The following is a 69,369-nucleotide window of genomic DNA, read 5'->3' on the forward strand; positions in this document are numbered from 1 at the left end:
GAGCCCCACATCAGGCTCCTCCGCTGTGAGCCTGCTTCTTCCTCTCCCACTCCCCCTGCTTGTGTTCCCTCTCTCGCTGGCTGTCTCTATCTCTGTCAAATAAATAAATAAAATCTTTTTAAAACAAAACAAAACAAAACAAAACAAAAGCTATGATTTAATGATCTTTCCACCAGATATAGCATTTTACATATGCTATCTCATTTAATGTCACCTCCAAAAGGCCCTGGGAGTTACTCCCAAAGGAGGGCTCAGGCCCAGACGGCTCACGTGCACTGCCCCTGAGGGTCTGACCGTTGGCCACCCGCCTCCGTCCTTCTGGTCTCCCTCCCAACAGAATCAGCTGGGTTCTTGCATCCACCCGGCCCCACCACTTGCCCAAGAGGGCTGGCGGAGGTAATGGGAAGTGTCTGCAGCCTGAGAGAAAAAAGCTGGGTAAGGGGGCATGGAAAAGTGTAGGGAGATTGGGAGGACTTCAGCCACATACAAAATTACCTACTTTGTCATTAAGAAACGTTAAACTTCCTCTTTCACTACGGGCTCCGCCTGCCGTTGTGTATGGAGACCCTGTTTTGCTGGAGGAAGACATGATCGCTCAGCCAGGCTCCTTCTTTGCAATCTGCTCTAGTAATTAATGTATGCTCGTTCAGGGGGTGCAGGTGGCTTTCAAGGGAAGAAGCCCAAGCAGCCACGAGGTTCCTTCCCAAACTAAAGGTAAGTCACTTTTTAATCCACGGGTATACCTTACCTCAATGGTCCAGAGCCCACTGCAGCTGATCCCTGCTCCCGCATGTCGTCTCCACAGCTCGCGGCAGGTCGGGGAGACTGAGGGTCTTCGTGCTGCTTTCCTGACTCCCCTAGGATGGATGTGTGTGGCTGGAAAGAAATGGAGGTTGCGCTGGTCAATTTCGATAACTCAGATGAAATCCAGGAAGAGCCAGGCTATGCTGCAGACTTTGACCCAAGCAGCCCAAAAGGCCGGCCGAGGAGCAGCCCCTTCTCCAACTGGAGGGTCCTCATCGGTGACAGCACCACCCATGAGACGGCCTTCTCCAAGCTTCCAGGAGACTACATGGATTCCCCCGGGCCTGAGCCAGTGGTCTTGAATGAAGGAAACCAGCGGGTGATCATCAACATTGCCGGGCTGAGGTTTGAGACCCAGCTCAGAACCCTCAATCAGTTCCCCGAGACCCTCCTGGGAGACCGGGAGAAAAGGGTGCAGTTCTTCGACTCCATGAGAAATGAGTATTTCTTTGACAGGAACCGGCCCAGTTTTGATGGAATCCTGTATTATTACCAATCTGGTGGGAAAATCCGGCGCCCTGCCAACGTGCCCATCGACGTCTTTGCTGATGAAATCTCCTTCTACGAACTGGGTAGCGAGGCCATGGACCAGTTCCAGGAGGATGAAGGCTTCATCAAAGACCCTGAAACCCTGCTCCCCACCAATGACTTCCACCGGCAGTTCTGGCTCCTCTTCGAGTACCCTGAGAGCTCCAGCGCTGCCCGGGGCGTGGCCACGGTCTCTGTGCTGGTTGTGGTCATCTCCATCACCACCTTCTGCCTGGAAACACTACCAGAGTTCCGGGAGGAGAGGGAGCTGAAGGTAGTGAGAGACCCCAGCCTCAACACAAGCAAGATGGCCCTCTCCCACACCATGTTCACTGACCCGCTCTTCATGGTGGAATCCACCTGCATGGTGTGGTTCACCTTCGAGCTGGTGCTCCGGTTCGTGGTCTGCCCCAGCAGGACCGACTTCTTCAGGAACGTCATGAACATCATCGACATCATCTCCGTCATCCCCTACTTTGCAACCCTCATCACGGAGCTGGTCCAGGAGACAGAGCCCAGCACCCAGCAGAACATGTCCCTGGCCATCCTGAGGGTCATCCGGCTGGTGCGGGTCTTCCGCATCTTAAAGCTCTCCCGGCACTCCAAGGGGCTGCAGATCCTGGGCCAGACGCTGAAGGCTTCCATGCGGGAGCTGGGGCTGCTTATCTTCTTCCTCTTCATCGGGGTCATCCTCTTCTCTAGTGCCGTCTACTTCGCCGAGGCAGATGAGCCAGAGTCCCATTTCTCTAGCATTCCTGATGGCTTCTGGTGGGCAGTAGTCACCATGACAACGGTGGGCTATGGTGACATGTGCCCAACCACCCCCGGGGGGAAGATCGTGGGCACTCTGTGCGCCATCGCGGGGGTCCTCACCATTGCCCTCCCTGTGCCTGTCATCGTCTCCAACTTCAACTACTTCTATCATCGGGAGACTGAGAATGAGGAGAAGCAAAACATCCCAGGTGAAATTGACAAAATCCTCAACAGTGTGGGCTCAAGAATGGGCAGCACAGACTCTCTTAGTAAGACCAACGGTGCCTGCTCCACAGAGAGGTCCAAGAAGTGACCTGTCCAAGGCTCACTGGCTCCCTGAGTCTCCCTGTCTGTGTCTCTTTGTCTTTCTCTGTTTTTCTCTGTGTGTCTCTCTGTCTCTTCCCTTCTCTCTCTCTCTCTCTGTCCCCACGCCTACAGCTTTTCTCTCTCCCTCCCCTCCCTGCCTCTTGCTATCTGTTTTTCCAAAGACAGGAGTTTATCCTTTGTGAATAGCAGGCCATCTTGGACTGCAAGCTGTTTGAATAAACCCAGACTTCTGCTGCATTTTCTAAGCTGTTTTCTCTCAACCAACGATTGGAAGATTTCATTCCCCTTTCCCGTGAGGGGTACTTCTGGTCCTTGCCACTCGCCTGTGATCCCCAAGATCAACAGTATTGACATCACCTGGGAGCAAGGAAGTGCAGACTCCGAGCCCACCACAGACCTACTGAATCTGAATTCTCATTTTAACAAGATCCCAAGGGATTCATTTCCACATTAAAGATGAAGCAGCACTGGCTTTGGTCTTCCCAAGAGGAGGCATATTAAAAGGCCAGGGAATGCTGTGAGCAATGAGTAAGAGCTCCGAGTTGTTTAATAATAATATCTTACACTTGTGTCACGTTGCATAAATTTTCCAAAGCACTTTCACCAACGGCATCTCACTGCGTCTCAAAATAACCAGTAGAACAGATTTGGTTCTTATTCTCACGTTGTAGGTGCACAAACCCAAGGACAGCGACTTACCCAGAAATGGTGACACTGTCGATGCTGGAACCCACACGTACCTACTAGTCTAGTGCTCTTTCTGCTTGTGGTGCTTTGAGGGATGTGAGGGATGTGAGGGCTCTGTCTTCCAGAGGAGCCAGGCAGCAAACCTCTGGGCAGGAACAGTCTTTCCTGGGGACTCCAGTATCTCCATGCATCCTGGGAATTCGGAGCCTGCCTGGCCCCTTGCTCCTCTGTCCCTTCCTTGGGCGGTGGGCAAGCAGAAACGCTACCAGGTGTTTCCGCCTGGCCCATCCCCGTGAGTTTACACACAGGCTGGCAATCCTGAGTGTGGGAAGTGTGTGCACCAGGGCCTCAGAGCACTGCCCCGAGAAAACAGACCTGTCCACCTTCCTCGGGGTTCAGGTCCCACCGAGTCATGAGGAATTGACTTGTAGCCTGTAGGGGCAGGCTGGCGGGGAGCAGCAGGGCCCTATGGCATGTGCCCAGATTCCAGGCCCACCCAAGGAGGGTGGTGGTTGCAGGCTCATCTGAGGAACTGCCCTCTTGGAAGTGGATCCTTCTCAGCCCACTCCACTCCCAGGATGAGGGAGTAGAGTTGGAATTCCCCAAAAGGCAGAGAAGGAAGTTTTTACTCTGTGCCCCCACCCCCCACCCCCATTCATCCCCTCAAGGAAGGAGCCCCGCGCTTTCCTCAGGCCCAGTACCCAAGTCTGGCCATACCTCAAAGGCGAGTCAGCATCGGAACTCTGGGCCTCGGGGCCTCAGGTCACTGCCCAGCTCCACTTCACACAGCCCCAAACCACACAATCCACAGCACACAATCCCGGAACACACCCAGCTCCACACAAGCCTGCAAGACTCAGAGCTGCGGCCACAGATCCCACCACACGGCTTCCATTCCATGACAGCCTGACAAAGGACTGGTGTGAGAGAGAGCGGCTGCTCTTCCTTCTTGTTGTCCTGAGTTCATGCCCTAAGAAGCTGGACTTGGTCATCTTTAAGGCCCCTTCCTGCTCTAAAACCCCAATCTCATTCTTAGGCTTTAGCCTCAAGCTCTCACTTAGCCCCGAGTCACATAGAGCCTCGGCTTCACGTAAGACATCACCGTCCTAAGACCTGGGCAAGCAGGACTCCTATTCCAGGCCTGAGCCTCAGGGTTCTAGGCTTTGGAGTGCCTTCCTCACAAGTTCCTTTCTAATGGCTCTCCTTCGGGCCACTTTCCAATTCCCTACCTATCCCTCACGCCCAAGCATGTGCGGTCGACCAGATGTCCCGAGGCACTCCTAGCTTCACACATGTGGAATCACGCTGAAGCCCTACGCTGGGTTCCAGTTCCAGGATGGTGGCCTGGTGAGCAGAGTGCTCCCACTGGCTGGTGTGACATCATTTTACAGGATCACACAAGCTTAGGTGCCAGAAAGGTGATGACACTTTGATTTGGGGTGATGCAAATTCTCATAGGCACTGAGTCCTTGCAAAAATTCTTTCTCCAATATCCCAGGCATCCCTTGGGGTGGTTTTAACAAGAGTCCGCATGCCCACATTCTGCCTTCTGGAAGGCACATGATCATAATTCTTCACACCAAACCCTCTCCCCACAGATGGGTGAGACCATTTGCCCTTCACATCAGCCACCTGGGGTAAACATTTTCCCCCCCATTTCATCTCACGGGGAGACCAGTTCAGAGAGGTTCATGGGCACACAGCCTGGAAGCAGTAGAGAGGGATTTAAATCTAGGTCTCTTTGATGCCAAATTGTATCCCACCATGCTGCCTGCTAACCAGAACAGCTTCCTCCTGAGCAGGGATCCTGGGGCTGTGGTCACACAGATAGTCTTGGCACATTCCTGGGAGCAGGGAGGCTGGTTCTCCTGAGGCCCTGCTTTCTTTCCTCTCTGACTATATTCAGAGCCACGTGCTGGCCTCACACCTTCGCATGCTGCAAACAGGGTGGGATGGAAAGACCCCAGGGCAGGTTGGGCCAGTGCCCCCAGAGGCCAAGACAGAGTCCCAGAGCCTGCAGCCCCAGCCTTTCTCTTCCCAGGGTCCTGCCAGAAAGGGTGTAGACTAGCAGGGCAGAAGGGAGCCACTGTGTTTCTTTAGCCAATGCAGTTACCCATAGAGGGTTGGGAGGCCTGCCCATAAGCTTCTGACTTCCAGGAGGCAGATCCAGACCTCTAGGCTGGGCTGCCAGGAGGTAGGGCTGCAGAGCAAACCCTCCACTCGCCATGCCACTGCTGCCAACGGGGCTGGTGTCATAGTCCCCAATGCTGAGTCCCCAGCACTGAGTTATCTATTTCTTCCCAAGCCACCCAGGGAGACAGGCTATGGGGCCCTCTCACCATCCATCCGCCCATCCTCCTGCTTGCAATGAGGTCTGCTGTCTAGAGAGGAGCACCCGAGGTGACTCACTGACAAAGGGAAAGAAGAGAGTCAGGGCAGACGGGACAGCACTGCCCAAGGACTCGAGCGTGAAAGGTGCTCTCACTACCGTCAAGGAGGGAAGGACTTGTCAGCAGCCAGACCCAGAGAGCCTTGCCTTTAGGGGGAGCAGAGCAAGGCCTGAGGCTTCCTTCAGGGAGTTCCTATTTACTGAGCTCTGACTGTGGGGCAGACTTCTCAGAGCCGCTGAGTAAAGACATTGGAAGTACGGAAAGGTCCCTTTTAACATTCACAGCAAAAATATGCAAAAATGTAAGAGCAACAGCAAAAACACCTTCAGAGGGGCTACAGGAGGTGGCAGGCTTCCAAATCTTGCGTTATCTTTTCCACGTCATGCCCCTGTCTTTGCAAAGAGCCATGCAAGCCAGGATTCATTGTTGCACCCATTCGTTCTCCTTTAAAAGTGCTTCATAAACCAGAAAGGCTCTCACAAACTTCAGTGTTTTGAGTGCAAAGCTCTCTAGACTTGGAATCAAAGGACCTGGCTGAATTTGTACGAATGGTAAGTCACGGGGCCTCAATGGTCTTCAGTTTCCTTATGTGGAAGATGGAGATTAAAAACAAAACAAAACAAAAAAAAAAAAAAACAAAAAACTTTCCTTATGTGGAAGATGGAGGTAAAAAAATATTCTCCTCTGGGGTGCCTGGGTGGCACAGCGGTTAAGCGCCTGCCTTCGGCTCAGGGCGTGATCCCGGCGTTCCGGGATCGAGTCCCACATCAGGCTCCTCCGCTATGAGCCTGCTTCTTCCTCTCCCACTTCTCCTGCTTGTGTTCCGTCTCTCGCTGGCTGTCTCTCTCTCTGTCAAATAAATAAATAAAATCTTTAAAAATAAAAAAATAAAAAAAAAAAATATTCTCCTCGCCTGACTGTAGAGAGCAGGCCCTGAGTCCTCCCACCGCCCTCTCTCTCGCCCAACCTGGCCAACTGGATGCCTCAGGACCTCCGCCAGCTGCCAAAGTGGCTGCTCAGGACCTGCCCTCAGTTATGGAGGGCCCCTGTGACTCCCTGCTGCTCTGCTTGTGATATGCATACTCACCCTCTTTGAGTTTACTTCCAAATCTGAAAAAGGGGCAGAATGGCACCCACCTCCCCAGGCTGTGGGGAGGGATCAGGGATAGGGTGTGACGACAGGGGATTATGGCTGGAAAGCACCACATAAGTGAAAGGAACGATTGCTCTTTAAAAACTGTCATTATGGGGCGCCTGGGTGGCACAGCGGTTGAGCGTCTGCCTTTGGCTCAGGGCGTGATCCTGGCGTTATGGGATCGAGCCCCACATCAGGCTCCTCTGCTATGAGCCTGCTTCTTCCTCTCCCACTCCCCCTGCTTGTGTTCCCTCTCTCACTGGCTGTCTCTCTCTCTGTCAAATAAATAAATAAAATATTAAAAAAAAAAAAAAAAGCTGTCATTTTGGACCAATTAGCCCTGCCCAAAGAAGGACAGAACACCTTGGCCATCCGCATCGGATCGTGAGCCTAAGCAGAAGGCCACGGATTTCAAAGACAGTATAAAAACAGAACTAACTCATGCGGGAAACGAAAAGGGGTTCGAACCAGATAAGATCGTGTTCAATAACCAACTACCCGTTCAGGCTGCTTGGCACACGTGTCGTTTCATCTGAAGCAGCCCCTATGAGTACGTGTCCTTTCATTTTACAGAGAGGAAAACTAAAGCTCCAGCAAGTTAAGTAGCCTTTCCCTTTGGTGGACCGTGGGGGTGTCATGCTAGGTACCCCAAATACAGGGAGCCCAAAACAGGGGGATCAGACGTAGATGGTACTCTAGTTGTCCCATCCCTCACCTTCTTGACCAAAGACCCACCTCCTCCATCGGGCACCCTCAACTCACTTCACCCCCATGCAAACCAGAGGTGGTAACTCTGGGTCGGCAGCATTCCCTGCGGCTCTGGGACATCACAGAGGCTGAGGCTGGAGCTACCCCTCGCTGCACTGGCCCCGCGCCATCCACGCCACCCATGCAGAGGCCGCTCAGAGGAGCTCAGCCACTCTCCACGAAGCAAGGCTCTGCAGGACCCCCGGGACAACCTCCCGGGCATGAACCTGCCGGTGCAGTGTGGCCCAGAGCGGCGGCCACCCCAGACGCTGCTCACCCACGGGGCTCCCCCTGCCCGCTCTCTCAGCCCTGGTGGCCCCGCCCAGCCCTCACTGTGCTCAGGACGCAGTCCCTTCCCCACCAGCCGCTCCACACTCCCTAGGGCACACACGCTGGTGCAGAAATGCGTTCCGGAAGGCCACTTTCCATGGCAGGTGCCAGAAACCCAACTCAAACTGAAACAGGACAGAAAACGTTATCAGCTCCTGTGATGGAGAAATTCAGGACAAGAACAAATTGTAGCTGAGGCTGGGGACTCAGCCCCCACCACCTTCGGAGCCTGAGTCCCTTCCGTCCATTGCCCTTCTCACCTTCTCTCTGCTGGATGGCCGACATGGCTCTCAAGGCGGACGTTCTCTGTGGGGCAGGGAGCGGGGCAGCCCCCAGGTCACGGCCTTATCATCATCCAACCCAAAATAAATAAATATACATATATACAATCACCTTTGTATCTAATCACTATCGCTAACTTCTCACAAAAATGTCAGATCCGAAAGGTAGAGATTTTGGTCCAGCGGTCCCACTACTATATTTCCAGGGCCCATCATAACGCATAGCAGGTGTTCAGTAAATATTTGTTGAATTAATAAGTGGTCCCTTCAAGCTCTCCCTCCTAATTACCCTAAAGAGACCAAACTAAGCCACTCTCTAGGCCTGGTAAGATTTTGTTCTCCTTCACCCTTACCCTCTCCCAAACCTTAGACCTACAGGCTGGGGTCACAAACTCCTTAAAGAGGAGTGACCATGGGTGACCCTTGAAGCATTAGGGAGGGCAGGGGGCTCTAGGGCCTGGGGTGCAGCTGGGAAGGGGCACAGGGAAGCCTGGCTCCCAGACAGTGGTGAGAAAGCTCCCTGCCCCCCTCCCCCCCACCCCCCAGGGCTGCTCTGCCAGGTGGGGAAGATTAGAGGAGGCCAGGGGACCAAGGACCCCTCTCTCTCTAAAGGCCTGGCTCTGAAGGTCGCTCCCAGGGCCCTGTCTCAGACCCCTTTGCAGCTTTCCAGGGCAACACCCGAGCCTCCAGAAGGCCACCTTTCTCAAACATCCTGGCAGCCCAGACTCTCGGGGTGGTTTGAACTGCTCCCCACGCTCCCCCTGCCCAGGCCCTTAGCAGGCCCCTCTCCCTGGAAGTCCTGCTCAGATCAGCTCACAGCAGGTGCTGAGGAAGCAGTGTGGCCCGCCCACCAGTGACAAGGCCCACCTTTCCCCCCTCCCTTTCTGTTAGGTCCTGGGGGGGGGGGCACGGGGAGGACAGGAGGGAAGGGGACACCCAGCATGCCCCTTGCCCCTCTCAACAGCTGATTCCAGCCTCCTAAAAACTAAAATGCATTCCCCTGTGGAGTGGAGGCTCCAAAGGCCCTTTGAAGTGAGAGGAATAAAGCCACACTGCTCTCCCCCAGAGACCACAGCAGCCACCCAGCCGCCTCCCAGAGACAGGAGAACGTTTGCCCTCAAACGCGTGCAGATGAAAAGGCACTGGGGGTGGCAGGGACCTGGGGTGATGGGTAAAAGGAAGATCAGACAAACTTTTGTTATTGCCTCTCAAGGGGAAGCGGAGGTAAAAAGCTGCCTGCGAAATGTCACCAGATAATGAATGCTATTTTCCTCCCGCGGCTGCGGTGCCAGTCAGATGTGATGAGAGAATGGCAGCGATCCTTGTGAGGAATTTGGGGAGATCGCCTGCTCTTCCAAGCCTGAGGGGCCGTGGCTGAGCCCCCTCCTTCCCGCCACCACCCTCTTGTTCTACCCTTCACAGAGATAATAAATCTAAATAGAGCAGAAAAAAAATAACAGAAATAATAAATAATACCAGTCTCCCAAGGTTATTGTGAGAATCACGTAAGATAATACATTCAATCCATCTTGGCAAAGGCAAAACAGGCCGAAGGTCAAAAGTCAGATGGAGGTCGATGGAGCCCAGGCTAAAAACTCCCCCAGAGCTTGTAAGCCCTGCAAGGGCCACAACCGTGCCTTTTTAGCGTGATAAGCCCAACACAAGGCCTGGTGCATAATAGGTGCTCAACGAATGAAGGGAGGGAAGGAGGAAGAGAAACAAGGGAACAACGCAAGGCCACAGGAGGGCCGAGTCGGAGGCCCCCCGACTTCCCCCACATGCCCCAACATGGTAATACTTGTGACCCAGTTACCTGGAGACTTTGGCTTGAAGTAACTCCCTGGCCCAGAATTTTCCATGCAGGCCTGAATGCTCAATTTTTTCTGAGCTCCCAAGCAGCAGAAGGGAAGGAGTAGTCACCATGTACCCGATTCACTTTCTTGGGGGCATAGACAGTGTGCTCGTTCTTTCTTCAAACATTCTCCACGTTCCAGCTGTGGGCCAGATGCCGAAACTGGCTCTGGGGTTACAGAACTGACCAAGAGGGGTGTCTGCCTTTGGGGGGCAGACATGGCCTCTCTGTGAATTAGAGCTGTCCCTATGAATGGGGAGCAAGCCGCCCCTCCTGCTCCCGGGCTCACTCACACCGGAAGGAAATTGGCCCCGTGTGGCCTGCCTTCTAGCCGGTCCTGGGACAAAGCCCACAGAAGTGCAGGAGTAATTAAAGCTCAGATTCCCCACCGTGTCCTGTCCCACTGGGAGGCGTGTTATCACATTCAACTGGGAAAGAATCTGAAGCCCAGGGTGGGGCTGGGGGCCCGGGTCCTACCAGTGCTGGACACAAGTTCTGGTCCGGGAGGGAGCTGTTGCTCGAGAGCTCAGAGACAGACAGGTGGTCCCTTCTGGTCCTGAAGAATGAAGTACCACGATGCTTCCCTTTGGTGGGAAAAGGGAAACCAGGGTTCACATTTCCCAGGACAGCGTCGTCTGACTCATCTTAGAGACAGTGGGGACCTCACTGCAAGGGATAGAGAAGGAGGCGGGGCCTGTGGCTCTCTGTCTCTTCCTTGGGACAACGGAGGGGCACAGAAGAGAAGGTTTGGGGCCTAGGAGCTAGGGGGCTGGAAGGGGGAAGGAGTGGAGGGGGCGAAGTCCGGCACGTTGGAAACAAAAGCGGCTTTTTTAAAAAGTGAGCGGGAAGAGTGATGGGCTGCAGCCTCATAAAGGAGGAAAAAGAGGGAAAGACGAAAGATTAAAAATAGTTGCTTGGAGAGGAAAGAGGTGTTCAGATGTCTTGAGGCTTGCTAGGATTTTCTCTGAAGCATTATCTGTAAGTGAAACGCTCAAGTTCAACTGTTTTAATAATAGGCGGGTGTTTTTCTTAATGGGAATTCAGTGTGGATCACTTTACTGGCTAGGGAAGCACAAGCAGATAGCACCGTGTCGAATCTGGAGAGTCAGCATGTGGAAGGAGCCCTGGTTCTATAGCACTGGGTTCAGATCCCAGGGTTTTTTGTTTTTTTTAGAGATTTTATTTATTCATTTGACAGAGAGAGAGACAGCCAGAGAGAGAGGGAACACAAGCAGGAGGAGTGGGAGAGGAAGAAGCAGGCCCCCAGCGGAGGAGCCTGATGCGGGGCTCGATCCCAGAATGCCGGGATCACACCCCGAGCCGAAGGCAGATGCTTAACGACTGAGCCACCCAGACGCCCTTCAGATCCCAGTTTTGCTGTGTGACTGTGATCAACTTACTCAAACTCTGAGACCCAATCCTTTCAACTGTAAATTGGGGTTCATTGTGCTTATCTATTAGTGATACCAAGAGAATCAAATAAGACATCATCTATAAATTCCCTTTCATAGAAGAGGCACTAAATAAATAGATGTTTCCCCTCATGTGGGATCTCCAAAAATTGTTCAAAATGTAAGCAAGGCTCTTTGTTGCCACTTGGTTGCAGCATACCTGAATTCAGGATGGGACAGTAAGTACCAGGAATCACTATGGGCCCCTAAGATTGTCTCACATTTTCCCACAAAGTAAGAATGTCCCCTTCCAAGCTTCCTTGGACACGTCTCTGTGTTCTCAGAATCCCCTCCAATCCCAGGATTAACGACAGTAGTAATTAATGCCGTGGGGTTTATGAAATCATTCTGGGTGTGTTTAGCTCATTTGAACTTCACAAGAGCCCTGCGAGGTATTCAAGAGGGTTTTGGTATTCGTCCCACTTTGGAGGTGATAAAACAGAAATTCTGACAAATTCAGTGGCTTGCCCGGGTCTCACCATCTAGTCATCGGTGGAACAGAGCCCTGAGCCTGCCCCGAGCCTGCGGCCTCTCCCCGACACCACCGCCGTCTCCCGTGAGCGAGTCTGGCCAACACAGCTTACCAGTAACTGAGCATCTGCTCTGAGAGAAAATGGGGCCTTTCCCTTCTACGCCAAGAGGAATTGGCCTTTCCTGGGGGGTCAGCTGTTTACTCTGCGTCTCTGGTGAGTGTCATTGCGTTACTATGCTAGGCCGCCATAACCAAGTGCCACGGGCCGTGTGGCCCAAACAAGAGAAATGGATTCTCTCCTATTCCTGGAGGTTAGAAGTCCAAGGTCGCGGTGCCAACAGGTTGGTTCCTTGGTGTACAGATGCTTTTCTTCTCTCTACTTTCTTCACATCATCTCCCCTTCATGTCTGTTTCTGTGTCCACATTTCCCCCTTTTTATAAGGACACCAGTCATATTGGATTAGGCTCACCCTAATGACCTCATTTTCTTTTATTTTTAAAGATTTTATATAGTTATTTGAGAGAGACAGAGAGTGTGAGACAGAGCACAAGCAGGGGGAGCAGCAGTGGGAGAGGGAGAAGCAGACTCCCCACTGAGGAGCCCAATGTGGGGCATTCCATCCCAGGGTCCCAGGATCATGACCTGAGCCGAAGGCAGACGCTTAACCGACTGAGCCACCCAGGTGCCCCCTAATGAAGTCCTTTTAACTTGATTACCTGTGTAAGGACCCTGTCTCCAAATAAGGTCACATTCTGAGATACGAAGAGTTGGGACCCCAACATATCTTTTGGGGGGTGGGGGGGGACAATTCAAACCATAAAAATTATCATCTCCCTTTGGCAAATGAGGAAGCCAGTTCAGAGAGGTTAAGTCACATAGGCAAAGTCACACAGCTAGGGAAAGAGCACTAATGCCAGAACTTACGTGGTCACCCACCACACTGTGTCCCTGGCTCAGTGGCTACACCTCCGTGGAGCCCATCGCCTGCCATGGGCACAAAGGGAACTGTGCTGCAGAGTTGCCCTCGTGGCTGGGTCAAGGATTAGAGAGAGGAAGGGCAGAAGGGGTCCCCTCCCTCCCTGCTACTGCCTCCTCAGGCCAGGGGGGAGTGTCTCCTTCCCCGGCTCCCCAAGGCTGGTTGGTGTGCCCCCATCTCAGCGGGGAGCCTGGGCAGGTTCTGGTAACAGCGCCCACTTGCGACTTGTAAAATGAAGTTGGTTTTGCTCAGATGCTTGAGTCATGTTTGGAGTTTCCTAATGGCCTGGTTCCTGCCTTGCAGTCCCAGTAAAGGACCCCCGAAGTCAAGAATTAACTCCGCACACACACCACTGGGCTCGCTCGCACACACTTCCCTGAAGTCCTTTCCCGAGGACGGAGGAGCATTTGGGGCTGGGGACTGGGAGGGAGGAGGGAGACAAGAGCACTGTGGGGGCCGTAAGACGGGCCCCGGGACAGAGCAGGGAAGCCAAACAGGCAGCCCAGCCCAAAGGGCGTTTTCCAGCAGGATGACGTACCACCTGCTGCTAAGCGCGCCCTCTGCGTCTGCCCCACTCGCCCAGGAAACAAAACTCCCCAAGCACACTCTGCAAGAGCACACTTTACCCCGTTGCCTAGGTTGTGTCCCGTTTGCCCCGGAGACTGGGGAGACCCAGGCTTTGTGCTGGCTGTGGCCCAGCGGGGCCGCCATCCACGAGCCAAGTTATCATAAGAATTCGATAGATAATATAGGAAATTGCTTAGCACACAGTAGCAGGTGCTGTGCAAAGTAGGGCGCAGGTGGACGGCGACAGGTTCATGCTCAACTGACATGTGAAAGTGGCTAAGATCTGGAATGAAACTCACCAGTGAGTTGCAAAACCTTCCAGAGCCAGGACTGTGCCCTTTTAATGTTACCATCCCTGCACGGCGTCTGGTGCACAACAGATGTTCCACCAATGAAAGAAGCAAAAGACTAAGAGAAAGAAAGAGGGATGTTGCAAAGGGCAGGTCATGTCCCTTGAAACATAACAGTAACTTACATTCACTGCATGTACTGACTGTTAGAAACATAACAGTAACTTACATTCACTGCATGCCAGGTGCTCTTCCAAGGTGCTTCGTGTAAATGAGTCAGCTTATTAAGGCTCATGAGGCAGGACGTGTCATGAGCCCACCTTATAGATGCGGCGGTGCCGTCACAGAGAACCACACCACTTGCCCGAGACGCTCCAGGTAGCAAGTGGCCAAGCAGGACTGGAAGCCAGGGGCTCGGCAGTAACTATCAATGCTTCTCCTGTGCCCCCAAATCAAATCTCCTCACACAGTGCTGTCCCAGGAGAGCCAGGATGACTGAGCGCAGGAGGCAACTAGAACCATCAGGTCCCCTCCTCCTCCTCCACACCCTCCTCCATACACGACAGGTCCCGAGCTAGCCTGGCTATTCCATGCTGTTGTCATTGCTAGAAGCTGTGAGAAGAGGCATCCTGCCTCCAATCTTGCCTAGTGCTGACCCCATCCAGAAAAGAGGAGCCAGATCTGCCCGGCTTTTTCTCCTCTGGGATCAGCTCAGTGCCACATGCTTGAAAACACTTCGAACCACCTCTGTTCCTTCCCCTGTGAAAGATGCCCTTTACCTTCTTTCTTTTTTTTTTTTTTAAACATTTCGTTCATTTATTTTAGAGACAGAGAGAGTGAGCAGGGGGAGGGGCAGAGGAAGTGGGGGAGGGAGAATCCCAAGCAGACTCCACGCTCAGCTCTGGGCTTGACGTGGGGCTCGATCTCACGTCCCTGAGATCATGACCTGAGCAGAAGCCAAGAGTCAGATGCTTAATTGACAGAGCCACCCAGGTGCCCCCCCCCCCACCTTTACCTTATTTCTGCCTTTTGAAATCCTACTCATCCCTCAAGACATTCCAAACACTCTTTCCTCCATGAAGTTTGCTCCGATCTCCCCTTGCCTACCCCATGTGTACCTGTCCCCCTCCACAGGGAGCTCCTGGAGCATGGGGTCTGGTCCAGCTCTTCTCCAGAGCCTCAGAACCCTGATACCACGTGCCTGGCCCAGAGTAAGTGTTCGGGTGTGTTCACTAAATTAAAAGCGTAAGGACACTGCGACTCCTCAGTGTTGAATGCTACTTTACAGTCAGCATTAGTTATCTATTGCTGTGTAACAAATTACCCCCAAATGGAGCAGTTTAAAACATGCATTTACTGTCTCACGGTTTCTGTGGGTCAGGAATCCAGGCTCAGCTCGGTCGGGTCCACTGGCTCTGGGTCTGTCGTGCAGTGGAACAAGGTGTCGGTTGGGGCTGCCATGACCTTAAGGCTCAAAGGGGGTGGGTCTGCTTCCAGCTCCCTCCTGTGACCGTCAGCAGGAGCTGATGGACCTCTGGCTGTTGGCTGGAGGCTACCCTCAGTTCTTTGCCCTCTGAACCTCTTCATAGGGCAGGTCACGACAGGGCAGCTTGCTTCCTCGGCGTGAGCGAGTGAGAGGGTTGCTTGTCTTTGCAAAACAACCTTGCAAAGGATACTCCATCGCTTTGGGTATTCTGTCTGCAACACTGAGTCCGGCCCCCACTCCAGGGGAGGGCTTACGCAAGCGCACGAATCCGTGGAGGCAGGACCTACTGGGAGCCATCTGGGGAGGCTGTCAACCACACAGGGAAAAGCATTTCGTAGGACATTATTTGCCAAAGTGGAGCTGGTCCAGAGGAGGGCATGGTCAGAATGAGAGGACCACCTGGGGGGAGGGCTGTGAGTCTTTTCAGCACGTGAAAATATAAGGTCTTCCACAACGGCTCAATTCCTGGACCATGGTGACCGCCCTGTTTTCTGCCACAGGTACAGCTATCTCAAGGTGCAGTTGTGCTCCTGGTCCCTGCATCCCCACTACTGAATGCTTCCCAGCCTGCTCACATTCCCTTAATAACCATAACATCCCCGCGTAGCATACCCCTTTGTGCAAAGCACTTTCACATTCATTTCCTCGCTTTCCTTATTTCTGTCCTCAGTGGGTAGTTCTTAAATTCCCATTTGACAGCTGAGGAAACTGAGGCCCACAAACGTCAAGATCACAGAGCCTAATGAATGGCCGGCTTCATAAACCCCAGCTGACAGCCCCAATTTGTCTCAACTTTTAAAACTTGTTTCTATATCAAGACAGTCCCATCTCTAAATGAAAGAAATTCTATACAATTTTAGCCTACAGTGAGAACAAGGCCTTTCTATTTATTTCCCCAAAACTTAGTGTCAAGGCAGTGCCATCTTCCCCAGACTCTTGGCTTCAGTGACCACATGCTTCCTGACCACTTGAAGTCAAGTCCAGCTCCCAGAGGGGCCCCAAGTACCAGCCCTGGGACCTCAGAGGGACCTCCAGGCATCAGCAGTTGCAAGTTTTGGAGATGGCTCCTTCCTCCCTTTCCTCCACAGTGGTGTCTTCTCCCCAACTTAGGCATTGACAGGCCACATATTCTCCCTCCCTTCATAGAAACAATTCTCAGTAAAGAAGACAGAGAGGCTTGGTAGGCTGGGCATGGGATTTGGGCCGACAAGTATCCGGCTGTGACATCTCGGTCCTCAGATCTCTGCGTCTTATAAGGAAATCATCCTGCTGTGGTTTGGGGTGCCAATGTCAGGGGTACTGGATGATAGTCTAATGAGCTCATCCTACAAAAACCATAGAGAAAAGTTACCCCCAGAGGATAAGGGCAAGGTGTGCTCTGAAGGAAGTGGACTCTTTTTTTTTTTTTTAAGATTTTATTTATTTATTCGACAGAGATAGAGACAGCCAGCGAGAGAGGGAACACAAGCAGGGGGAGTGGGAGAGGAAGAAGCAGGCTCACAGCGGAGGAGCCTGATGTGGGGCTTGATCCCATAACGCAAGGATCACGCCCTGAGCCGAAGGCAGACGCTTAACCGCTGTGCCACCCAGGCACCCCAAAGGAAGTGGACTCTTGATCAGTTATCCAAGGAGGACGGTCTCGAGCAGGCGGAGGGGGACCCCCCCCCATCTACCAGAACCCCCTTCCCTTGGATCCGGACCTCAAGGAGGGGAACTTGATATGCACTTCAGAGTGAGGGCAATAGGATGTCATGGGAGACAGATTAACGGGTCCCAAAGACGTCCACATCCTAATCCCTGATACCTTTGAATATGTTACTCTAATATGGCAAAAAGGGCTTTGCAGATCTAAGTTAAGGATCTCAAGGTGGTGAGATTATCCTGGATTATGTGGATGGGCCCAATATAATCACAAGGGCCCTTACAAGAGGGAGGCAGAAGCCAGGGTCAGATGTGCCAATGGAAGCAGAGGTCGGAGTGATGAGGTCGCCAGCCTGTGGTCACTGGGAAAGGCAACAACACAGATTGCCCCCTAGAACTCCCCAAAAGAGGGCAGTCCTGCTGACACCTTAATTTTAGCCCGTTGACTTCCAACCTCCAGAACTGTGAGATCATACATTTACGCTGTTTCAAGCCACAGAGTTTGTGCTAATTCAACGCCATGGCAACAGAAAACTCATACGGCTAATCCATTATAAAGAAATCGGCCAGGAGACAGAGTGGGTCAACAGCACCGCTCTGAAACCCAACCGTCTGGGTACATGTTGCTCTGGTTTACTCCCCTCTGAGTCACCCAGAGCCTGTGCGCTACCGTCGTGCACCCACAATGGGGCCAGGGAGTTCAAGGGAGCAGCCCCTTCAGGGGGTCAGGTGGCAATGGCGTTGGTAATAACCAGAGACACCCCCCTCCCCGCCTCCTGAAGAGGAGGTGACTCGCCTGGAAGGTCCAGCCTCTGCTGTCCAGTGAGAGAGCTTCTGGAAATGCCCACCTGGGGGGATCAGGTCTTATTTCATCAAGGAAAGCTTTTGGGGTCCCCCCTCCCTGATATCCCCTGTAGCGAAGCCTGCTGCAAGAGTCCTCAGCTCCAGGCCCTACACACAGGAGGCTTCCCACCAACAGACCTAAGGAGATAGTCAAAGTTGCCAAAAGCCTCAAGGGCAAGTCCTAGGGAGGCTGCCCCCCTCTGCTCTGCAGGGCCCAGCTTTGGCCTTGGAGCAGGGCTGAGCCTCTGTCCTGGGGCAGCCTGCAGCAACTCCCCTTCCTCGCTGTACCCCGTAGGTCACAGCTCTCGGCTGCCCTCTGGCTTCAGCTCTCAGACCCTCCAACAAACCCTGTCGGGATTATAAAGGTCACATCTCATCTGGGGGCCCTCTGGAGGTTGTCCAGAAGCTGTGGAAGTCCAGGTGGCCGGTCTGGAACAGCAGAGCAGAGGGTGAGGGTCCGAGGGCTACCTGAGAAAGGGACAGGCTTCTGTGAGTCAACATAGTGCACGCCTAGGGACCCCCAACTGGGGTTGGTTTCAGGTGCCGGGCCTGCCTCCCTTTCCTCCACTCAGATCCCTGCCCCACATCAGTGGCTCAGAAGCACAGGCTGAACGGGAACCATACCTTCTAGACTAGAAACTGGGACACTCATTGGCGTAAGAAACAATCTGGCAGATGGAGTCTGATTTCAGAATTACCAGCCTTTTTTAGGACACTGCAATCAATGGAGAGAACAATAGGACAAAATATTTAAAATGTAAAATATGGTCCCTCTCCATAAATCTCACCACGACGAAGCTCCCAATAGCTCTCGCCCCTGCAAAACTCTCTGAGGACAAAGATCGTGTCTCACTCACTGCTGGGACGCAAATATCTTGGTGCTGGGCATTTAGTAAATCTGTGATGGGCAAGAAAGAGTGCACTTTGACAAGGCCCAGGCCCGTGCCCAGGGCATCAGTCCCAGACCTCGGGCCTGGCCCCCCAGCTGTAGGGGAAAGACCAGAGTCCCCATGTCACCCCGTTGCATCCCTCTAGCTAAGGTTCTTCAGTGACTCACCAGGGTTCCTCTGCCTTTGCTTGGGGACACATGCTGAATCCTACCAGGAACCCGTACCCCTCAGGGGCCGGCCAGTCCCAGAACGAGCTGGGGGTTTCTGAGCAGTCAGGGCAGCTGCAGCCCTGGGGGAGGGGCTGCTTTGGGGTGGGGGCCGGATGGAGCAGGCCTGAGGAGCAGCAGGGCAGCGTGGAGGTGACAGGCACAGTGGGGGAGGGGAGGACACCCTCCTGTAATGGACCAAACCGTCCCTCCAGACTCAATATGCTGCAGGTCAGGCCCCAGTGGGACTGCATTCGGAGATGGGCCTTTAAAGAGGCAGCAAAGTGTAAGTGAGGTTCTGATCCAATACGACTGGTGTCCTTACAAGCAGAGCAAGGGGCATGGGGGGGGGTGGGGTGCACAGAAGGCAGCCCTCTGAAACCAGGAGCGAGGCCTCAGGAGGAAACCAACCCCACCAGCCCCTTGATCTCGGCCTCCCAGGCTCCAGAACCATGAGAAACAAATGTCTGTTGTTTAAGCTGCCCAGTCGGTGGGGATCTGTTCTAAGGCACCACACCAGGTGACAAGGCGGTCAGAGAGCTCAAGGGGTCGGGGAGGCATAGGCCCAAGTGTCCAGTGACCTTTGCCAGGGAGCCCCCCGTGGGCAGCATGGGTCTACATCAGTCCTTGGGATCCAGTCCAAACCCCTAGCCCAGCCGCCACGAAGTGATGAGCACATCCGCAGGGCGCCTGCACCAGCCTGCCCATCGGTGCATCGGACTGACTCTTAGGCCAAAGGCAATGATTTCTGGTTTCCTGGGTTCCAACTCATGCTCCCCCCGACTGGCCTATGTCTCCCCAGAGTGGCCCGTGGCCACACCCTGGGCACGTGCAGACTCAGGAAAGTGGCCGGGAATTCTCCACTCTGCACATTATCCAAACCCAGCAGGGCCATGGGCCCAGGTTTCGGAGCTCTGGGCCCAGCATCGCTTCAGCTCGGGGCCGCCTGCCTCACTGCTCAGGAGCTGAGGCCAAGAGCCTGGCCCTCAAGGCGACTCAGGGAGTCCCAGGGCACTTCACTGTTAATGAAAGATGCTCTCGGATGAGAAATGCCCCCCAGGGAGCTGATGCGGGGACTGTGGCTGAGATGCGGCACTCCCACAGGAGGGCCTGGCTTACAGAACTTCCCAGGCAACAGTTCAAAGCTGAAGAAAGTATGGAAGGTGTGGCTGGTCTCTGCCCAGGACCGTCCCCAACACCGGAGTGGCCTCTCTGGAGGCTCCTTGTTCCCTCTCAGAGGTTCTCAAAATAAAGTTCTAAGGACACAGTTATTCTGGCCTAGATGCTAAACAGAGCCCTGGGAAAGAAAGGGGCTCTCAGGTTTCATGGCTGGGGCCAGAGGGCAGGGCAAGGACAAAAGGTGGGGGAGCTCAGGGGGCGCCTGGGTAGCGCAGTCGTTGGGCGTCTGCCTTTGGCTCAGGGCGTGATCCCGGCGGGATCGAGTCCCACATTGGGCTCCTCCGCTGGGAGCCTGCTTCTTCCTCTCCCACTCCCCTGCTGTGTTCCCTCTCTCACTGGCTGTCTCTCTGTCACATAAATAATAAATAAAATCTTAAAAAAAAAAAAAAGTGGGGGAGCTCAGCCCCTATAGATGGAACTTCAGAGTGCGGAGAAGACCAAGGCCACCAGCCCAGAGGAGGCAGCCAGGGCCCTGAGCAGTCCTCTGAAAGGAGGCATGATTCTACGAGCCAGAGAGGAGAGACAAATTTGGACTGCATCTCATCTAGCCCCAGCCCCAGCCCCGAGGCTCCAGGGAGCGTCTAGCGCAGAGGACCCTGGCTACTGTCCTGGCTCCCCGGATCTGTAACGCCTCAGGGTGCAGGCCTGTCCTGACCCCCTGGAAGGGCCAATGCCGTCGCCAAGCCCCTCAGCAGGCACATGCTCGCCCGGCCAGCTCTAGCTCAAAATGTAATCCTGGAATTACAGATGATCCAGAAAGATCAGAGAGGAAGGATACCGGAAAACAGAGAAGGGAAAGGCTGGCCAGCAAGGGGTTTGAGGGCAGGGACCATGCCCCCCTGTGTCTGTGCCTCCTGCAGAAGCTGGCACTGTGCCCTGGAATTCCTAGTAAATTCTATGATTTGGTTGGCCATGGCGGGGCCCTCCCCCACGGCGGACCGCCCCCAGGGTGGAGAGAAAGAATGTTGCGGGATAGAAAGACGGACAAAGCTGGCATTCGAAATTAGGTCACTAGAGGGCGCTCCAGGACAAGAACTGAGTCTGGGCAACCCTCACCCTGTGTAGGAGTTCGGAAAGGACGATTTGGAGTTTGTTTATTCATTCAACACACATCCACTAAACAGTTACGCTGTGTCAAGCACTGAGTGCTATGAAGGATTCAAAAGGATTGAGATGTGACCCCTGGCCTCAAAGGGTCATCTCAGAAAGGTAAGAGGTGTAAGCAAATAATAACGTATCTGTATTTATCTACTGGTGACTTCTGTTTGTTAAGTGTTGATTAATCTTCACACGCTGTTCCTTCTACCTATAATGCTTGTCCCTCTTTCATATCCGCACGCCTTACCCCCTCTTGCATGTCTTTGCTCAAATGTCAGCTCGTGGAGCCTGTCTTGCCTGCCGCATTTTAAAGCTTATGCTGCTCTCAGACATTCATGAGCCCTCTCTACTATTTCCCTTGGTAGCCAAAACCATCCCACATCCTACACAGTGAACACATGTACTATGTCCATCGTCCGTGTCCCCGCAGAGCTCCGTGAGAGTAGTGCTTATTGAGGGACACGGTGCAGAGGACAATGCTTCGTACACGGTACTTACTCAAAAACTAGTTTTAATAAATAAGACAGGTGACAATTCTAATTAGCCCCAAGTACACCGAGCGGCCAAGGGTCAGCCAGCAAGTCTTGCGGAGGTTTGGAGGGTCTGGGTGAGGCGGTCATCATGTGCGGTAGGGGTCTTCTCAGGGGTGGTGACATTTACGCTGGTCTTGAAGGAGGAAGAGCAGTTCCCCGGTTGGAGAAAGTGGACAGGGCTTCCAGCAAAGGGAATGTGCAAAGGCCCAGAGGCCAGGCCCACTGGGTGCTAGGTATGGCCTGGCAGAAGGTCAGAGCCTCTGTTCTCAGGGAGCTGCTGCATGCCCTGGCCTGGGGTGAGGGCGGGGGGTGCGTGGGAGAGGGGGAACAGCCACAACCAGGGCTCCTGAGCGGTGGCCAGGCCGTGCCCCTCTGCATGCCCCGGGCCGCCGTCCCTCAGCCCATGCTCCCACGGGCCACTTCCGGCTCTGGGAGCGGGTCTCCGTTTGCCTGTCTTGCTGCCCTGGGCTTGCTGACAAGGGGCAACCTCTACCTCTCCTGGTTCAGTTATATCCTCCCTTCCGCGGCTGCCGGCAAGAAACCAACTGCACAGCTCAGAAAACAATCCATCATTTTGTCATAACATTTCCATTTCAAAGACTTCCTTTCCAAGCTTCTCTCTGGCCAAAGCTTCCTCTCATTAGCATGAGAGGAACTGGCAGGCAACTGAGTGACAAGGGGGGGGAGAGGGACAGGAAACCGGCCTCTAAGCTGAGGCCTCCGCCTGCGTGTGTACAGGGGCAAGGAGGGGCGCTGGGCTCTCACGCGTGCCAGGGGGTGTGTGTGCATGTGTATGCGTGTGTGTGTGCACGTGTGTGCGCTCGTGTCTTTGTGAACTTGTGTGTCTCAGCACTCGTGATTCATGCTACCCGGTCATAGATTTGCCCGCTCCCGTCGCAAAGCACAAGCCACCCTTGGGCTCCTGCTCGGCCTCCATGGCGGCACGCCAGGAAGTCCCCAGGGTGCTGAGGTCTCCGAGAGGGGAGATGCCTGTGCTGTCCATCAGGGACTCGGGCGGAGACCCATGTGTAAGTGAAGAATGACAGCAGGAGAAATCTGTTGTAAAGACCTCTGCTGAGCAATTAGGAAGCCAGAAGAGAAGTCTGGCGGAGTGGGGTGTCACCTCAGGGGACACTTAAGCCGATCTTGAAGGACGAGGAGCAACTCACAGGTCAGGGACAGTGGAGGGAATAACTGGCCAAGGGGGCAGCAGGCACAAAGGCCTGGAGGTCGGCGCTGCAGGGGGTGAGGTGTGGCCATGGGGGCAGCAGACAGCCAGTCACGGTCATGGTCATGGTCACACAGGGACAGGAGCAGCCACTGAGGCTTCCTCGGCTGTGGCCTCCCTGCCCTGGTTCTCACAAGCAGACGGTGCAGGTGGGCGATCGGGAGTGTGCGGCCTGGTCCTGCGGAACCCGCACCCAGCACCACAGCTCCCCACTGACCTCCGGGCAGCCCCTCTTCACAAGCATTTAGCAGATGTGCTGACAGCCCTTCCAAGGCCCCTTCCTCACCTGGCAGACCCCCCAGAGAGCTGGGCCTGGTGCAGATCCCAGTGTGCACCCCCTCCAGAACCTTAAAATCCTGGAGTCCCCTGGGCCACCTTCTCTCCCCTTCATTGTCCTCCCACACCACTGAGCTGTTCCCCAGGGACAGCAAAGAATGGGGAGTGTTCTGGGCTTGGCATCAGGAGAGAAAAGGTGCAGAGCAGGCCTGAATGTGGGGGATGGGAGCATGGCTGGACCGATCCAAGGGGAAGGGGGAGACCAGCAGCAAGCCATGCCACTCTTGAGGACCTCACTGATTGAATCATTGGTTCATTCACTCATTCATTCAGTAATACTCCCTGAGAACATTCCATGAATTAGGGGCCCAAGATACAAAATGAAAGGTGCAGTGTCTGTCCTCAGGGAGCCCACGGCCAGTGAGGGAGCCAGACAGGAAACAGATGTTAGAACGCTGAGCACTACAAGGAGAGTGCAGGGCAGAGGGGGCCCAGCGGAAGGCCCCAAACCCGGCCTGGTCAGGAGCATCCTGGAGAGATTTGCGCCCCGCTGAGGTTTGAAGGACAAGTACAAGCAGGACAAAGGCTGGGGGTGCGGAGAACTTTGCAGACAGGGCAGCCTCTGCAGTCAGGAGAACTCCCAGGCGGGCTGCCTCCACTGTATGGTCACTACCCGCTCAGGCAGGCACCACCCCTGGGGTCGGGTGGGCCGGGGGCTGCAGTGGGGGGCTATTCGGTCCCAGCTTCCCGTTTATGAAAGTCGTCACGTATAGACTTTCTGGAAGTTTGAGTGTTTAAAATGCAATTTGCTAAGTGTAAACCATTGAAATATGAGACAATTTTTGTGAGCTTGTTCGGCATTTTTTTTAATCTACAAGAAGCCTAAAAATAATGAGAGTGGCCCAGTTCTGTCTCATTCCTGGCAAACAGGCAGTCTTGCTCTCGGATAAGAAAAGTGAGGTTTAGAGAAGTCGCCCAAAGCCAGAACTTACTCCCTGGCACCATGCCGTCCTCCCTGACCCTGTAAGACCCAAGCACCAAGGCCCACCCTCTATTTGGAAAGTCCTGGAACATTCTCCTGTAATCTCTGCCGCAACCTACCCCAGGCTCCTCAGTTCACCTGGGACCGCAGCCTGAGCTCTTCGTCCTCCATGTACTCCCAGCCCCCACAGCCCAGCCCTGCTCCTTCCTGGCCAGAGGCCACTGGGTGCTCAGCCACAGACCCAGGAAGGCACTGAGGACAACCTCTCCACTGGCCTGCATCCCCCATCTCGTCTGTCTTTGCATACAGCTGAGAAAGACCCCAAGAGATGCCCCCAGGCGAGCCTGTTAACAGGACCCCATCAGCAGCTCCCGCTGGGAGCTCCTCCCCCACTCCTCTTCCTGAAGGACAGTCTCCTTTGTCAAGTGTCCCAGCCAAATCTATAGCTTCAAGCTGGCTCTCCGAGACTGCTGCATGCATGACTCACAGCAGGGGCTCCCCAGCTGTTTGCAGGGCAAAGCGTGGTCGGGATAAGGTGCGGCAGAGACTAGACGGGGACCTGACCCCGGCCCCCTTTCCAAGCCTTCTGAGAGTTCAGCCACTATGAAGGTGTGACTTGAAGCCCAATCACAAAATTGGGGGCCAGACTGGCTAAAGTTTAGAAAACAGAAGCCTGCCAGGAGACTGCAAAGAGAAGGGGCACAAAGAAAAACGAAGGAGGGTCAAGGGAACAAATGTGTGCAGCTCAGCCGAGCACTGTCCAGGGAGCCCTCCAAGGGGGCTTGCTCTGAGCATTGAAATCCCCCCCAAGAAGCTTGTCTGCCTGACCTCCATGGGGCTTCAGGGTAGCATAACTCCACCTGGATTCCTCTGTTCTAACCCTCTGGTCTACATTTCCCATGTGGCCTCTCCCCTCCCGAAAGGAGCAGGAATCTGGGAGCAGGAGTGGTCTCTCCACTGACAGCTGTGGACCAGGGGTCCTCGCTGAGAGCTAGGGGTCCTTACTGAGCACTAGGGGTCCCTTCTGAGCACTAGGGGGGGGTCCTTGCTGAACATTAGGGGTCCTTGCTGAGAGCTAGTGGTCCCCCCTGAGCACTAGAGGTCCTTGCTGAGAGCTAGGGGTCCTCACTGAGCACTTGGGGGTCTTCATTGAGCACTAGGGATGCCCCCTGAGCACTAGAGGGGTCCCCCCTGAGCACTAGGGGGTCTTCACTGAACACCAGGGTCTTATCTGAGAGCTAGGGGTCTTCACTGAGCACTAGGGGTCCTCCCTGAGCACTAGGGGTCCTTGCTGAAAGCTAGGGGTCCCCCTTGAGCACTATGGGTCCTCACTGAGCACTAGGGACCCTTACTGAGAGCTAGGGGTCCTTGCTGAGAGCTGGGGTCCCTGCTGAGCACTAGGGGTCCTTGGTGAAAGCTAGGGGTCCCTGCTGAGCACTAGGGGTCCTTGCTGAAAGCTAGGGGTCCCCCCTGAGCACTATGGGTCCTCGCTGAGCACCGGGGGGTCCCCCCTGAGCACTAGGGGTCCTTGCTGAGAGCTAGGGATCCCCCCTGAGCACTAGGGGTCCTCACTGAGCCCTATGGGGTCCTTACTGAGCACTAGGGGTCCCTGCTGAGCACTAGGGGTCCTCGCTGAGCACTGGCATTTGCTCGCAGAGCCCTTGCAGGTGGGTGTGCCCCAGTGATGGAGCCGCTCTCCGTGCACTGGTGAGTCAGGTTCAGAGAGTCTAAGACTGAGACTGGGACTCTCAGCTGTGGTGCTTCCTCAAGGTTAATGGCAACCTCCGGACCCTCAGACCTTCCCAGGTGCCTTTTGCCTCTTCCACTGTGTTCTCCAAAATGCCCTGAAGGCCTTTTCTTCATAGACCTAGAGCTTTTCTCTCCCTGGGCCAACTTTCTGTACCCACCCCACACCCCAAGCCCTTGATCCCCAGGCACAAGCCTCACCCAGGTACAGGTCTCATCCTGCAAAGGTCTTTCCTACTGTACTCTTTCCCCAGAAAGGTCGAGAGTGGGAGAACTCAAAGGCAAGACACGTCTCACTTTTACCTGACCTAAGCTTAAAGTGGCCAAATCCCTTGTGAAAGTCTCCACCCACCATCAGTGTCCCCAACCCTCCCCGACCCATGTAGCCCCAATACTGCCAGATACCAGGTGACACCACGTCCGCACCCCCATAACAGCACAGGGCTTTGGCCCCACAGAAGCCACACTTTGCGGAGATATGGTGTTTATTGAACCATGCGCCTGAAAACGTGATGTATATGTGTGTGTGCGTGTGTGCGTGTGTGCGTGTGTGTGTGTGCGTGCAGGCAGGCGTGTTTGGGGCACGCCTGCGTGGTCCGTGCTCAGCGGTGCCGTCAGATGGCCTTGGCCAGCCCCAAGCGGTTGTTGACCCTGTCAAAGACGCTGTAGTACTCGCGGATGAAGACATCCCCCAGGATCCACAGCTGGGAATCCCCTTCACCCTGGAAGCCACTGGAGCAGAAGCCCATATCCTGGGAAAGGCAAGGCTGAGATGAAGCTGGGCCCAAGCCCGTTCACCGTGTCTGTTGGTGCCCCCTACACACCCCACAGTCCCTCTCCCAGCCAGCATTTTCTCTCATCCTTGAAATCACCTTCCGAGGGAAGCAGACAAATATTAGGTTCACCCCACTCAACAGATGAAGAAATTGATATTCAGAAAATAATGCAAGAGCGTTTGGTGGGGTCCCCTCACCCCGCTCCCCCTCCCTCATCCTCCCCAGCAGCCCCCCTGCCTCTCAGCACTTACTGCCCTGATGACCAGCCAGCCCAGTTCTGGGGCCCCGAGGCCTTGCCAGTTGTGTGTATTGAAGGCTAGGTCAAAGCTGAGGCCAATGGGTCGGGGGGATAAAGGCTGGGTCCCCACAAAGCCCCGGCTGCCGACGAAAGTCCTAGACAGCGCTCCAGGCCCCCGGGCTTAGAAGCTGGAGCAGTGGATGGAGGCTCCCATGGGCACTGTGGTCCTGCCTACCCCACCCTCCCTCAGGCTGCTGGGCTCTGTACTTTCGGTCTGCCCCATTTCTCCCACGATGAGGCTGCAGCGGCCGCAGGGGGGGCCCGAGGACAGCAGGGCCCCACTCAGAAAGGCCAGTTCATCTAAGTGCACCTCCCGCATTCTCCATCTGGGCCCGGCCACTTTACAACTGGTTGACTTGCCAGGAGAGAGGAGGGGGGCTAGGCTACCCAGGCTTCCTCTCCCAAGAACTCCTACCGTGCTGGTATAGGCAGAGGGGGGCAGTGGGTACTTCCGGCCGTGGATCTCAAAGACCACGTCAGGCATGCTGCTCAGGCTCCCGCAGTTGATGTCAAACTAAAGACCAGAGGAAAGTCACCTTAGAGGGGCAATGGATCTGATGGGGTCGATGAGACAGAGAAGGGCCAAGGCAGGGCCCCTTCCTCTGCACTGGAGTCAAATGGAGGGGGAGGAGGCCTGCCCACTCAGAGGACTCTAGGGAGGCCCGCAGGCCCCAGAAGAGTTACACTGAGTGGGACCTGCTGACAGCCGACACAGGAACAGATCCTAGCTTGAGACAAAGGGGGATTGGCCTCCATGTTTCCCCTCCAGGCTCAGCCAGAGCTCCCCCAGGACCCTGGGAGCACTTAGCAGTCAGGGAGGAAGCAAGGAGACCGTGGGGGGATGAGGAACAAGAGGGTACAGCAGAGCTCTGTGAGCCAGGGATACACGATCCTCCTGGGGGACAGGAGGCCAGACCTCGGCCTCTGCATGAGACGAGAGAGCTCTGACAGCCATGGTGGGCCAAGCTGGAAGACCACGGTCAAGGCCTCCTGAGAAATCCCAGCCCCTCCTTGGAAATGGGCCAGGCCTCACCACGCCATATTGGTCCTCTGTGGCTCCAATGGCTGTCTGGATGTTGAGGATGTCGCTGCTGGGCCCAACCAGCATGGAGGTACCTGTGTCCAGGATGGCCTGACAGCCACCATCACAGGCCACCACCACGCCATCGACAGTAACCCTATAGAGTGGAAACAGGACAGCCTCACAGTGCGTCCAGCATCCAGCACCCCCCCCCCCATCCCCGCTCCCTTCCATCCTCTCCTGCCAGGATCCTCAGGCAGGGAGGAAATCCAAGCTTTAGACTCTGCCCCTCCCCGACTCTCAAGTAAATAAATAAGTCTTTTTTAAAAGCCAGGGAAGTCACACGCATTAAGGGGTGGAATGAGTACTGCTCTAGTCGCCTAAAGATCTGGCTTCAGCCTTTCTCCCTGCCATGCACTTGCCGCGAGCCTTGTACAAATTACTGGCCTTCCTGACCTTGGGCTTCTCACCCACAAAACAGACACGTTAACAACCCCTTTCTTGCCCTCCTCGAGGGATGGTCATGAGGTTCAGACCTGACGTTAGTAAATTATAAAATGAGGATTCTAGTGTGGTACCCACCCCCTTGGGTTTTAGTGAGGCGTGAACGAGACAGTCCTGTGACCACTCAGCCCGACGCCTAGCGGGTAGTAAGGGCTCAGAAGTGCAGCGCTCGTATTAATAAAGCAGCGGGGAATGTCAGCATTCTCACTGACCGAGCTCACTCGCCTTGCAAGGGTCCAGTTCAGAATCTGATGTGACGGGCTTATGGGCTCCTATGCTGCGGTCCTTCTCAGAGCCTTGAGGGCTGATCCCCAGGCCCTGGCATCCCCACCCCTGGAGGCAGCCTGTGGCTGGGGCCCAGGGCTGCCTGCCGCTCACTCACCTGTCCACTGTGAACTGCCAGTACTCCTGCACGGTCACGGGCACCCAGTGCAGGGAGCCTGTGTAGTAGGATGGGTCAATGGCTCCCAGCGTGAGCATGCTCCCCTGGCTGCTCCTGAAACCAAGGAACATGTGGTGACACTCTGACACTCTGGCTTGGTGAGGGGGAGTCGTAGCCCCACACAGGAGGGGGCAGAGGCCATTGAGACCACTGAGATCAGGCCCCACTCTCCTCCCTGCCCTCGAGCCCCATCTCCACCCCACAGGCTTCGAGGGAGTCCTCCCGGCCTCCCTGCTCTTCGAGGCTTTTCCCTGATAACAGCATCCTCTCTCTGAGCTCTGCAGCCCCCAGGCTGAGACACCTGCAGCCCGGGGGAGGGGGGAGGTAACCATCACGCAGCTCACAGGACCACCAGGCTGGGCTGGGGCCACCCGCAGCAGTCGCCCTGTGCCCACCCTTCGTCCCCAGCCCTTTGGCTACAAGTAGCAGAGAGGTTCTTCAACCAGGTCCCACAGACTTTGGATTAAAACTGTCCTCCACCCCTCTGCTCCTTCTGGGGCTCTTCTCGTGGCCAAGAAGCATGGGCACACCAGTGTCACCCGCTCCCACTCTGCTGCACTTAGTTCCTAGACCTCAGCAAGCTGTCTCGCCCCCCGGGCTCTAGCACATGCTGTCCCCACTGCCCGGAGCGTGCTGTCCTCTGGCTCACGGAGAGTTCCCCCTCGTGCCTCAGAGAAGCTTCCCCTGCCCAACCTGCCCATGCACCGCCCTCAGACTGGGCTTCCCTTGTTGCTAAGATTTCCCTGCACCCAGATCTGCCTACAGTCAGTGCCCTTCTCACAACTGTAAGCATAATTGTGTAATCGCGTGTTGTCTGCTCCCCCTGCTAGAAAGTTAATTCCCAGTTTCTCTTGTTTGCTGACGTATCCCCTTCCTCAGGCAGAGACCTGCACATAGGAACAGCCCATAAATACTGACCGAGTGAATGAATGCATGAATGCACTCCTTGCCTGAATGTCCTTGACCTCGGTCGCCCAGCACCTTCCTTCTCCTAAGTGTGGTGCCCTTCTCCCCATCCTGCCACCTGCCCTTCTGTCCAGCTAAGCTGCACCATCATGGGGGCAGGAGGACAGAGCGGGGAGCACTGAACTGGGAGTCAGGAGCCCTGGGCTCCCGGTGTGACTTAGCCTCCAGTTCCCAAGGTGACCGTCCCTCCCGAGCCTCAGTTTCCTGTGTCGTGGAAGGAGGAGTTTGGACTCCTTTGGCGCCTACTCTGAAAGTCTTGAATCTCAGTGACATCACCAAATGATGATGGAGGCCTGGCCACTTTGGAAAAAAGAGGTTAAACGTCCCTAGGCAGAGGTGGGGTCAGCCTTCATGTTTTAAATGCCAGAAATCAAGGTCAAATGTTGGTCTCGTGCATTCTGGCTGCATCGGTGGCTACGTTGGGGGCTTTGGGGCAAGGGGTTGGGTCCGCCTGGAAACAAGGAGCGGGTTTGCTTGGATTCTGGCCACCACCCTGGAGTTGCAGTGACCCAAAGTGCTGGACTTTGCTCAGCCAACAGACCTTGCCAGGCCATGCAAGTCCGGCCCTGGCTGGGGACAGCTCCTACCTGGCCAAATACACAGAGAACAGGTCTTGGGCCACCAGGTGCTTCTGCATCATGTTGTCAAACACTGGCACTGAGTACTCGGAGGCCAGGGAGGGGTAGGCCAGCCCCAGGATCCCGTCGAACTCAGAGTAGGTAAAGACGTTGCCAGGCTCCTGGGTGCTCAGGCCCACGGTCTGCTGGGAGTCCACGATGGTGGACACCTGCAAGAGAAGCCGAGTGTCTTCCACCAGGGGCCTGCGGCCAGAGGCAGGAAGACCCCAGGGGAAGGCTGGTATCGGGATCTGCCCCAGGGGCCCTCCCTTCTTCCTACAGGCAATGTAGCTATGTGACCTTAACAGAGAAAAGCCCTCGTTTCCCAGCTCGGTGCTGTGGTTGTGAGGCCATGATCCTGGCGAGGCCAGGGCGGAGGAAGAGGACACAGTGAAGGGTACAGATAGCAGTGCTCATGGTGTAGGAGTTGGGGGGGGACCCCAAGGAGGGGGGTGGGGTGCTGGCCTGCAGCATCGGCTGCACCTGGGGCATCCACCAGGGAACAGCTGGGGGTCGCATAACGGACAGAAAGAGCAGGCACCCGCTTTGCATCTAATAGACCCAGCCGTGCCTCCTTGCCCTGTTGCGTGCTGACGGTGTGACCTTGAACAAGCCCCTCTCTGAGCCTCAATCTCCTCATCTGTGAAATGGAATGATAACACCTGCTTCTCAAGGCAATGCTTAGGCCTGTATAGTCCGGACGCTGAGCCTGCGTCGAGCATTTACGGGAGGTCTGGCCATTGGACGTTAGCGGCACTAAGCTAGGAGGCACTATTTCCCAGTCTCCTATTAACCTGCTCGCTTCCCTGGAAGGCTGCTGTGCCCCCCAGCCCACTCTGAGCTCACGGGGGCCTCCAGCTTCCCCTCTGTCGCCTTATAGCCAAACCATCCCCCCCACACGCAGCCGAAGTGATCTTTGAAAATGGACGTCCAGCCATGTCACCCCTTGCGACGACCACCCCCAGAGGCTCCTAGTGGCACTCGGGATGAAGCCTTTGTCCTCGAGTCCCCTCATGGGCCGACCCTACTTTTCACACCTCGTCTCATGCCTCTGAGCCTTTGACCCACGCTTCTCCCCCCACACCTATCTTCTTTCTCCTCCTGCAATGCCTCGACTTGTCCTCATGTCCGTGCGGGCCTGCTGAGGGGGGCCTGACCCCCGTGGCTCTCTCTCCCACCCCCTGCCCAAGGTGGGCAGGTGAAGGCCATCCGGCACACCATGGCTGAGGCCAGAGGACTCGGGCCAGCTCCCCCGTGAAGAAGCGGGTTTTCCCCCCTGAACTCAAAAGAGCAGAAAAGAAAGAAAATGGCTCCAGGCCTCAGAGGAAGTTAGGCCCCCTGAGCAGGGGAGTCACCTTCCCAGGCCCTGTCTGCTGGGGTCACCTCAGCCGCTGGCTCTGGGGTCTCCACTGTCCGGCACCAACCCCGGGGGAGGCCTGAGCTGGGTGGGTACCCGCCCTGCCAACAGAAGAGGCTGAGGAGAGGGCCGTCAGCAGAGAAGAACTGTGTCCCTTTGGGCTCGGAGCAAAAGAGCCTTCAGCCAGGCCCAGGAAGAACTCAAGCAAGATGGAGAGGGTAAGCACCAGGGGATTCCGCTTGACTTTGAGTCTTGGGTAGTGGCTGGGGAAGGAGAGTGGGAAGCTAATGTGTCCCAAGCCCTTACTGTGTGCCCATTGCTGTGTCGAGCACTTTAGAAGCCAAGAAGCGGCAAAAAGGAAGGGGAACCCTTGTCCAGAGGGCACAGATGCTCCCCGACGTGAAAGGAGGTGCTGCTTGATGGCACCTAGGCAGGGGACTCGCCTTCCAGGGCGAAGGAGTGAGCTCAAGCCAAGGGCAGCGCTCAGAGAGTCGGAGGCGTGGGTCTGACACTCAGCTCCCAGCCACCAGCTGTGTGACTTCGGGCAGATGACTAACTCCTGGAAACTTCCGCTTCCTCGTCTGCACCATAGGGATAATAGTACTTTCCCAAGGACTCCGTTTACAGTGAGGTCCCACAGGCGACCCTGGGGAGCTCGGTGCTGGCACAGGCTTGGGATTCTGAACCAGCTGTGGCAAGGACAGAGGAAAAAGGATGGAGAAGGTGGGAACTGGGCACGGAGAAGCCTCTCAGGGGGACTCTGGGGGCTGAACTGGGAAGGAGAAGAGGGAGGGACGAGCCACAGCCCCTGCTGGCTAAGATCCCTCTGGAATCCCTACCCACCAGGCCCCCCCGGGGGGCGGGGGCAGGACCCAAAGGGCCTCTCTGCCCCAGCTGGAGGTGCAGCCCACCAGAGCCTGGGCGTCCGGGTGGCAGAGCAGCCGGCGGGGAAGGAAAGGTGAGCCCCGGCTGGCCCCAAGCCCCACTCACAGTGACGGTATCAAGGCCCAGGAATCCCTGCATGCTGCCCGTGCCGTACTGGATGGACAGAGGCTTGTTCAGGTTCTGGAAGGTGGAGGACTTGGCCGGGTCGAAGCGGTGATGGCTTTCTGAAACACAGACCCAGGGTGAGTGAGGCCCGGAGAACCTTCTTGCCCCTGACAGTGCCAGCCAGGCTGGGACCCTCACTACGGCCTTGTAAGAATGTGGTCTAGAAACTAACCATTCTCACTGCAGAAAATAAGCAGCCCATTCTCTCTTGATCCCCCACAGTTTGGTAAAGAAAATCATCCTTTGCTGCTCGACCCACCTCTCGGAACCCCAGGGCAGCCTGTGTAGCTTCCAAACCAAACAAGAAAGAGAAAAGCCATCCCTGTGGTTTCCATAGACTTGCTACTTTTACCAGCTTTGTACCTTGGGCAAGACTTTTCTTCTCCAAACTTTGCTCCCTTCTCTGGTAAAGGGGGATAACAAGAGCACCAATCTCCCAAGATTGTTGGAGAAATCAATTATTAACATGTATTAAATGTTTACTCATCATTAGTAATAGACCCTGTCACTTTCTTTCTTTTTTTTTTTTTTTAAGATTTTATTTATCTATTTGACAGAGAGAGACAGCCAGTGGGAGAAGGAACACAAGCAGGGGGAGTGGGAGAGGGAGAAGCAGGCTCCTAGTGGAGGAGCCTGATGTGGGGCTCGATCCCAGAACGCCGGGATCACGCCCTGAGCCGAAGGCAGACGCTTAAGGACTGCGCCACCCAGGCTCCCCGACCCTGTCACTTTCTAGACCAAGTCGCTCCCCCTGACATATCATAGCCCCATTTTATTGAAAGGAGAACCGAAGACCCAGTAGGGTCAGCAGTTTGTCTTGGCTCCTGATAGAGACTAAAATAAGTAAATACCAGGGCGCCTGGGTGGCTCAGTTGGTTAAGCGTCTGCCTTTGGTGTAGGTCATGATCCCGGGGTCCTGGGGCGGAGCCCTGCATGAGACCCCCTGCTCAGCAGGGAGCCTGCTTCTCCTTCTGCCTGCCGTTCCCTCCCCCACCTGCTTGTGCTCTCTGCTCTCTCTCAAATAAATAAATAAAATATTTTTTAAAAAATAAATAAATAGGCTAAACTTCCCTACTTTCCAGCTGGTGCCTTATACATTAGACCCGGGATTTGCATGTCTTCTCAATCTGCGGGCAGTTGGAAGGGCTGAGCAAGGAGATGGGGCACCATTGGGAAGCTGGGAACGTCAAAGCAAACTCTCCTGTACCCACGTTCTCCCCAGCACCCTGCAACTCCAGGGTGGTGGCCAGAATCCAAGCAAACCCGCTCCTTGTTTCCAGGCAGACCCAATCTCTTGTCCAAAAGCCCCCAACGTAGCCACTGATGCAGCCAGAATGCAGGAGACCAACATTTGACCTTGATTTCTGGCATTTAAAACATGAAGGCTGACCCCACCTCTGCCTAGGGGCATTTAACCTCTTTTTTCCAAAGTGGCCAGGCCTCCATAATCACTTGTTGATGTCACTGAAATTCACAGACTTTCGGAGCAGGCTCCAAAGGAGTCCAAGCTTCTCCTTTCACTCCGCAGGGCTGGCCCAGCGGCCCTGGGGGTCTGAGCCTGGAGGGGTGGGCCGGAAAGGGAGGTCACTCACGGCAGGCATAACTCTTGCAGTAGACAGAGGGCACCCAGAGGTCTGAGGAGCCTGTGTCGAACACCACGGTGAATTCCTGGGGTGGGGTCCCGATGGAGATCTTTCCAAAGTACTGACACTGGGATCAGAAAGCATGGGGTCAGGGGTGGGGACTAGAGCATAGGGATATGGGCTGATGCTTGACATGGAGAAAAGGACAAGGGGGGGAATGAGGATTGCTGGGGAGGGCTCTTCATCTCCAACCACCACACCGGCCCCCCCAAGCTGTGCTGGCCTACCCCCTCCACAAGCCCTATAACCACCGCGGGAGTCAACCCCAGAAGCAGACATTAGATCAAAACATAAGCCCTTCCTGGTCGGAAGACTGGGACCTCCCCCTCCCCCGCCCCCCGGCCAGGGCAGGGACAGAGAGATGGGGCACCAGAGAGGTATGGACCCCAGGTCCCGACCTGAGCTGTCCCTGCCACCCCTCCTTGCCAGCCTCCCCATGTATCAGAACTCGGGCTAGGGCCGGGGTGAGCATAACCTAGACAAGGCAACGAGAGACAACGCAGACTGTTTACTGTCAAGACTGACGGATGAGGGAGAGAGGCTCCAGGAAGGAAGAGGGCCCAAGGGGCGTTCCTGTCATTCCTGGGCGGCTGCAGATGGGCTCCCTGCTGAGCCCAGACTAAGACGTGGGTCCCCTGGGCTGGGAAAGACAGGCATGGGAGTGCACCTGGGAGCAGATGACATGCCCTCAAGGGATGTCGTCTGCAGGATGCCTGAGCTTAGACCCTTCTGGCAGCGACCTTCAGAGCCTCGCCTTTGCCAGGTCTGCTGGCCTGGTGCGGAGCTGACTGAGGGGCAGGGGACAGCCTCCATAGCCCACAGGGCTCCATGCTTCCTAGAAGGGGGGGGGAGGGGGGCTGGGAAGGGGCACCCAGCACACTCTGTGCGAGAAGCACTGTTGGAAAGGGGGCAGAGCCACTTACGTCCAGGTAGTTGGTCAAAGGCTCGCTGGCCACCTTCTCCAGGTTGGAGTACTTCTTGCTGATGGAATACGGGTGTGTCTTCAGAAAGTCCTCCAGGAGCCCACGCTCCTTCAGGGCCTTTCTCAGCGACTTGCCTTTGTGCAGAGGGACCCTGAGGAAATGAGGAAGAATTAGTGATGCCAGTGGGCAGCTCCTCAGGGCTGCCCAGCCTCGGAGAAGTGCCCAGAGGCTCTGGGTTCTGTCAGCTACTCCCCCACATATTTTTTTTTATCATAACTCGAAGGAAAAATTAGATTTTACCTCAGTTCACCATTCAGTGCTTACCCTTACAAAATGCAACACACTCTGATGTTCCCTATTCCTTTCTCTTTCCGTAATGCTGGTAGAGACTCAATCGATGTATTTTATAGCCTCCTAATGGGTTCTGCAAGTCCGAGGTTTGGGAGACACAATGTCATTCACTCAGTCTCCAAATTCTTGCTGCCTGCATACGATGTGCCAGACATTGTATGGGGCCCAGGGGTATAGTCTCTGCCATCTGGGACCACGATGTCTGGAGAGGAAATGATGTCCCCCACACTCTGCTAAATGCTGTGAAAATGCTCCCTCCCTCGCGACCTCTGTGACTGGCTCTCTGGGTGGCCTAAAGTGTGTGGAAAATCTTCGAAGGGTTTCAATACAGAGCGTGGTCCTCAGGGAGCTGCTGATGGAGTTTGGGTGTTGAATGATGGAAGCAAATCAACAGAAGAGAATTGAGAGGGAGAACAGCAGAGGGGTTCTAGACCCTGCTCTGGAGGCTGTGGCCCCTGGGGTAGCCCCCCCCAAAGCCCTCTGAGCTTCAGCTCTGTCTCTGCAAAATGGGTCAGGGACCTCCTTCCTTTCCAGTCACTCTCCAGCCCTGCCTTTGACCAACCGAGGAGCTTTACCTCTCTGGTCCTAGCGCCCCCTCCTGTGGGTTGAAGGAATGTGGGTTGATGACCCTGGTGTCCCTCTAGTTCTAAGGGCCATGCGGTCCTCCTCTGAGGGGCTGATTTAAGGACAAGCGGAGACCGCGGCTACGAAACTGCTTTAAGAGTAATAAAATGGCAGGCGCTCTAAGATGGTCAGAGGAAATGGGTTTTCTCATGTTGTTCACAATCCAAACAGATCCATATGGAACAGCCCCGTATGGGAATTACGGTCTCTCCTCTGGTGCCTCCCTTCTCCAGCCCTCGAGGGTGACTTCAGCCAGGACCCAACAGAAATAAAACGTCCTTGAGATGTTTCTCAGCCTTTGTCTCTGATAATAAAAAAGGATGTAAGCCCAAAAGGAAGAAGGCTTCTGGGCCCAATCTACAGCTATGGTTTCCTGTGTCCCCATGTCCAGGTCCCCAAAGCGTTCTGCTTGCTCGGCTCCTGCTCCCGCTCAGCTCAGGATTCACTCGTGGAATGCCCGGTGACTCCCACGGTGACAGCTGCCTCCCTGCTGAGCTGCTGTGTCCAGCATGAGGCCCCAGAGAGCCTCCCTCAGAGGTTACGCCGGCAGCCCACTGCCCCATGCCAAGAGCCAGGAGGCTCCAACCAACCACCATGGAAACCTCCGCTCCCCCAGGGCTGCCCCCAGTCCCGGCGCTGAGACCTCCCAATGCCTGCTAGAAAGAACTTCGTTTTCAAGACCACAAGGACCTCTGACTGGTCAAAGGCACCCAAGCCCCTTTTCAGTGATCCAGGTTCCCAGGGATGGATTCAGGTTTCCCCAGGCTTGTGGCTTGATGGGGCTCGAGCCTGGGAACCGGAGATAGTGTGATTTTGCGGCAAGAGCGTAAGTCCTCTTGGGACCAAGTCCTGGCTCCTCCTTTATGAACCATGTAGCCTCAGGTAGCCCAGGGACCTTCCCTGAACAACAGCTTCCTCACCTATAAAATGCAAATAATAATATCTACCTAATTCAGGAGGGTTACTGGCACCTAGCAGCAAACAGCTCGAGAACTATCAGTTATGGGGCGCCTGGCTGGCTCAGTCAGTAGAGCATCTGACTTGATCTTGGGGTCATGAGTTCGAGCCCCATGTTGGGTCTAGAGATCACTTTTTAAGAAAATCATCTCGGGGCACCTGGGTGGTCGTTAAGCATCTGCCTTCAGCTCAGGTCATGATCCCAGGGTCCTGGGATCGAGGCCCGTGCCGGGCTCCCTGCTCAGTGGCGAGCCTGCTTCTTCCTCTCCCATTCCGCCTGCTTGTGTTCCCTCTCTTTCTGTTGAATAAATAAATAAAATATTTAAAAAATAAATAAATAAATAAAAATAAAAAATCATTTCAAAAAAAAGTTTAAAAAAAAGTATCAAAAAACGAAATCTCAGTTATTAATTTTGGAGGAGAACTTGGGAATCTCACCCATAGAGACAGCTTCTCACATGCCAGGCACTGTTGAAAGCATTTTACAAATACCAATTCATATACCCTCCTGACAACCCTGCGAGATGGATGCTGTTATCCTAATTTTACAATAGAAGAGGAAACAGCACAGAGAGTCAGGTTGCTGATGGAGCTGGGGATCACATCACGGGCAGTTTGACTCCAGAAGCCGTGCCCTTAATCCCGCAGGCTGCCCATGTGACCCTGTGTTGCTGCTCGGGCATACTTTGAGGAAAAGGTCCCAAATGCAAAGGCAAGACCATCCTGGGAGCCTACAGCATAGCCTCTGAAGATTCCGCTGGGGCAGAGCGGGAGACCAGGACAGACCCACCCAGAGCAGATGCGTGTGACGCCCTTCCCCTCCCCGGGCGCCTGATACCCACCTGGAGATCCCACTGCCCTGGGAGAGGGCGAGGACAGCGAGGAGCACCACGAGACGCCTCATCCTGGACTGCGGGCTGGCCACTGCTGGAGCCAGGCCCCCTTCCCACAGCCTTTATAGCGGGTCCTGGGTCCCCTCTGGCTGCAAGCCCCAGCCGCAGAGATGACCCCCTGACTTCGGGCTGCTCCACAAACACATTAAGATAGCACCCCGAGTACCCAACACCCACCGCGATAAGGGCCACTGACTCCACCACGGCGGGACTTCAAAGCCAAAGGGTACACGTGCTTGATCTTCAGCCTGGGAAAGTTCGCAGAGGACTCCCCGACTGATCTCCCCTTCCAGACGGGACTGCTTGAGCTCGCACAGGTGGGGCCACCGCCAGAATCCCATCTCATGTTCCACCTTGTGGCCTGTAAGGAGGTCTCCTCGCAGCAGAGCCCTGTCCTGCCCTAGCCGCCTCTCCTCCCTGGGCCTAACTTCACAGGGAGCCAGCAGCCTGCCCCGTGCAGGCATCTCCGGCTCAGTGCTCCCGGCCCGCGTTCCAGGGAGCCCTCCATCTACTCCCAAGACAGAGAGTGCTCCTTTAACCCGTCACCCCGGACTAAGAGAGATGACAGGCCCGAGGCGCCTGCACTGTCTGGGCTGTGTCCCCTGGTTCCGTGTTAGAAGGGTGTTGGGAAAATGAGGGCTGGATGCTAGATCCCGTGAGCCACTGCCGGGTCGGGGGGATTGGGGAGGGTGATCGGGGAAGGCAGACTCGTGCCACACATAGAGAGGAAGGAGGAGGATATGGCCCTATGGTCAGACTGAAGCAACAGGTGAGGCCAAATGCCAGCACCCTGGTCCCACACAGAGGCCTAGGCTTCTCAGAGGCACACATGCCAGGCTTGGTGATGAGACGGCTCCCCCCGAGAGAATTAGGGCAAAAAGGGAAACAGAGGCTCAGCCACAGAAGGGGTAGAGAAAAGCACGCACCGTGGTGAAGGGATGTTATAAACTGGAAAGGCGAGATTAAATCAGGGTCAGGCAGGGCTTTGGGGCCGCAGGTGTGCGCGAGAGTGTGGGGCCGGCCACTGACACCCTGCGGGACAGACATCTGGGTAGCGAGGGAGTGGACCAGACAGGGCAGGCTGGGCAGCCAAGGAGGGGAGCATGTGGTGGGCCCCGGACACAGGGGCACGCGGAGAGGGACAGACCCAGAAGTTTCCTGTATTTGATGAGGCCCATCCACAGGGGAACTGAGAGGTTTATGGCAGGAGTTAGGAAGACAGCTAGACAGACTCCCTCCCAAGGCAATGCCCCACCCTCGGCCATCCATGTCCCCCCTCGGAAGGCCTGTGTGTCCCGTCCCAGCGGCCCTGCATCTGAGCGGTCTTTCCTCCCTCACGCCAGGACCGAGCACGACGCATAGTAGGTGCCCACTAAACGTCTGGTTAAGCAAATGACTGAATGAACAGTCTTCCTACCTCTCTGGAGGCACAGCAGGGCCCCGTCTTTATGACGAGCTGCGGACGAGGAGATGGTGACTCGGAGAGGTTGATGGACTTGTCCCTGAGGAAGAAGAGCTTGAACTGTCACAGGAGCCCTGGTCTGACACACTACACACCACCCCCCGGGCCCGGCATGCTGTGCGAATCTCACGAGTTTGCAATATCAAGTCTGGGGCCGTTCTGCTTCTTGCTCATTCTTGCCAACCTCTGGGGATCCCTTGGGACAGCCATGCCGGTGTGCGGCACCCAGGGCCCGGCCCCTCCGGGGTCACCACCACCACGTGGGAGCACTGTAGCACTTTGCTCCACATCCCCAGGGGCCCAGCCTGAACAAACACTCCTGAACAATGAGCCTGGCGAGTCAGGCTCACCCATCCCTCCGGCTGGAAGGTGCCCCTCGAAGCCAAAAACTAAAGATCCCCTAGCACTGGTTGCTCTGTGTTTACTCACGAGATGGAGATCATTCTAACAGCATTCAGGTGCACGCTAGCAGGAATGCTGCCCAGACGGCACGGGACGTTAGAACTGCTTACCCACGGGGGCAGGGCCAGACTTGCAAAAAGCTTTTAGAAAAACCATGATAAGATTTCATCACCGGCTACCCAGCACCTGCTGGGGACGACGCCCCTTGGTCTAGAGTCTTTGTGCCTGGGGACTGGCCCACAAAAGTGACTGAACAAAATCAGGGCCTGGGGACGACCTATCCTGGGTAACACCTCCCCCCCCCCCGCCCCGCACTGTGATCGCCACTCAGACATGAGCAGCCACAAAGCCGATTCAATGCAGGACCTTGGGCATTTTCTATGTGCTCACGATAGCCACACAGTTATGGAGCTGGTGTCTTCTCCATGCCTGGGAGTCCACAGATTGGATCCCCATGTGTGACCCTGCTGTGACAAGCAGTATAGGGGGAAATCCAAAGGGACAAACATCTTTCACTGCAAGGAGCCAGCTGACAGGGGAGCGTGGTTTCTGGAAAGTGCATGTGTGACTGTCCTGAGCTTCAATCCTGGGTCTGCCACGTGGTGGTGTGGCCTCAAGCAAGTCCCTTTACTTCTTGGTGCCTCCGTCCTCAGTTTCCTTTTCTGACCCTGAGATGCTCATGTGAGGGTTGAAGACAAGACAGTCCAGTGCTGTCACGTGTTAGGACTTCTACAAAGATGAGTCGTAAATGAATGCCCTTGTATGACCTTGAATGTTCAAGTCATTCCCCAGCCTCGAAACGTGGGATTCACAAGCTCCTGCAGCTGGTCTGAACCTCACGTATGTACGAAGCATCAGTTCTTTTCCTGTTCTAGAAATCAACTGAATTTCTGCGTTGTCCCCGCAGGCTGGGGGCAAATTAACCTTAGCCATTTTTGTGTCGTGCCCCACAGATGTGCTCTGGCACCCATGACTCTCCAGCATGCCAAATTTCGGGGGGCGGGGTGCCCAGTAGTCTTTCCTCACCCCTACCTGGGCCCCTGTTGCCTGCATGTCTCCCCTGGGCCAACCCAGCTTTCTGGAAGCTGCCTTGGCCACCACCAGGAAGCAGACTCCAGGTCCCCACCACTCAGGACCCGCCTGTCTACACCCCCCACCTCTGAGGAGCTCTGAGTTCCCTGCAGCTTAGGCTTCAGGCCACGACATCCTGAGCTGGAGGTCCTGCTGGTCACCTCTGCTTTCTGCCCTGCCCACGTCTTCCCCCGTGTTGGCTTTTCCTTTCTTGAGGAAAAGAGAAAGGAGAAAATGAGAGGATTTTTTAAAAATCATAAATGAGTATCTCCAAATATTGTTCAGCCATACGACTATGACACATAGCGTGTGCTTACCTAGTGCCAGACCCGTGCATCAGGCCTTTAAAATACCTCCATGTTCCAGATGAGGGAGCAGGAGCTTAGAAAGCTCAACAGATCTCCCAAGTCACTCAGCTAATAGCAAACGGATCTGGGAGGCCAACTTGGGTCTGTTTGATCCTTGACACATGCTCTCAGTTGGACCCCGTGACTCTCGCAGCAGCAAAGTTCTGCACATCAGCAAAGAGGGCCACACTGTGTCCACACTTGACAAGTCTCAGGCTGAAGATGAAGGGGTCCTGGGGTCTTTAATGCAGGACCCAGGAACAGCAAAGCCTCAACTGGGAGAGACCTTGAGAGGGTAGAGACCAAGAAAATGCATCAGAGGCTGCCTTGCACACGCCCCTTCTCCCTTCCTGCCCCAAGTGATCTCTGTGAGTGATCTGCTGGCCTGTCTGCCATCCATGGTCAGCAGAAAGTTGGGGGAGAATAGCTCCCAGCCTCCAAAAATGCACCTTTATTTGTTCAACAGTAAGCACCCTAAGCCCTGGAAAAATCTGTCCGACACATCATGGAATTGCCAGGTCCTCTTGGGAGAAGGGTAGGGTAGGGATCCTGCCCTGCACACGGGCGAGCACATTATTAGTTATGTGAAACAGCAGTGGGGAAGCCCATTCTGCTTCCAGAGAGGGACGGGAAGAAGGAGGAAGGAGTCGAGGCGGTCCCCACAGCCCAGATGCAGGACTCTGCGCGCTCGGCCAAATTCAGTCTCTAGATCACTGTGTCACACACATCTTGAGACCATGTTTTGCTTTATAAAAACAGTTTTAAGGAATCACTAGGTAGTTGGGGAGGAGGACTTGGTCAGAATTTTAAGTAATAACATTGTATTGATGTCAATTTCCCAGCTTTGATATTTGTACTGATCCTTATCTTAATAATTATAAGAAAATGTCCTTGATTTGGGGGACATACCGAAGTAAAGAAGTATTGTGCCCATAAGTTCTAACAGAGTTGCTCACAGATCAGAAAATTTACAGGGAGAGAAAAGAGAATAAAGCAAATGTGGGGATGTGTCAACATTTGTGCTGTCCGGGGAAGGTATGCAGGAATTCTTTGTACTTTTTCTGTACGTTGGAAATTATTGCTAAATAAAAGGGTTTTAAAAATTGAGATAACTCAAGCACCTCTCCAAAGAAATTCCATATTTATCAGTTTGACACATGCCATCCAGCATTTCCAGAAGGAGGAGGATGGAAACCAACTGCATCAGAGCCAGCCACTCGGGCAGCCCAGGACCCTGCTCCTGGGAAAGCCCTTCAGCTGAGGCTTCAGGGAAGGGGGCGCTCAGCTGGCCCCAAATCCCATTCCGGACTGTTTTTCTGGTGGGGAGGTGAAAAGAGGAAGAAAGTAGAATGAGGGAGAGGAAGAATGGGATAGGAAGGCTCTCTGGTAGAAATCAGGCCTTTCCCCATGGTGACTACGCATCATGACCGAACAAAGCAGTGCTCAAATGGGACGCTGGAAGGTGGACCCGGGGAACTCGAGGCCATTGCTGGACAATGAAAGTGTCATGCATCTTGAGATCATGAATGTTTTGCTTTATTAATTCAGTTTTAAGGAATCACTAAATAGTTGGAGAGGAGGACCTGGTCCAACATTTCAGCTTCAAAACCTTTGTGACACTGGAATTGGGTAATGATTGCTTGTATATGACACCGAAAGCACAGGCAACAAAAGAAAGAAAACAGGTGTATTAGACTACACCAAAACTACAAACTTGGGCATCAAAGGACACTCCCAGCAGAGAGATAATGCAACTCACAGGATGGGAGAACATATTTGCAAATCAAATATCTGATAAGGGGTTACTGGCCAGAATATATTGAGTTCCAACAATTGAACAGCAGACACAAAAACCAGTAATTCAATTACAAAAGAAGCAAAGGACTTATTGGGGCGCGTGGGTGGCTCAGTTGGTTAAGCGACTGCCTTCGGCTCGGTCATGATCCTGGAGTCCCGGGATCAAGTCCTACATCGGGCTCCCTGCTCAGCAGGGAGTGTGCTTCTCCCTCTGACCCTCCCCCCCACATGCTCTCTCTCTCAAATAAATAAATAAAACCTTAAAATTTTTAAAAATGGAGCAAAGGATTTAAATAGGCATTTCTTCCAAGAAGATGTACGAATGGCCAACAAGCACGTGAAAAGATGCTCACCATCACTCCTCACTAGGGAAATGCAGGTCAAACCACGAGATATCAGCTCTCACTCATTAGGATGGCTGCTATCAAAAAAAGCAAAAAAACAAAAAAACAAAAAAAAACCCAGAAACTAACAAATGTCGGCAACAATGTGAAGAAATTGAAACTGTTGTATATTGCAGTGGAGAATGCAAAGCCTTGCAGCCCTGATGGAAAACACTGTGGCAGTTCCTCAAAAAGTTAAACAGAATTACCATAGGATCCAGCAATTCTACTTCTGGATAAATACCCAGAAGCATTGAAGGTAAGATCTCAAAAAAGATATTCATACGCCCAGGTTGATGGCGGCGTGCTGTAATAGCCGAAACCTGGACGCAACCCAAGCCTCCATCCACAGTTGGATGACCGCATAAACAAAGGGTGGTGAACACATACAATGGAATATTATTCAGCCTTAAAAAGGAAAGACATTCCGACACATGCTACAATATGGATGAACCTTAAGAATTATGCCAAGTGAGGGGCGCCTGGGTGCCTCAGTCGGTTAAGCGTCCAACTCTTGGTTTTGGCTCAGGTCATGATCTCAGGGTCATGGGACGAGCACCACCTCCACCCCCACCACGCCTGGTCGCTCAGCAGGGAGTCTGCTGGAGATTCTCCCTCTCCGTCTGTCCCTCCGCCGGGCCGTGCTCTCTCTCTCTACCTCAAATAAATAAATAAATCTTTTTGTAGGGGCGCCTGGGTGGCTCAGTCGTTAAGCATCTGCCTTCGGCTCAGGACATGATCCTGGCGTTCTGGGACCGAGCCCTGCATCGGGCTCCTCAGCTGGGAGCCTGCTTCTTCCTCTCCCACTCCCCCTGCTTGTGTTCCCTCTCTCGCTGGCTGTCTCTCTCTGTCAAATAAATAAACAAATAAAATCTTTTAAAAAAATCTTTTTTTAAAAAAAGAACATTATACCAAGTGAAAGAAGCCAGTCTCAAAAGGACAAATACTGTATGCCTCCCCTTATTTGAAGTACTTCGAGTAGTCACATTCAAAGAGTCACAAAGTGGAGGGATGCTTGCCAGGGGCTGGCGGGGAGGGGAAATGGAGACTTCCTGTTTAACGGGTGCAGAGTTTCAGTTTTCCAAGATGAAAAGAGTTCTGGAGATGGATGGCAGTGATGGGTGCATAACAGTGTGAACAGACTTCATGCCGTAGACTTGTACACTCAAAAATGGCTTAAATGGTAACTTACGTTGCGTATATTTGACCATAAAAAAATTAAAGTTTTCTTGTAAACCAAAAGAAATACACGCTTGTGAACCAAAGAGAAAGTGTAATACACATCTCTTTGCAACTCACCGGCTGAGAGATGGATGACGTCACATGTCACATCCTTTGAACATCTGGAAAACTTGCCTCTTCCTGGCACGCTTCCCCCAAGGACCTGCATCACTGTAGAAAGGGAAGGACCTGGGGTTTGAGCCAGGGGGTTTTCAGAACTGCAGAACTTAGCCATGTCTATCTACTACATGGCCCTCAGTCCCTGCGCCCCACTGTGTGCCAGGCGCCCCGGCTTTGACCTTCATTAGGTGATTGCCAGCCTCATGACCCTCATCCGTAAACATCTTCCACTTCGGAGAGTTTTTGTGATGACCAGTGAGGCCACGTAAAGTGCTGGGTAGACCTCGGGCACTCAGTAATCGCCAGCTCTTATTATTATGCTCTTCTCCAATCAGCACCAAAAGTATTCAGTACCCATATTCTACAAATAAGGGAAATGAAGCAGAAAGAGGCTAAGTCACTTACCCAGCTCCCAGGTCAGAATGTGGGGGTGCCCGGGGGCGCCTGGGTGGTGCAGTCGTTAAGCGTCTGCCTTAGGCTCAGGGCGTGATCCCGGTGCTCTGGGATCGAGCCCCACGTCAGGCTCCTCCGCTGGGAGCCTGCTTCTTCCTCTCCCACTCCCTCTGCTTGTGTTCCCTCTCTTGCTGGCTGTCCCTCTCTGTCAAATACATAAATAAAATCTTTAAAAAAAAAAAAGAATGTGGGGTGCTTAGCTTTTCATCCAGGACCCGTGAGCTTTCTACGCCACCTGCTAGGGCCTCGTTTAACAGAGGAGAGACCTGAGGCTCGGCGACATTGGCAAGGAGAGAAACTCAGATGCCGACGGGCCGGGGGGGTAACGCAGAAGAGTCTGGGAGGCAGCGTAAGAAAAATCCTCTGCAGGAGATTCTGCCAAATAGTCTTTGTTTTCACTCCACCATGGGTTAGGCATATAACATAATAGGAGCCTCCATGATACTGATGATTGGGTTTCCGATTCTAATTTTTAAAGTAAATATCAACAAATAGAAATTTTCAATTCATTTCATTCCCTTCCAAAAAAATCTTTCAACGCGATGCATGCCAACGCTGTGCGGACCCAACACACTATTTGCAGGTCTGATGCAAACCCCAGAGGCGGGTGTGGCAGGGGCCCCCACAAGTGGAGGGCTCAGGGAATGTGTACACTCCAGCCAACGACTGGCTACCCCAACCCCAGTTCATTCGTGCCACCGTGGGAACCCAGTGGAGGGATGCCAGAACGTTCCGTTTTCCAAGAGATGCAGAAGATGTTGCCTTTGGGGGAAATGTACCGACTTTCAAATAAAGGTGACCTTTTATTGTGATACTATGCAGACAAAGTAAGGCAGGTGTGCAGGCAAGCCCTTCAGTGTCGGGCTCCAGTAGGAAGTCGCGTGGTTTATCAGCAGAGCTGGGACAAAACACAAGCCTCTGATGAAGCCCACCAGGGGTTTCTCCAGCGCGGCCCAGGCTGGAACTGGAGCGGGGGGCACAGAGGAGAGGATGGGCGGAGGGAAGGAAGGGCAGGATGCCCAAACCTGACAGTCTCAGCCTGCAGAGGCAGGACAACAAGGAAATCTTTATAGGGTTCACTTAATTTCAGGGTTCACTAATTTTCTTCCATCAGATCTTTGCCTGAAGCTACACCCAAGGATTTTCTGCAACCCCTCCTCCGGCTGGGCAGATGCACACCATCCAGCCACCTTAATTAAAGAGGATGTTTCTCGGGGCACCTGGGTAGCGCAGTCGTTAAGCATCTGCCTTCGGCTCAGGGCGTGATCCCGGCGTTCCGGGATCGAGTCCCACATCGGGCTCCTCGGCTAGAAGCCTGCTTCTTCCTCTCCCTCTCCCCTGCTGTGTTCCCTCTCTTGCTGGCTGTCTCTCTGTCACATAAATAAATAAAATCTTTAAAAAAAAAAAAAAGAGGATGTTTCTCCTCTGAAATGAATGCGTGTTAAAAATATCAAATATTAATCACTGGCAACATTAATTTATAATAATGCTTGTCTCCCTCTCAACTTCCACAGTGACATCTGGCCTGACTGCTTTGAACCTGACACCCGCTCCATCACGGGATTTATAAATAGCCTGAGTTAAAATCTTCACCTTGAACCGAACAGACGGGCTCCATGGCGTGGTTTCCAGAATGAAGACGGCTGCAGCGTGCAATGAGGGCCTGGGCGGGTCTTTTTGGGGTGGCGTTTGAAATTGTATTTTAAAGATGGCAATTGTGGAGTGGGGGGCAGGGTGATGGAGGGGCAGGGACAAGGGGGGGCTCTGGGCTGCTTCCTTGAGGTTGGCGGGGGCAGGCCTCACTCTCCCCCCCCAACCCCCTCCCCCCGACAGCCCATTTCATGATCTGTCAGAGTTGGGCATGGGCACGGCTGTTCCCTTCCACCTTAAGTTCTCGGTCCAGTTTCCGTACTTGCCCCTTGGGGATTGATCGGTGCAGACACTGTCTTCTGTTGAAGGGGGGCAGCACCCACTTTATGTAAACAGAAGAGAAGTTCATCCCCGCCAACAGAGCATTTTCCATCCACAAGCCCACGCAGTAACCAGAGTTCAGAATTCCTGTGCGTTCACTACGTGCCAGGCCGGGGCTGCCACCATCTCATCCCGTCCCCACAGCAACCCTGTAAAGTACGTCCTAGTGAGGGGCGCCTGGGGGGCTCAGTCAGTGAAGCATCTGCCTTCAGCTCGGGTCATGATCTCAGGGTCCTGGGATCAAGTGCCGCATCGGGCTCCTTAGTTGGTGGGGAGCCTGCTTCTCCCTCTGCCTGCCACTCCCCCTGCTCGTGCGTGCTCTCTTTCTCTCTCTCTGACAAATGAATAAATAAAATCGATTTAAAAATTATACTAATAAACCCATTAAAAAAAAAAGAGAGTTAGTCCTGGTGCTGCTTTACCCAGAAGGAAATGGAGGTTAGAAGAACTGCGTTCCTGAGGTCATCCAGCTCAAACCAAGAAGGGTAGGTCGCGGGGGTCTCCTTGCTTACTCCCTTTCCAGAGTTTCTCGAGCTGCGAAAACTCCAGCTTCCTGGGCCCTCTCTCCAGCAATTCGCATCCGGAGGCTCTGGATGATGGCCAGCAGGGAAGGTCCTCCTCACGACAGCACTGGGGGGCAGCGGGAATTACTGTTCCCATGCATCAGAGGTGGGAAGGGACGCAGGGAGCTGCCTGACCCCTCAGACAGCCGGGCGGAGAATCTGAAGCTTTGGTTGCAGTGCCACTAGGAGGGATTAGACGACCCGATGGAGAGGCCGGGAGAGACAGAGCACCTCATGGAGATCAGAAGGCAGGTGGGAGATGGGGAGGGCAGTGTCCGGGAAGGAGGGCAGGAGCTGCTGGGGGCCCCATTGCTGATTGTGTCCAGCTCCCCAACGGCTCAGGGCACCTCTGGGGCCAGCCAGCAAAGCCCCTCCTGGCCCGGAAGCTTTGCGATGAGGTGGTCCCCACAGGTCTCCGCTGGCCCAGGGCTCCTGGGAGGGTACAGGCTGTCTGGGGCCATGGTGGCCATTGGCAGGCTTTCCCACGATCCCAGGGACCCGTGGAGCCTAAGGGAAGGAAGGAAATGGATATCCTGAGAGCAGACCGCCGATAGTACACCACTTCGTCGTTTCACAGCTGTGCCTTGCCAGGGAGGGCCCTGGGGACCATCCTGTCCACACAGAACGGCAGCAGGGAGCAAGAACCTTCTCTCCCATCTCTCTCCAGCTGCGGCCTGGCGGCCAGGCTGGGACCCCATCCTCCCTAGTGCTTAGCCCCCTGAGAACACTCCCAGGTCTCCCCCCCACCCCATCTCACTGGACACTCTTCTCAGTGTCCCCCCCTGGAGGCTAACGCTACCAGGTGGCCACACCTGGCAGAGGAAGTAAGTTTGATCCCTTCCCCTCACCTGGGAGCAGGTGTGGCTGCCTGCCCTCGGGGCTACTTACTGAGATATGTGCCCCCAGCAGACTCCGGAGTGAGGGACCCCTAGCTGAGGTCTGGGACCCATTTTCCTGCTGCCTGACTCCCTAACACTCCCTCCAGACATGGAGCATCCCATTTGGCCGGTCAGAGCCCCGTTGCTCCCTTTCGCAGCTGGCCCCAAGCTGGGGACTGGGGAGCACATGCAGGACGCCTGCAGGACATGTGTTTGCATCCTGGCTGGGGCCTCGGGCCAGGGAGCCCTTCTCCTCACCTGAGGGCTTTGCAGCAAAGACAATTCAGATTTTCATTATAGGCCTAATTGATTTCCTGCAAAGGTTAGGGTGACCAGGTAGGACAGTGTCGCCCTGGGACTGGAGGTGTGGGGAGCATGGAGAAGAGCTTGTTAGAGGCCCCTTGAATCCGAGTCTCCAGGACTCAGCATTTTGACATCTTCCTTTGGTGCTGCTATGCGCACTGAAGCCTGGGAACTGCGGGTTTATGGGGCAAATGACATTTCCTAGAAACCCAGGAGCGGGGCGGGGGCGGGGGCAGCCACCAACCCCAGTGACACCTGTCTCAGGGGATATACACACTTTAGCTGGTTTAATTTGAACCCAATTTGAGAAGAGCCAGGATAGAATTCAGAGCCCACTCTATGCTTTTTCTAGAAAAAAAAAAAATTGCATAGCGTAGTATTAAGATCACGGCCCATATTGAGCAAACATTCCTTTAAAACAGCGACTGATGTTTAAGCAGGGTATTAAGAGGCACATAGATAAGATTTGCGTATCTATGTTCCCAGACGGAGCTGCTTTGAGCTTTGCCTTCATCAACCCGTGCTTCTAAACTTCATCATATTAACACAGCCTGACCTGGACAAACTACTTTCTTCTACCACATTCCAATCCAGGGGAGCTGAAGCATGTCCAGGACATGCCTCCAGGTAACACGGGCTTGGGGAGCCGGTTCCAGGAGGCTCAGGCGCTGGGCAGAGGGATCCCAGCGCGGGCTGTCCAAGACGTTTTCATAAACAAACAAAAAAGCATAAAGCATGCCCAATGTGCTTCCTCACACACAGCCTGTCCTAAGCACTCTGCGTGCCCTTGCACGGCAACCCTAAGAGCCGGGTACTATTGCTCGCGCCATTTTACAGATGGAGACACTGAGGCAGAGAAGTTGAGCAGCTTGCCCAAAGTCCCCATCTAGGAAGTGGCTTGACCAGGGTTCAGACTCATGCAGTCTGCACCACCCACCACCGCACTGTGCCACCTGTCGGGAAGCAGAAACAGGGTAACTTTGCTGCTAATTCCACGAGGAATGCCAACAGAGCAAAACGCAAGATGACGAGAAAATGTCAAGCTGCCATTCAGCATATTTGTTTACTTAGTCTTCGAGGCTTAGTTTTGAGACAGAATTTCACAGGCTTCTCTGCCCCTTGTCTCTGTCAGAACTGTGCCCACGGCTTCTTGCTCGTGAGTGATTCTCTCTGTGTAGACCCACTTCATCCTTCTCAGGAATCTCCGACCCCTGAGTAAGGGTTCCCGTGTCCTCGGTAGCGGGGGGGCTCAGGGGGTTCAGATTCCTTCTGAGAACAACACCCAGGTTTTTCTTCCAAGGCTCACTTACATTTAAATGAAACAAATGTCCCCATGACCCATGGGCCACAGGGGCTTCCAATCGGCAGAGGCGAAGATAAGAAAGAATCTTCTGGACAGAGGGCCATAAACTGTGTCCCTCCCGTGGCCTGGGCCACGTGGTCTTCCTGAGGCCCAGGCACTGCGCTCTCAGGCCTGTAGCCTGCTGCAGGCTCCACCAGGCCCTTTGTAAACTATGAGAGGAAGGCCTCAGTGGCCGTCGAAAGGGGCCTCAGGAGAGCTGAGGGGGAAACCATGAAAATGGATAAAAGAAAGCTCATTCAGGGGCGCCTGGGTGGCACAGCGGTTAAGTGTCTGCCTTCAGCTCAGGGCGTGATCCCGGCGTTATGGGATCGAGCCCCACATCGGGCTCCTCTGCTAGGAGCCTGCTTCTTCCTCTCCCACTCCCCCTGCTTGTGTTCCCTCTCTCGCTGGCTGTCTCTCTCTCTGTCAAATAAATAAATAAAATCTTAAAAAAAAAAAAAAAAAGAAAGAAAAAGAAAGCTCATTCAAAATGGAGTCAGGAAGCCAGGAAGGGAGAGGTATCAGGGGCGTCATGGAAGCTTGCATCGTCCAGCAGGAAGAAGGAAGATTTCCTCAGCCCGGCAAGCGGCCCTGCCTGCGGCCAAGGAGAAGCTGCCGCCACTTCGAACTCGCACTTTCCTCCAATGAATTTCGTTTAAAATGACCCCTCCCTGCTTCCCCCCTTTCCTCTATAAAAGGACCCTCGCCTGCGGTGTTCTCCAGACTCGGCTCAGTTCGCTTCGCCGAAGTTGGCTGGTCCCGAATACACCCATTTGCTACAGGATGACCTTCGTTGTTCCATTTTTCATGCTGACCCCAAGTTGTTCTCCCGGTGCCTCTATGGCTTTGGGCTCCTGAGGCTAGATGGCCCCGACCAGGGCGGCAACAGGGAATGGGTCATATTGTAACCCTATTCCCCACCCAGGGTCAGCTGTGCAGGGTACGACTCTTTTTTTTTTTTTTTTTTTTTTAAGATTTTATTTATTTTTTTATTTGAGAGAGAGAGAGCGCATGAGAGGGGGAGAGGGACACAGTGAGAGGGAGAAGCAGATTCCTTGCTGAGCAGGGAGCCGGACATGGGGCTCGATCTCAGGACCCTGGGATCATGACCTGAGCCGAAGGCAGATGCGCAACTGACTGAGCCACCCAGGCGCCCCAGGGTATGGTTCTTAAAGAGGCACAAATCCCTGGAGGAAAGAGAAGACCCGATGCCAGTTAACTCAGCGGCTACATAGAAACTTCTCGGCCCATCCCCAAGGTGGGCAATGCCCAAGGGTGGTAAAGGGAAAGCATTCTTTGCAGGAGACATCCTGCCTCCAGGGAACATCTTTGCAGCAGGTGCACGGAGGGCCGAAGGGCAGCTCTAGGCCGGTGTCACTCCCTGAGCTCTGGTGTCACTGCCCGAGCTCCGTGGGCTCCCGGTGCGGCCAGCTGCCACTCGTTTTAAGAGGCAGGCAGGAGGAACGGACAGCCCACACTGGGCCATGCACCGTATAGCGCTTCTGTCCTGCTGATGAGGGATTTCTCTTACTATCCAAACTGTAAACTGTTGAGTATACCATTCGAGGGGCTGTCTGGTATAGAAAAGCACTCACTGGGGACATCTTTCTCCCCGGCCCACAAGATAAATGTCAAATGAACATTAAGGGATGCCAAATCGTTTGCCAGCCTGGAATGTTCCAGTCCTACCGTGCCTGAGACCCTGAGGACCTCCCAGGTGCCCCCAGGCCCCAAACCTCAGCAACTGAAGCCCGGGTCCACAAAACACGGGCCATTTTGTGCAGCCTCGGGCAGTGCTGAGCCGGGGCCTGGCCTCATTCTCTTCAGCCTGGGTACGTTGACCGCACCCCCTGCCAACTGAAGTTGGAAAGCCTTTTTTTTTTTTTTCCACTTTATGGATTTTAATATTGATTTTTAAGCAGCTTCATTGTGACATAACTCACATCCCATGTGAATTCATCCATTTCACAGATATAATTCCATATTCCTTATCCACAGAGTTCTGCAACCAACGCCACAGTCTAATTTTAGAACATTCTTGCCACCCCAAAAAGAAACCCTGTACCCACCAACAGTCACTCTCTATTTTCCTACACTTGGCTCCAGGCAATGGCCAATCTGCTGTCTGTCTCCGGAGAGTCACCTATTGTGGGCATTTTGCATAAAGAGAATCCTACAAAATGTGGTCTTTTGTGTCTGGCTTCTTTCTTTCTTTTTTAAGGTTTATTTATGTATTTCAGTGAGAGAGCAGGGGGAGGGGGAGGGGCAGGGAGCGTCGGAAGCGCAGGGCACTGAGCCCGACAGGGGGCTCGATCTCCCGACCCTGAGATCACAGCCTGAGCCAGACCACACGGCCCAGGCGCCCCTGGCTTCCGTCATTTAGCACAGTGTTCTCAAGGTCCGCCTCGTTGTGGACGTATCAGTACTTCGTTCCAGTTCACGACTCGATGACACTCCACCGTTTGGGCCCAGCATCTTTTATGCATTCCCCGGTTGACCGGTTGACGGAGGCAAGCTGTTTGTATAAAGACAGTCCTTTGCTTTTCTTTCTGATTCCCCATGGGAAAGCGTGTCGCTGAAGAAACCCCTATGGAGAGCGGGCCCCAGGCCACCTCGCTCTTCCCTCCTCAGCGGGTGGGATCTGAGGTTTGGTACACTCCAGGAGAATTCGGCAGGTTGATTCTCGGGCTGGTGTAAGATCGGACACAGGGCAAATTTTCAAGCAGCCATTCCTCAATCCCAGGGTTTATCACTGTGAAAACTGCAAAGGAGTAAGAATGCCAAGTGTTGCCCTTGGGGGGCTTGAGGCTGTGGCCCCGCCTCACCCCACCCCCAACCAAAGCCAGCCTAAGTAAATACACAGTCGAAGTAGAACAGTGTGTTTGCTGTGCAAACTCAGCCCTGAGCCTCCCCTGAGCTGACCTTTCTCTTGGGCTGGGGGAGGCTTTCTGCTTCCTCCTGGGGTCTTCCCTCTGCTCACTGCCCCCTGGAGCCTGGTGGCCAGAGTCTGGGAGATGGGAGAAGTGCCTAGGAGAGCCACGGATCCACACGCACTCCTGTGCTTGCTTGGCTCTGGCCAGTTGGAATCCTAGCCGGGACACGATCTCTAGGTCCTCCCTCACTATTCGGGCGGAGCAGGGCTTAGTGGCACACTTCCGCTGGATCCTCTAGCATTTTCGGCCCTTAGGAGAGCTCCAGGCAGAGACTCGGCTCTGCCCTCTGCCCTCCGCTCAGTCTGTATCCGGCCCTTATTTCTCCATGAGGAGGAACCCCCCCCCCCCGCCCCCAACCTCAGCTGGCACAACGGGCTTCCCTCAGGCCCTCCCCTCGCTCAGCTCAGTTCCAGCCCCTGACTGGTGACATCTCCCCTCCCTCGTGCCAGCAGCTCAGTCCCCTGCCTCTGCCCTAACTTCCACTACCATTTTCTTGGAGGGGAGAGTCCTATTTTGTCTTTGTTTCCACGATAACAAAGTCCATCCAACAGAAGTAAATAATTGAAGATTTTCTCACTCACAGAGGGCAATCCTGTACTTTCCCACTCCTGATCTGCTCCCGGGGCCCATCCTCGTCCCTCAGGGCCATCGTGGGCTTTGCGTATGGCTCTCCCAAACTCCAGGACCTCAGAGGGCCTCCCTGTGGGGAGAGAGAAACTGCAAGGGGGCCGAGGGTGAGCACTGGGGTGTGGGGACTCTGAGAGGAGAAGGTCTGTGACAGGCAGCAACTGTAGAACCCCACATCCCAGAGGCCCCTGAGGGCCAGCCTGTCCTTCCCTAGGAAATGCTGTTGCTGTTTCATTCATTCATTCATTCATTTGCTCATTCATTCATTCAGTAACTGTCTGTTGAGCACAGCTCTAAGCCAGGCATCACGGTGACACAGGAGAAAACCGTGGTCTCTGTCCTCCACCAGCAGCTCGTAGTCCTCTGTCTACCACGCAGTAAAGGGACCCCATAGCTCATAAACTAGTCATACTAATTAATTAATACATGAATTCACTGGGGTTCCACTTCAGATGACCGGAAACTTCTCAAGTCCTCTGTGGGCCCTCCCTGCAGATCTGCCGAGGTGCCCCACCACCCTCCCCACCCAGGGCGCATACCCAGGTCCTGAAAGCCAGCACCCCACCAGGTCCCGTGTCTCCTCCCCAAACATTGGGGGGAGGGGTCTGGGCCAGGCAGGCCAGCCCGGAACACCCCTGCGTCCTTCCCCCAGCCCCCTTCTGCCATCAGTGACAGACCACAGCTGCAGAGAGCAGGAGGGCACCGCCCTGTGTAGCGTGGGGTCTGGAGAAGGGCTGCCGTGGGTGGTTAGGCAGCCCGCCAACATCCTCTGTCAAGTACTCAGTACACCTGGTACTTGGGCTTGGTACACCTGATACTGGGCTTGGTCTGTGATGAGAAGAACCCTGGCCCCCATACCCTGAAGCCAGCCCAGTCAGAGGGCAGCCTCTGGCTCAGTGAATGAAGGGATCTGTGGCTGACAGGGCGGGGCAGGCACTTGGCAGGGAGCCAGGCCCAGAAGCCCCTCCTGCCGCCCTCTCCATCCCCCACCTCCACCACAGGCCGCTGGCGATGCAGGATGCAGTCGCTGTGTACCGGGCACAGGAGGGGAGCCCAGGTCCTGGGAAGCAAGGAAACCCAGAGGATAGGCTAGGGGCGGGTCTGCCCGCAGGGGGGGCCTCCGTCCTCTGGCTGTGCAGCTGTTCCAGCCCTGGCCCCCGCTATTCAACCCAGGGACACAGGCAGGACGCGGACCCTGCCCTTCCTTCTCTGGCAGGTGAAGGCTGGCGTAGACGCGGATGCTCCGGAGAGCAGGTGCCAGCTCGGTGCTCGAGATGCATCCCAGGTGTTTCCGTGTGGATGGATGCAGATGGGGTGGGGCGGGGGGCATTTGAGCGGCTCTTGAAGGAGGTGTTGAGGTCACCAGAAACAGAGGAGAAGCAGAGCATTCCCCGTAGAGGAACATGGCATCTTCCACAGACAGCAGGCAGTCCTGAGGCTGAGAAGCCTGGTGGGGAGCATGGAAGAGGCAGAGAAAGGGTGGGCGGGGGCTTGTGGCTCCTGTCCAAGGGCTGGGCTTTCTCCTTTGGAGCTGAGAAGGGCCATCGGGGAATACAAACTAGGTAAATGCTGGTAGACACACCAGGGTGAATTTTAAGGGGAAAACTGGAGGCAGAGAGAATAGGTCGGAAGCAGTTGCCATAGGCCATGCTCGGCAGGATGATGGCTTAGACCTGGCCGTGGCTGCCGTGAGAAAGGACAGTAGAAGAGAGAAGAAATCTAGACTGCCCTTGAGCTTCCGACTTGGATCATGGGGGTGACCCAGATGACTAGCCAGGAAGATGGAGACTCGGGGGCACAGGTAGGGTGGAAGGGGCATCCCGTCATCCTCATCTGGCCCCGCCCACCTCCACGGTCCCACTCCTAGAGCAGCTGGAAGGTGTCTCACTGGAAGATGACAGTGACTTCTAGGAAAGAAGTATCTAGGTGGGACGGGACCCAAAGGGGCAATTAAGTATTTCTCCTGTGCTCCTTAGGGTGACAGATTTCTTTCCACAGGTGGAAGCACTGTCCCTCTAAGCCTCTGGTTGAATCTATCGCTTGGGGACATCTGGGGAATGAAGCCCCCCCCCCCCCAGGTCTGCTTTGAGAAGGGAGCATCTGACTCTTCCCTGCCATCCCCAGATTGGTCACTAGATGGCACCAGACTCCACCTGTCGGGGAGGAAGGGGCCGGGCCTAAGGGGCAGTAAGGCTGTCACGGAAGGGGCCAGAATCCTGAAGGGCTGTCCATCTCACCTAAGCCTGAATTAATTTAATTCTTTGGGAATATATTCTTATCTTGGATATATTATTCTTATAAGTAGATTCTTTTTATAATTATATTTATGAAGAATATATTCCTGAATATAAGGAATTCTCACAAATAACGTTCCTTACCCCTCACCCCCCACTCAACCTCCCCCTTTCTGCTCTTAGGGCTTCAGAAAAAAAGCAGCGAGAAACTGGAGCAGTGGTCAATTATACCTTCCTTAGAATTTGGTATCAAAAATGAGAATTGTTCCAGTTAGACTAAAAAGGGTCTGCAGACTGGCCAGCTCCTAGATGGGGACGGAGATGGGGGGCTGCAGGTGGCGAGTCAATGAGCACCCCATCAGGGACACCCCTGTGCCTGCAACCATCAACCCGTCTCTGCTGTGCTGAGGCACGTGGCCATCGTCTCACCCAGGACGGCTCTGCCTGACTGGGGAGGGCCCCGCATACCAGCATGACGTGGAAGTGATTGGCGCTACCTAGAGACCCAAAGGCAAGGATGGGCAGATTGAAAGCCTGGACATGGACGGTAGCTCTACGTCCAGCTCCTGAGCCAGAGTGCAGGGGGCAGAGATTCATGCGCTGCACGAAGGGGCGAGAGTTGGCACAGCAGGCAATGACATCTGTCAGAGGAGCCGAAAACAAAGAGCAGGAGCCCTGAGTGGGCCTCAGGTCCAGCCTGAGTGGGTCGTGCAGTAAAGCCTGTCCTGAGCACCCTTGAGCAAGGCTCTGGTAGATTCAGGACAAATGGGGGACGGCAGGAGCCCCCAGGGCCTCATTAACCACCATGTGCTTGGAGGCTTCTGAGAAACACAGGATACGATGTCCTTTCACCTTAGATTTTGCATTTTTCTAGGCTAGGAATTGGGGTGAGGAGGGGCCATGGGGACAGTAGCCTGGCACTTAGGGGATGCTCACAGCCCCTGGGTTCGGACACAGGCTCAGGGCCATCCTGATAGAATTCCTCACCCCACACATGGTGGTCTGGGGGCATCAGGTCCTGGACACTAAGCAAAAGGGACTAAAGTGTAGAAATGGGACTTGCAACCCATCCAAATCTCACCAATGGGGTCCCCCCTCAGCCACCAGCTCGGGGCTCCCTTCCTGTCTCCAACCCACCAAAGCGTGTGAGCCACACCCCTGAGAAGCACCCTCCGGGCCCAGAGCCCGCTGCCTGTCACCCTTCATTCAAAGAAACCCTGAATCTGTTTTCTCAAAACAAGTGCCCGAAACGGGAGGAGGAACACCAACGGCGTCCCTCCCCCACCCGGAAAGGGCCCCATCCTGCCCCCACTCCCCGCCCCGAGTCCCCGAGCCGGCAAAGCAGAACACCACGGCCACTCGCGCCTTGTTCATGCTTTTATCCTGCAGCTGTGCAGGTCAGCGAGCACAGCTTCCGGCGTCACCACGCCGTCCTGGGTGAGCCGAGGGCAGGGTCCCGATGGGAGGAGCTTGGTGGGGCTGGTGTGGTAGAGGCCAGTGGAGGCCAGTGACACAACCCCCGGACAGATGGCTCTGAGCTTCGGGAAGCCCTTGCTGTCTAGAGAAGCAACCTGCTCTGGGTGTGAGGCCTGTGCAGCTTGGTCCCTGGGGGGTAGTTGCCTCCCCAGGTCCAAAATCAATGTGCCTGCCTGCTGCCTCCCCCCCCCCCCAAGCTGGGCAGAAGCCCCTCATCCTCAAGGTCATGGACATGCTCCCGGGGGCCCGATCCTTGGAAAGGAGCTGTTTGGGGCTACCCCTAATTCCTCCTAAACGTCAATGGCTGATTAGATTAAACTGCCCCCACTTGCATTCTAGAGGGAGGACAAGGGAACTGGGGGCTTCCCTGGTGAAGTGCGTGGGGAGGGCCTTGGAGGCAATGCAGTTGTGGCCTAGTGGTGGGCTCCCCGCACCTGCCATGAGGTCACTGACTATAGCCCACCCCAAAGGTTGACCTTGGGCCCATGGCCCAACACTGAGGAGTGAGTCAACCCAAGGAAGGCAACTACTCCCCGGTCGCCCCTCACAGGCCTCATGAAAAGGGCCTGAGGCTCAGCCCAGGACCTGTCCCCTCGGAGCGATACAGCTGGGGGGCTATGCTGGAGACTGCGGGATTCGGGCAGAAGAACACGTGCAGGAAGGGGGTGAGACGGGCCCAGGGAGGAGGACAAGTCATCTCTGAGCATCATCCGGATGAGTGAGGCAGAGGCTAAGGGAAAAGAATCCCCTTCCTGTTACTTACAACCTCTCTGGCAGCCTGAACAGAACCAGGAAGAGAACCAGTCAGGCCACCTCTCGGACCACAGCCCGAAGCCGGGACCGCAGGTGTCGTGTGTCTGCTTGCACGCACGTAGGTGGGCTAGGGCGGAGGGACCAAGGAAGACCGTTTGGGGAGTGGGGGCGGGGCGTTGGGGGAGCTGGGCCACGTGGCAGAAATAAAAGTCCCTAAGAGGCGACCCCAGGCTGAGCTCATGCAGGGGCCCAGGGTGCGTCCTGCCAATAGACAGGCTCTTAGAAGTTGATGTTCTTCAGGTCCGTGGAGCAGCGGTACCGGCCGTCCAGACACCTGGAGCACAGCAGGCTGGGCAGGCAGGGGCAGGTGTGGTGCTGGCGTCTCCGGAAGAAGGGGACCTGGGGAAAGAGGAGAAGAAGGAGGATGCCTTCGCCACAAGGGAGGTGGGCCTCCTGGCAGGAGCCTCTGGCCGGTGTCTCACCCCTCCAACCAGCACGACAATCACGGTTATTACAGAGGGGGAACCTGAGGCACAGTGGCTGAACGACATGCCAAGTTCATGCAGCTAATTTGTGGAGGAGCCAGGATTTGAACCCAGGCATACCTGGCTCTCGGGACAATGTAATCAGCCGCAACACTGTGCCGTCCATTCCAGCCTTAAACACGCTGTCCAGCTTAGGACACGCTGCCTAGCCAGGTCCTCTCACCAACCCAACACCTGCGTGTATGCACGCACACACGTGTAAGTGACTGAATATCACTTAAAGCTCAGCCGTGATGTGCTCAGCGCTCGGGGTGCTAGGGAGGCAGCGGTGGACAGGACAGACACCATCACTGCCCTGTGACTCACCCCGAGCCTAAACTATGGAGGTTTCCTCAAGGGAGGGTGAACAGGAATGGTTATGATCATACTCAGGGTCAGAATGCTCGAGTTCAAATCCCAGGTCTGCCGCTTCCCAGCTGTGTGACCACTGGCAAGCTATTTAGTCTCTGTGTCTCAACTTTATCATCTGCAAAATGGGTCAATAATAGCCCCTACCACATATGGTTGTAAAGAGGTTTAAACTATATAATTGCAAAAGCACTTAGTCTGAAAAGTGGCCCATAGTAAGCACTCAGCAGTAGCTTTTATTGCCACTGGTGTCCCCTTGGGGAATATAAATCTGCGGCCGAAGCACATCCCACACCCTGGGCGGCACCTCCCCATCCCCCAAGCGGTCCGGATCGGGAGGGTGACCACAGGAGGATGCTCTGAGCCCAGAAGAAACCGGGGCTCCTCCATGCAGGTCTGCTCCCCTAGGGAGCAGGAAGGACTCCTGAACCACAGGGAGCCCAGGGGAGGGGGCTGGCACACCTGCGGTTGCTCCTGTTCTCGGCCCTTCTATGCCCCCCGGGCTGGGAGCTGCCTGTCAGGGGACGGGAGCAGGGCGCATAGGGCCCAAAAGAGTACAAGTGCCTCCTCGTTGGCTCTGGGCCCTGAGCAGGTCTGTGCAGTACCTTGTGGCTGCCCGGGTGACACTCCTCTCCTTCCCGCCCCAGCGGGGTGCACATCCGAAGCCCACGCAGCCACAGGCTGATGGCACAGCAGGTGCCCGCCCCGCACTGGACATCCCGCTCACAGGCCTGCAAGGGGAGACAAAGCGGCCATTTGTGCCCGTTAGTGCCACCCAAGAGAAACCAGAAGGGAAAGGTACGTCTGAAACCCGCACGGAAGCCTCGCACCCCCGGGCAGCACCTCTGTGCTCCTGCTCCTCTCACGACAGGACGCTCAGGGCTCAGCGGGGCATCAGAACTGCATCTGAGGACCCCTCCGAGCGCCTCGGAGGCCACCCAGTAGGGAGCCAATGCTCCTCTTCGGACCAAGCCAGAGGTCAGGAGACACAGCTCTTGCAGTGCCAGCCAATGCTCCAAGGATGCTGGTGAAATGGAATTGATCTGAGTTCCTAGAGGTGGGAAGGGCACTGATGGCCCAAGCCCCAAGGGGGCCAGTCCTTGGACCAAACTCTCCAATCTTGACCCCACCCCAGGGGCTGGTGCCTCCCCTCCCCATGCTGGCCCTCCCCTTGGCCCTCCCCAGAAGCCCAGCCTCACCCGAGATGCCAGCGCCCCAGAGAACAGGGGTCTCCCCTGGTGCTTCTCTGCTGGCCTCCTTGACCCCCAGATAGGGATGGACCCCTCTGGGTTGGGGTCCAGAACAGGAACTGAGCGGCCTTGCCTGGTTTCTGAAAGTTGCCATTTGTAAAGAAGCCCACATAAGCCTGCTTTGAACAAAAGCCTGAACTGGGGGAGATAGACCTCTGAACTGCTCCAGCCTCAAGCGGGGCCACAATGGAGAAACACACGCACTTGGCACTCCCACAGAAGCTTGGTGGCTCTTCGGAGCTGAGATTCACAGCTGGGTTGGGGTTCGCTCTTCTCCGGCGGAAGGCTGCAGAGCCCCTTCTGGCTACCTGAGTGGGACCTGGCAGAAACTGGAAGCCGCCAACTTGCTCAGCCCCGGGGACGGAAAGTGGGGGTGCGGGCTCTGCTTGCCACCCAGAGGAAGTACAGGTGACACTCACCTGGCCGTGCAGGTCTCAGCCCAGCGAGGGCACATCTCACACACTCACCAGCCCCTGCAAGCCCAGGATTAGGGCTGAGCAGACCCTCCCTGACTCTTCTTCCACAGAGGTGGGGGGGCATCATTGTCCTGCTCTGGCAGGAGGGACCATCGAAGCCTGAATCCGGGATGGTCACAGTCCAGGGAGCAGGGGTGCGTGGTGGCGTCCTCCCAGCCTCTTCCTGGGAGTCAGCCTCGGGGCACCAGCAGGGCATGGAGAGTGGAGGGAGATCCTGACCCCCTGAGCACTGGGTCCCACCCTCTCCTTGTCCTGTCTGTCACGCATGTCCTCCGACCCTAGACTCCTCTCTCACTGTGCTTTTCAAAGGGTCCTCTTGAAGGGTTTACTAGTAGGAGATTTTCCCACCACCACTCAGCCAGATGTTGGAGCTGGCCCAGTGAGGTCCCTGGGCGTCAAGGTCAACCCACAGCTCCCATCCCCCTTGGTGGCTTCTCTCCTTTGTTCTTAGCCGCCCCGATCATCCCGCTACACAACGGGAGGATTCAGAGGCTGATCCATTAGGTATAATTTTGCCCTAACAATGTTATTCATGCTCTGGGTCTCAAAAGCATTGACTTGCCTTTAATATGTGTTTGTCTTTGAAGCTCAAGTCTTTTTCCTTTAAAAAGAAAAGGAAAGAAGTTTTCCTTTCTGTGACCACGAAAACTAATGCGATTCCAAGAATCATTTGGCATTTTTCTACATTTCCATTCTCTATGTAAAAAGTTGAAGGATGCTGGGGAAAAAATTCTCTCTCTCTCTCTCTTTTTTTTCCTAGCGGCTTTTACCTGGAAAGCTCTCAGGTATTATTCTCCATTTTAGTAAGAATGGTCCCACCACTGTAACACATTTGAGGGTGGTCCCCGGGGAAAGCCCCAGTCTAAGAGTTTCGAATTCTAAGACAGGCAGCGCCCCTATGTGGGAAACCTCCACTGGGAGACTAGATTTCCACTTGTTACCTGATGCTTGCACACCCAGCCAAACGCTCTGATCAGAACCGAGCACAGTTAAAATACATAAATAATAAAGGAAAGAAAGAATTTCAAGACAATCTTCCTTAAAAGTAGAAAAAGCAGAGGTTAGACATCCCCAATTAAAGCTAATAAGGTCACTGCCTTTAATTAAGTCAACATGCGGTATAAATTACACTTGACATGTGGCCCAGATTGTATATGAAAACCAATATTTACACAAAAGATAAATTACGGGGTGCTAACCAACTTTATGAAAGAATTCCTTATTACACAATTAGAAATCTTCATGTTCCCGAAGGTCTAAACTTCAAAATATTTGATGTCTAATGCAATTGGAAGTAAGATTGGATTTACACACAGCCTCTCCAAAGGATATCCCTTCTAGGAGGGGGGTAAGCTCTAACTAATCTGAAAATCATGTGGAATGCCTCTCTGAAATGCTGGCTGACCACTGACTCCCCAGTTTTTTTTGGTTTGCCCCCTGCGTGGTTGCTGGCTCCCCTCCCGTGCAGACCCCGACACCCTCCCGAAACCCAGGGCATAGAGGGACTTGGATGCCCTTACCCCCGTGATCACGGCACAGTCCGACACAGTCACCAGAAGGAACATGATTGAGACCCGCATGGCACCTCTCATGGTCACTTGGGGTGAAGGCACAACGCTGGCCGCTCCACGGCCTCTCGCCTGCTCCCGCTCAGCCTCCCGCGCCAGCTGGGAGAGCCAGGCTGTCCGGCCCCGCCCTCCTCCCAGATTTACGCAGTCCGATCCAGGCTGCCTGTGGGTGCCTCTCTCTGCTTTTCCCTTCCCCGTCACCAGTGCTATTCAGATGATCTCAGGGACGAACATGAGACCTGAATCCCTGATGACATCAAATCACCATCAAAACCAATAAAAATGAACACATCGGGGGCGTTGACGTGGCTCGAACTCTCCGAGGAGCGCGGAGATGCAGTCAGTTACGTACGATTCACTCCACAGTCTTCGGCGCCTCTGGGGTATCCTTCTAGTCTGCTTGGGCCGGGGGATGGGGTGGGGGGGCGGCTCTGGCAATGAATGAAGGGATTTACAACATCACCATTTATCCTTTCCTGCTCTGAACCGTGCAGCGTACGGGATCACCAGTTTCCTTGCAGTCAAGCCAACAAGAATTATCTTGGCGTTTACCATTTGTTCAGCACCGAGTTGGTGGCCCAGAGGGCACAGATGGGTAAGGCAGGGTCCCTGGTCCTCTAAAAGGTTAAAAGTCCAATAGGGAAACATAGGACAGTAAGAAAGCAAAGCCATGCTGGTGGGGTTGGTGTGTCTGGAGGCGCACATGAGGAATAGCTCTCTAGAAGGCTCAGGAGGAGCACCGAGTGTCCCTTGGTAGAGGAACCAGAGGGCAGAAGCTGGGCACAGGTCTCTGCAGAGAAGCAGGCTCGGGCCAGGGTGCAGCGAAAGGGAGCCAGGAGCCTCCCCGCTGCCTTCCTGGGTTTGGGGTGAGCACGAGAGTGGGTGAACAAACACGGTGGGCTCAGATGCCAGTCTGGTAGGAAGCTGACTTTAGGCATGGGCCCTCCGGCTGGGCGAGGAAACCCCTGATCCCAGACTTCCCATGCCAGCCAACCCAGAGAGAGCTTCTGGAATCCTATACCAGACAAGCTGCTTCCCTCCACAAGGATAAAAGCTATTCTTTCCAAGGAAGGCTTTGCCATGTGTTAATAGATGTTACACACACCAGTGAATAAATAAAAGACGTCTACAGTCAACGCTCTGGGAAACACTGATTGTACAAGTTCAACCAGGTTTTTTTACTGCAGGACTTTTCAGAGCCTTTCAGAGGCTACCAAGCAGGGAATGCAATTTGTAGTATCTCCCAAAACGAATCTTCCATCAAATGTTTTTTCTTGGAGTGTCTCAGGGAAATAGGGTTCCCACATAGAAACCCCGGCAGGCATTTACGAGTGCAGAGAGAGAGAGGAACTGGCACAGTGGCTAAGAGCTAGACCCCAGAGGCAAGACATCTTGACTCCTGATCCCAGATGGCTCATTCGTTTTATGACCCCGAGAATACTGTCAATCTCTCTAAACCTCAGTCTTCTCATCTATAACATGGGGGCGATAGTACCACTTACATTATGGGGTTTTGTGAGCAGTCATCCATTTATTTTTTCATTGGCTGTCTATTTATTTATGACTACCCCATTGAAGGCCCCGGTCTTGGTGCTGGAAATAAAGCAGTGAACAAACAGGGTTCCTGCTCTCATGTAGCTTCGCTTCTAGTGAGGACATAGGTAACAGACAACCAAACAAAAAGATTTACAATAAAATGGCTAGATGTGCCCAGTTCTATCAGGAACAGAAGACAACAGGTGATATTTTGGATGAAGTGTCTTTTGGAAGAGACACTAGAGAAGGCCTAATAAAGTGAAGGAATGATCTGGGCAGTACTTGAGAGAAAGAACCAGTGCAAAGGCCCTGTGGCAGGGCCTTTTTGGCCAGTCCCAGGAGCAGCAAGGAGAGTGGTGAGCAGGGGAAAGGAGGGGATACAGTTGGAGCAGGGACCAGGGGCCAAGCCCTGCCAGCCTTGCAGGATACGGTAGGGGCCTGAGGGCAAATGTGCCAGAGTTCTTGGACAGTTTGGGGCGGGGGAAGGGGATGTCATTTACACTTTGAAAGGATCTCTCTGGCCGCATATAGAGAATTACATGAGATGGTGCATGCGACATGCTTATCACCATGTCTGGTACAGAGCAGTGTTTGCTAACTATTAGCAATTTGTAGCACACACAAAAAAGATGGACCTATCTGCCTTAATAGAAAATTCTCCTGTGACGTGGGAATCAAAATAATGAAGCTGTGCAGCCCACCTGCACACTGACACTGAGTCAGGTGCACAACCAGAGAACTGAGAGGCCCCCCGGCCTGGCAGACGCTTACCCAGAGGAAGAAAGCAGGGTCAGGCTGGGTGCTGGAGGAGCCCCCGAAGCAGTCCTGTGGGCTCTGGGTGTCCCCACAGATGCCGCCTCACACAGGCCGCCTTCCCTGAGACAATGGTAGATGATGGCTGATTACCCCCGACCCTCCTCCTGCCTCCCATTCTCCCCCCGCCCCCGTCCCTTCAACACAAGATGAATTATCCCACCCAACTGGTGAAGAACGGTAGCGGGAAATGCTGTTGCAAAGAGAGCCAATGACATTGATTGAAAGCGTTGTATTCACCTTGAACGCTGGCCCTTGAGGGAAAGCCAGCTTAATTAGAGGAAGGTAAGGGATATCCGATGACTTTGGTGGAAATCCCAGAAGAGGGTTTTGGAGAGCTTTGGGGGTTCTTCACCCGATAACTCGATTAAGCAAACCTTCGCCAAGTGCGTTCCACATGTCAGGCCCAGGAGCTCATGGCTACCGGGTCTGATTTCTCTCTGGATCCTGGAGCTCTCCTGTTCTTGTTACACGTGGATTTCAACAGTATTCTTGGCACCTTTTAGCCAAATCAGGGGTGACTTTGGGCTGACAGATGTAGCACGGAAGAGAGAGCAGGAGCGGGGAGGCCCTGAACGAGACAGGCAGGAACCCCAGGAGACAAAGGAGAAGTGAGTGGTGAGGAGAAAAACACAATGACAAGTATAACAATGAACTTGCAACCGCCAAGGACAAGAAAACTGGTGAGATGTGCGGGGCCACAGGGGGTGAGGCAGGTGGACGGGGACAGCCCGTTGCTGAGTGATCGCATGAGAGCACTCTGGGCCAAGCGCCTTGTGACTGGGACCTGGCCCTCCTTTCTCACTCTAGCTGATGCCAGCGTCACCATTTTCCAGACTGTACAGTTGTGTGTGTGTACCTACGTGTGTGTGTGCTCACATGCACGTGTGTGTGGCGAGCAAGGGCCATTCTCTTGGCCCAAGTCAGCGCTGACCTGGCACCCTCCCCTAAGAGGGTTTACCTTCATCCACAGAACAAATGTGACTCTGAGGGCGTTGACCTTCCCTTCCAGCTCCGCCGTGAGGTCCTCATTCCACAAACTACAAGCAGTGCACGTCCAAGGGCCTCACTGCCCTGTCTGAGTGTGACAGCGTGTGGTCGCCACTGCTGGTTCCGTGCCAATGATTAAATGAGAGCTGACTCTGGCTCATTTAAGATCGATATGAAGGGGGCGTCTGGGTGGCTCCGTCGTTTGGGCATTTCACTCTTGATTTTGGCTCAGGTCATGATCTCGATGTCACGGGATCAGCTCGGACTCTGCTTGAGGTTCTCTCTCTCCTTCTCCCTCTACCCCTCCCCCTGCTCATGCTCTCTGTCTAAATAACTAAATGAAATCTTAAAAAAAAAAAAAAAACATGAAGAAAGAAATCAACAAACCATGGAAACCAAAGCCCTGGGACCAGGGGTGCCGCACCCGGGGTCACATCCTCCCAAGGGCTTCGTGAACAGAATTCAGAGGACCCATGAACTCGGCCAGAGAAAAGAGTTGTGTCTTCATCCTCAATAACGTCTCACCAAATCTGAACATTTTCCTCAATTCTAAGCATGAGCCACAATCACAATGGTATCAGTAAAACCTAGGTCATTGTCACCAAGAGAAGTTGCAGGTGTTTTCATATCCTGTCACAGTTGTTGCGAACAGCTCCAAAGGTCTGCTCCTCACTATTGTGAAGTCATGGGAGTTACGGGGCTCGCAGCTGGACTGTGCTGCTTGAGGTGTCGATAAAGAAGCATATTCAGGGACACCCTGGGTGGTTTCGTCTGTTAAGCATCTGCCTTCAGCTCAGGTCATGAACGCAGGGTCCTGGGATGAGTCCTGCATCGGGCTCCCTGCTCAGTGGGGAGTTTGCTTCTCCCTCTGCCTGCTGCTCCCCTTGCTTGTCCTCTCTCTCTCTAAAAATGAATAAATAAAATCTTTTTTTAAAGAAAGCGCATCTATTATCATGTCCCAAATGTGTTTTTAATATGTTTGATAACTATATTTTAACATAATTGATTTCCTTTGTAATCTTGTGTACTTTATTTTATACACTTAAAAACATTCTGGGAGAAGAATTAAGGTGACGGAGGAGTAGGGGGACCCGAGGCTTGCCTCCTCCCTCGACCACAGCTAAATAAATATCAAATCATTGTGAGCACCCAAGAAATCCATCTGAGGACTGAGAGAACAAGCTACACATCTGGAGGCAGATAAATGGCCACAGCATGGCAGGTAGGAGCTGCGGAGGGACGATTTGGGGGAGCAAAGAACCGTGGGTGCTGCAGAGGGGAGGGAGCTCTGATAACGGAGAGGAGTGAGAGAGAGAGAGACTGACAGAGAAAGAGTGAAAACAACACACAGGGGATTGCACAAGAAGTACTCTTCCCCCAAACCATTGACTGGGGAAAGGAGAGGGGCTGACTACCGCAAGTTTTTTTAAGTAACAGAGATCAAAGTCTGAAGTTTTCAAAGTCCGCACCATTGCCAGGGCTGTGCCTGGCAGGCTTAGCGGTACTTCTGTGGGGAAGGAGGGCAGAAGCCCGGGAGCAGACAGCAGAGTCTGAAGATCCCCTGGGCCGCACGGGTAGAAACGGTTCTTCTGCTTGGAGTGCACTTGGGAGATGCGGCACAGCCTCTCCGGGGACAAAAAGCTGGTGGGAACCAGTGTGCTGCCCTGTTTATTAGCACAGGAACAGAGAGCCACCTGCCGAGGGCGGCAAAGCTTGGTGCTGACTTTTTGCTGCACTTTACCATAAACTCTGAACCACTGTGCGGTTGTGCGAGTGCTTTCTGGGACGAACCAGCACCAGCCACAGCAAGGCGAGACCCTCCCCCAAGAGATCAGCATGGGATCACACCATGCAGATCACTAAAATTTGGAGTTCTGAAACCCCACCACACGCCTGGGATAAACACAGGAGTACTGTGCCACCTGGCAGGCAGACAGCTTGGACACAGACAGGGTGAAGGCAGGGATCGGATGGAAGCTGGGGACACAAGAGGAGAGATTGTTTGCTCTGCCGCGAGGGCTTCCTGAAGAGTGGTGGGTGCAAACTCCCTGCGCCTGGGGTGAGAGAGCTGGGCGATGCCATTACCCTCCCCCACCCCTGCCCATCAGCACAGACCAACCTCAGTGAGCAACACAAGCCACTTACACCATCCCCACCCCCGTGTGCCCCGAAGGTGCATCTTTACTAGGGCAAGTCCACCTGGGAACCAGCGCAGCAGGCCCCTCCCCCTGAAGCCCAGCACAAACACTTCACCCGCACCAAGTCTACTGATCACAGAGCACGGCAGAGCTTCAGCTCTAGGGGAAATAGGATCTAGCAGCTTTTAACAAGCAGACCAAAACACACCTCGTTAAAACTTGCCACAGGGTAGACAAGGTCCAAACACTCCCCACTGCAGGCAAGGAGAAACTCTGCAGAGGACTGAAAGGAAGGACGGAGCAGCCAAAACACAGCAGCAGAATGCACACTCTGAAACATTTCCTGAAGCACCAGGCCCAAGACAGCATGGGACTTCTTCTCAATCTAGCCCTCACTCTCAGGAGCAGAAATATAACAGGCTTTCCTAACACACACACACACACACACACACACACACACACACAGTGACCTAGATAAAATGACAAGACGGAGGAATTCACCCCAAGAGAAAGAACAGGAAGAAGTCACAGTCAGGGGTTTAATCAAAACAGATAAAAGTAAGATGCCTAAACCAGAATTTAAAACAACAACCATAAGGGTGCTAGTTGGGCTCAAGAAAAGCACAGAAGACATTAGAGAATCCCTTACTGCAAAGTTAAAAGAACTAAAAACTAGTCCAGCCAAAACGAAATGTTATAACTGAGACGCAAAACCGACTGAATGCAGCGACAATGAGAATGGATGAAACAGAGGAATGAATCACTGATATAGAAGATAAAATTATTGAAAATAATGAAGCTGAAAAGAAGAGGGAGAGAAAGACACTGGATCATGAATGTAGACTTAGTGAACTCAGCAACTCCTTAAGGCATAATAACATTCATATCATAGGAGTTGCAGAAGAAGAAGAGAGGGAAAAGGGGGCGGAAGGTTTATTTGACGGAAGTATAGCTGAAAACTTCCCTAATCTGGGGAAGGAAACAGACATGGAAATCCAGGAGGCACAGAGAACTCTCAACAAATTCAAGAATAGCTGGCTGACACCAAGACATATCATAGTCAAATTCACAAAACGCACAAAGAAAGAATCCTGAAAGCAGCAAGGGAAAAATAGTCCTTAACTTACAAGGTAAGACAAATCAGGTTTGCAGCAGATGTGTCCACAGAAACTTGGTAGGTCAGAAGAAAATGGCACGATATATTCAACACGCTGAATGGGAAAAATATACAGGCAAGAATACTTTATC

The 69,369-nt window shown here is 54.3% G+C and overlaps 3 protein-coding genes across 3 annotated transcripts; 1 reads left to right on the forward strand and 2 right to left on the reverse strand.

Annotated features, from left to right (window-relative positions):
• The first annotated feature begins 862 nt into the window (after positions 1–862).
• KCNA10 (potassium voltage-gated channel subfamily A member 10) lies at positions 863–2,398 on the forward strand. The gene has a single exon (XM_026484551.3). The coding sequence runs from the start codon at positions 863–865 to the stop codon at positions 2,396–2,398; it is 1,536 nt and encodes a 511-aa protein (XP_026340336.2).
• A 23,803-nt stretch (positions 2,399–26,201) lies between these two features.
• Positions 26,202–38,175, reverse strand: LOC113244905 (chymosin-like). Its single transcript, XM_026484595.4, has 9 exons — positions 38,071–38,175; positions 35,297–35,447; positions 34,323–34,440; positions 32,671–32,789; positions 30,294–30,493; positions 28,681–28,794; positions 27,807–27,951; positions 27,189–27,287; positions 26,202–26,451 (listed from the first exon to the last, which is right to left on the reverse strand). The coding sequence occupies exons 1-9, from the start codon at positions 38,130–38,132 to the stop codon at positions 26,314–26,316; spliced, it is 1,146 nt and encodes a 381-aa protein (XP_026340380.1). The 5' UTR covers positions 38,133–38,175; the 3' UTR covers positions 26,202–26,313.
• Positions 38,176–58,677: 20,502 nt separating this feature from the next.
• On the reverse strand, positions 58,678–62,668 carry PROK1 (prokineticin 1). Its single transcript, XM_026484548.2, has 3 exons — positions 62,597–62,668; positions 59,956–60,081; positions 58,678–58,856 (listed from the first exon to the last, which is right to left on the reverse strand). The coding sequence occupies exons 1-3, from the start codon at positions 62,666–62,668 to the stop codon at positions 58,737–58,739; spliced, it is 318 nt and encodes a 105-aa protein (XP_026340333.1). The 3' UTR covers positions 58,678–58,736.
• Between the last annotated feature and the right edge of the window lie 6,701 nt (positions 62,669–69,369).

The sequence above is a fragment of the Ursus arctos genome, unplaced genomic scaffold (genome assembly GCF_023065955.2).
Source record: "Ursus arctos isolate Adak ecotype North America unplaced genomic scaffold, UrsArc2.0 scaffold_12, whole genome shotgun sequence".
Taxonomy (NCBI): Eukaryota; Metazoa; Chordata; class Mammalia; order Carnivora; family Ursidae; genus Ursus; species Ursus arctos.

Excerpts from the sequence above, each read along its gene's own strand:
- PROK1 (XM_026484548.2), bottom strand. The coding sequence starts at position 62,668 with ATGAGAGGTGCCATGCGGGTCTCAATCATGTTCCTTCTGGTGACTGTG. Across the intron at positions 60,082-62,596 it reads ACTGTGCCGTGATCACGGGG|GCCTGTGAGCGGGATGTCCA; the intron begins GTAAGGGCATCC and ends CTCCCCTTGCAG. Across the intron at positions 58,857-59,955 it reads GTCACCCGGGCAGCCACAAG|GTCCCCTTCTTCCGGAGACG; the intron begins GTACTGCACAGA and ends CTCTTTCCCCAG.
- LOC113244905 (XM_026484595.4), bottom strand. The coding sequence starts at position 38,132 with ATGAGGCGTCTCGTGGTGCTCCTCGCTGTCCTCGCCCTCTCCCAGGGC. Across the intron at positions 35,448-38,070 it reads CAGGGCAGTGGGATCTCCAG|GGTCCCTCTGCACAAAGGCA; the intron begins GTGGGTATCAGG and ends TCATTTCCTCAG. Across the intron at positions 27,952-28,680 it reads TGGCAGTTCACAGTGGACAG|GGTTACTGTCGATGGCGTGG; the intron begins GTGAGTGAGCGG and ends TCCACTCTATAG.
- KCNA10 (XM_026484551.3), top strand. The coding sequence starts at position 863 with ATGGATGTGTGTGGCTGGAAAGAAATGGAGGTTGCGCTGGTCAATTTC.